This window comes from Leptidea sinapis, chromosome 18, assembly GCF_905404315.1.
Source record: "Leptidea sinapis chromosome 18, ilLepSina1.1, whole genome shotgun sequence".
Classification (NCBI taxonomy): Eukaryota; Metazoa; Arthropoda; class Insecta; order Lepidoptera; family Pieridae; genus Leptidea; species Leptidea sinapis.
The window spans coordinates 4,866,866-4,938,954 of NC_066282.1; the positions used below are offsets into that span (position 1 = coordinate 4,866,866).

General features: G+C 35.1%; 2 protein-coding genes and 1 long non-coding RNA gene across 4 annotated transcripts; 1 reads left to right on the top strand and 2 right to left on the bottom strand.

The window, feature by feature from the left end:
* Window positions 1–2,487: 2,487 nt before the first annotated feature.
* Window positions 2,488–4,993, top strand: LOC126969457 (uncharacterized). The gene is made up of 2 exons (XR_007730390.1): window positions 2,488–2,687; window positions 4,868–4,993. It is a non-coding gene; the product is annotated as an uncharacterized LOC126969457 (long non-coding RNA).
* Window positions 4,994–9,124: 4,131 nt separating this feature from the next.
* LOC126969448 (suppressor of cytokine signaling 2-like) lies at window positions 9,125–49,136 on the bottom strand. 2 transcript variants are annotated; one of them, XM_050814879.1, is made up of 4 exons: window positions 48,736–49,136; window positions 15,041–15,339; window positions 14,571–14,716; window positions 9,125–11,989 (listed from the first exon to the last, which is right to left on the bottom strand). In XM_050814879.1, exons 1-4 carry the CDS (start codon window positions 48,752–48,754, stop codon window positions 11,662–11,664), a joined length of 792 nt encoding a protein of 263 aa, XP_050670836.1. In that variant the 5' UTR covers window positions 48,755–49,136; the 3' UTR covers window positions 9,125–11,661. The 2 variants fall into 2 exon arrangements, with proteins under 2 accessions (XP_050670836.1, XP_050670835.1); XM_050814878.1 differs by lacking the exon at window positions 48,736–49,136 and adding an exon at window positions 16,387–16,921.
* Window positions 49,137–61,642: 12,506 nt separating this feature from the next.
* On the bottom strand, window positions 61,643–63,850 carry LOC126969438 (uncharacterized). Its single transcript, XM_050814863.1, has 2 exons — window positions 63,418–63,850; window positions 61,643–62,581 (listed from the first exon to the last, which is right to left on the bottom strand). Exons 1-2 carry the CDS (start codon window positions 63,717–63,719, stop codon window positions 61,702–61,704), a joined length of 1,182 nt encoding a protein of 393 aa, XP_050670820.1. The 5' UTR covers window positions 63,720–63,850; the 3' UTR covers window positions 61,643–61,701.
* Between the last annotated feature and the right edge of the window lie 8,239 nt (window positions 63,851–72,089).

Consider the following 72,089-nt stretch of genomic DNA (forward strand, 5'->3'; position numbering starts at 1 on the left):
GGGTGGTGAACCACATCGCCATTTTGGTGAATTAACCTATTTTTATTATTCTCCATTGCGTTCCCACGACTAGCAAGGGAAAGGTTTGTCCACCCCAACAGAGCCCCGCATGCCAGGGTAAGGCTGCCTGATTCTGGGTCGCCCGGTCCCAGGGCAGTGTGGCACGCTAACGACTAGGCTTGCCCCTAGCCATGCATCCATCCGCGCGGCAGACGTTGGATTGGCGAAGAGGGTAGGAATAGGGAAAGGGAAGGATAGGTGGTGTGAAAAGGAAGATTGGTAAGTTCAAGTGGGAAATAGGAAATGTAGGATATTACCGCCCAGGAGGGCAAGGATTAGGACAGTAATAGCTAGGGGAGCCGGGATCGCATACCCGTATACTATACCACAACTTCCGGACAGGTAAGTTGGGATGAGTATCCCATGACTTACAATAAATACATGTCCTTGTAAATTTATTCTACAAAGGCGCGTTTTGTAAGGAACTTGTTGCCTCGCACAGCCACTTTATGGAATCAATTACAGCATGCAATTTTCCCGAACCGATACGACCTTTAAACTCACCGGCCACCTTAAAGCAATGCACCTTTTGACCAGTTGTTTTGAGGATGTTCACGGGCCTTGCCTCACCACTACCCTTCGCGTGTCTCTTTTTTAATGGAAGAGAGGACAAACGATCGTATGGGTCACCTCGTGTAAAGTGATCACCGCCGCCCTCATTCCAGTCCTGGAAACACAGCACAAGTTTCTTGTCCCTTGTCCGTATGCCCCCTTATGTATATATATATAACACTCCATTGTAAATTTTGTAGAAAAAATTAAAACAACTATGTATATTAGAAATGTAATATTATGATTTAAAAGAGCACATAACAAAGAAACAACATAGTCAGTGACAGTTATAACATGGACCAATAGGAGAGCAGCAACATCCTTGAACACACGGCGTACAGCACCTGCTCATTGGAGGATCACAGCCGCCGGGGCAACGAGCGAACGTTCCAATGTTGAAGTCACGGTAACAACCATACTGACACGGCATTTTTAATTTTTATGTGTTTTTATTGAGCTAATAATTTTTCACAACAACTTGTAGGTTGCGGCAGATTTGCAAATGAAATTGACGTTTAGATTTAGAATTTAAAAAACGAAGCTTTCATGCTATGGATTTGGTTATAGAGCAGAACGTAGTGATTATATTCTCTTTGGTTATAGAGCCCTATGAAATCTGAATAGCAGACGTTTTTGTTATCTTCTTGTATATGAGGCACACGATACAAGCCGGGTTACACGTTCAGTTTGGCAAGAATGACGCGAAATATGAAAGATACGTTTAAACTGATGAAGTGAGTGTCCAGAATAATGGTTCAAAATTTCATAGCTATTACTTTTGTCGGCTACAGCTTAGACAGCGAAGAAGTCGTAAGCAGAAGAGAAGAAGTTTATGAAGGCTTTTCATGTTTCCATAATATAGACTGAGGTAGCTGCATGCGACATTATCACTGGATATTTAAAATCTTTGATATTTCTCATAGTATCAAGATTAGCTAAAATAAATTATAAATACAGTCTTCTTTCATTCGATAGTGGTTATCATGTAAATAAAGTAGATTTAAGTGTGTCTTTCGAGTTTTGTTTTCACTTTTATTACACCATTGCGTTATTACCAAATATCTAAAGACTGGGCGAATAATATTGCAGCATAAGCATTTGTTGTCTAAAAGCCTGAAATTTTCCGTATGCGTGGTACTTTGTAGAAATTTGGGTAAGAGAGTGACTCGTGACCACGGTCAAATGATATCACTCTCCGTAGTGTCTAGTCTTAGATAACTTATACGTCCAGATAGAGTCTCTTGCAAGACAACTGATAAAAACAGGCCAGTAATATAAGTTTAGTGTGCAAGCTACGTTTTACACTCGCGATTTGTATGACACTGTGTTAATTTGAATGAATTGCTCAAAATAGAGTTTAGTTCTAAACTCAATTTTTTTCGACGTTTTCACTATCTATTTCACTATCTAGACGTATAAATGATCTAAGTGTCAAGTGTTTTATAAGCTACTGTAATTCTGAACTCCGGATCTAAGGTGTACATTGAGCGACCACCTATCAAGCTTATTACCCACACTTCGCAGCCGGGTGTCTGAATGTCTGTCAACATATTATTTAGCATTTATGTCCATCGTCGTCATCATCATATGTTCATATCACATCACGCGATAAGCTTTTCTTCGTTGTTGAAAGCTTCTATGTCCCTACTCTTGATTACGAATCTTATTAGATTCGAGAATCAAGAGTAATTAAGAGTATTTAATAAAATTAATAATATTAATGTGATTATGTCTAGTCACTAAGTAGTGGCTAGACTTATCGTGAATGAATTAAGAATGACCGTGTGAATCTGCCTTGAATTCGACCTTATTATAGTTCTGGCTGGCTATATAAAATAAATAAATACATGTCTGAACTGAATCGAACTGTCGATCATTGCAAATCATTCTATCGGCGTAATCAATCCGGCGCACGTGGATCGTCATTGTAAAAAAAAAACAAAATTACTGTACAAAAATGCCTGTTTACTACGGTGGGTACGTTGGAGGGCCGCAGGGCGGTGGCTATTGTCTGTACTCCTACCAGCCTTGCAACCCTTGTACTGGCGGTTGTGGACCAGTATCCTGTTAATCAGGTAATTTATTTTTTAATACGGTTGCTCAAAACGTGGCTTACTGCAGGGACGTATAGCGTTCGGGATGTGGGCTATTACATACTCGATCTTTCTCTTTACCTTTTCCGAACTCGTGCGGTCTCTTTCCCAACTGTCAAAATAATGTCTATTAAAAAGAAAAAACCAATCACGAAGTTTTTAGAAAAAAAAATCTTAGAAGTTTTTATGATTCATGCAAATATTTCTAAAAAAGAAGCTGCTAATTTGTTTCAATATCAGATTTAATGATTTGATTCAATGAGTTAGGTTAGGTTTCATTTCTTATAACTTTCAACTTTCTCAAGTTACTTATAATTCACAATAATTTGTTATAAAATATATGCAATTTATCACTAAAATTATAATTTCGAAGTAGGCTGTATGGGCTGTGTAATAAATCACCTTACATTTATCACGTGCAAAAAAAACTTATAATTTTGTTTGTATCGCATTTGTTGCTGTGTGGTAAATAATTGTAAAAATGTCAAATTTTAGTACAGAAGATGAACAAATAATTTATAGATTTAACCCCACCAGAAATACTAAATGCAGCACAAAATGCAATCGAAAGGAAAATAACTGCAAAATCTAGATAAAATTAGGTACTTAGCTACTTACGATATTATAAAAATCAATGTACCAAATACGATTGTTTTTTCCTCGCAAGTGTGCTGATAAAGTGCGTATGAAACTTGTGATCAACTTACCTACTCACTGATTTACGCTCTCACCTTCGGCTCGGGCTGCAACCACCAACAGCCTCGTCTATAATAGGCAACTTAGCTCACTTATATCATAATATACTATGAGAAAAACTGACGAGACAAAGATGTGATGGTAAGTGATACGCCCTGTGCGTTACAATATAGTGCCACTTAGAATTATTGCCGTACGTAGGGCGATTTAACGCATTTAAAAAAAAATCTAGTGAATTGTATCTAGGTTTCAATCGAAGCAGAACATAGAAATTTCAAGATACATATTCAGTATAAGCCTCTAAATATCTTCTCAATTGCACAAATCATACCTGAACTTTGGCCGTTAAAAATGTATAAGTAGATTGTAAAAGTAAAGAAAACTTTGCGATAGAAACCTCGCGCATGTGCGATTTTATAATATGATAAACTCTTACACAAATGAAATTTGAAAAACAATTTTATGAACGATTCGGGATTCGAACCCACGATCTCCGGCTTTCCGTGCCGGTGCTCTAACCAACTGAGCTAACCGTTCGTGTACCGCCTCGTTATAAAATTCTCTTTGCTTTGTTCAACTCTCAGGTTGTGGCTTTATCTACAGGATCTACTTTACAGTTGATAACCTGCTCAACAATCCCAATATTTGAATATTAGGAAATTGACTTGAGATGTCGTTCTTGTAAATCTATAGTTAAAATGTTTTTTTTTTTTTTAAATCCCTCACTTCTAGGATTAATACACAAATAAAATTGGACAAACAAAATTTTATGAACGATGCGGGATTCGAACCCACAACCTCCGGCATACCGTGCCAAAATTTTACAAATTTGTAAGGACGTTTTGTGACACGTAATTCCCGGAAGAAGTTTTATGGAATATCTGCACACAACTTTTCGTACAATGTTATCCCTTTCTCAGTGGCTTTCTCTTGAATGTCATGCATGCGGTATGCGTTGGATGAATCAACGTGCTTTCGATCAAGTTCGTGTTGACGATAGGACCAGGATGGGCCCTCTTATGGCCCCATTGACAAATTTGCCTAGAAACTGACAATCATAATGTTTACACGAGGAACAAACATAAACTTCTTATGCCCACTACTCGGTTAGGTCGTAAGTTAGTCTATTACAAATATTTGATCACAATGTTATAAAACATTTTCATGTTAGGTTATGTGAGTGAAAAATTATAATCAAAATTGTTGGTTCACAAATTGTAACATATACATCATTTGTTAGTAAACATGTTGTACCCAGGCGACAGCATGGAATGCGGAGAGTGCGGGGCCCGTTGTATTAAATGTTTCCTTCAGTGTAGAAGCACTCAAATATAGCAATGTCTTACCGTTCAATAAATTTGTTAGCAAGTATTAGTGTTTGAAAATGTTTGTAAACATTTTATAACAGCATTGTGGAAGAACCATAATAGTACTAGAACATTATTAATTAACAAACTCTGTTTCAGATCATCGAAGAGGCTGCTGTTGAAAGTTGTCGATAATCTCCTCACTCATGTTCATTGTTATGTTTGGTTTTACTTACCTTGGCGTTTTTCTCAATCGTTATATGTAAATAAACACCTTTGTTTGAAGATTTTGTTGTTAATTATTATTTTATTAAATTGTGACCCCGATTATGCATCGACATTCAAATTGTAACAAAATTCTTACTTGCAAGAAATCACACACGTCATAAATAAAAGAAATTCAAAATCCCAGCTTTATTCATATGAAGACTTACGTCACATTTTACTTTCCCATGCATACTCTAGTATATTTTTATGGAATGGAAGAAACGAGTGTACGTGGTACTCTATGGTACCTTTGCCGGGCTTTGCAAGGTCTAAACCTTGTCCCACCGCAGACGATGACCGAAAAACGAATAGAGCTATGAAAAACCAAATAGACAAGCAGCAAGAAGCAAAAGTATAGTTCGGATTATTTTGTCCCTGAGCTATAGTAAATATGCATCTCTTATTCATAAGGGCTCGAAATCTTCTGTTTCTTGAGGGCGGTGGAATGAAACCCTAAAAGAGCTTTCGCACTACGTCCGATCAGAGACCGATACGTACCCGTGAAAAAACAGATCTAGAAATCTTGGACCGAATTCGGGTATTACACACTAGTCTCTGATGCAAATCCAAGCAAAGCAATTCAGGGGCCATGTTTTGGTATAAGGTATTATACGCGCAGCCACAGCAGAGCATTTACATCGTTGATCATGAATCCTTTCCATCGGCGTCAACTTCTGGCAATGCCTCTGCTCGAACGCATCTCGGAATCTCGAATTCTGTTCGGACGCAGTGCGCGAGCGTTCATACAAATAGGTATTATCACTATTACTTCGGTCCGTCAAGAATCTTGTCCGGAATGGAGAATGGAAGCCGGATCTAGTGCGTAAACTAGCTACTATAGATATACGACTACTGCGGACCCGTATTTTCACGGGTAGGATCGGACTCTTGATCGGATGTAGTGCAAAAGCGCTCTGAGAAACTAGCCCCAAAATTCATTTTACACAATTCTGCGATCTGTGCGAAAGTGATTTCGATTGTAGGTTTGTAGAGGACATTTCCTCTGACATACCTATATCACCAAATTCCAGAAACCTAAATGACATCTCCAGTAATATCATCGGCATAGGTAGATACGTATAGGTATAATATTTTTTACATAAGAAGGCAAACGGGCAAAAGAAGTGGTGAGGCAATCGCCTATGGACATCTGTAACACCTGGGGTCAAGTTAGATGCGTTGCTGACCTTTAAGTTGGGATTGTGTTCTAAGCATAAAGATTAGTCCTAAGTTCGGAATGGGAAAGCTACAACAGGTAATAAAATGAACTGCTTGTGCTTGGAAATAACATTCTCGTAAAACGTGCGTTTGTAGAATGCCAACATAATTATTGATATGCAGAATATATAATGTATTAGGTATAGCAGTCAGCTTTGGCGGTCACCCCCTTCACGACTTAGCCAATAACCGTCGACATCGGACTGCACCTTGTGGAGAAGATAACTTCGTTTTTATGAGAGCACTAATTTATACAATTTTTTCATGCAAAATCCAAATTTACTATATACTATATACGAGATACTCTAAACATTATACAAATAGTTTGTTCTCGTATAAGCTGATGGATATTTTTTTTTAGTTTACACTCAACTTTTTCCTTTGTATTTCACATGTATTATTTGTCTCTATGTTGTCGCCTCACTCTGATGTTTGGGAGCTATTTCCCATACCATTCTTTTTTCTTTCATCTTCTTCGGCAGCAATTTTACAGGGCAATTGTGAAATTTCCACTCCTTTTTAATTTTCTCTGACGAGCAGCCGATTCTTTTGATGTAGCATATTTTGGAGATAACAACAAACCAAGGACATTGTCAACGTCTACTGTTTGAGAATGTGAAGAATTTCCTATTTTTAGTATGTCATCCCCACCACCAAGGTGTCTGGAGTGTGATTTTCAAGGAACTTTCTTCCATGTAGTTACAACCAAGCTGTGGAATGAACTTCTTTGTGCGGTGTTTCCAGTTTCAAAAAAGCGCGTTCATCTTTCTAAACGCTCCTGTGATTATTTTGGTGTTGCAAGAGAATGTGGGTGGCGGTGATCACTTATTGTACGTACGTATGTCTTACTCTTCCGTAAAGAAACTTATAAGAGGTGACGGGACGAACAAGACTTTCATCAGTTAGTAAGTGATGCGTCTTTCATATTTATTCCAGTGCCACTCGGGATTTTTGAAGATCTCAAAAATTAGGAGCGGCACCGGGATTACCCTAGTCCTTTTGGGACACAAGTCTCATCAGACCAGTTATTTATTTCACTAGTTATGGCATCCTGTGCAATCTACCTAGTTACTTTATTTGATAGCTAATATTATTATTATATATACAAAATATATTAAATAGTTTTATTGACGTAAAAACTCACTATGGTTACACTTTCTCACATCTCGGCTAAATTCGATACGTACGCCACGAATTGTTAAGAATTTTTATCAATCGAGGATGCAAGGGTTAGAGTCTCGTGCACGGGCCGCAGGGGGGCAAGATACCATCGCATGGAGGACACGGAGAGCACGGGAAGCAGGTCGGAGGTGAGCACGGGGGCAACGGGCACGTAGGTGGACTAGGGCAATGGCCCCTGTATTGGCAGGGAGGACAGCAAGGCCGGCTCCAAGGAGAACAGGGCCCGCAGCAAGGGCCCCAAGTTGAACATGGTCCACAATACGCCATTATACCAATAAAATAGTTCACTAACGTGTCAATCGAAAATTTCAAATATAAACTGGGTAAAGTGGTTAGCTATTATTAAATTTAGTTGTACTTTTGTATATTATAATTATTATGTTTATACTTTATAATTTTTGTGTTATATGGTCTAATCTTGGTCTAACACTGAAATGACAGATATAATTTTTATTTTTAATACATCAATTATGTGCCATGTTTGATTAAACATACATTGTGCCAGAGAGTTAGTTATCTCTGAAACCTTCTCTGGTGTATTCTTTGAAGCGATTAAAAGCCTAATAAAAGACAAACCTTCTTAGTAAATTTATTATAATTAATAATACTGGAAGCAATGTAATAAAATAGAGATAATTTTCAAAAAAAAAAACTCCAAAAAAATGGAGCATTTCGATCTCTTTCACGAGCTCAACGTTCCTCGCATAACGGTAGATTCAGAAATTTAAAAGTACTATTAAACGCTAAATTTAATCCTATTTGAATTAAATTGAGTAGATACAAGACGGTCTTAAGATAGTCTCCCTCCCTCCTAGTGAGGTGGGATGTTTTAAATATGTAGTCACTGAAGTTAGCTACTAATTTATGTAACAATAAAATAAATTTTATGGCCTACGAATAATAAAATCAAATGGATTTTTGTAGCCTGTTTTAAAACGATCTATAACGATTAGATACTTGATGTCTTCTTTGCTGTTTATTAAAAAAATCCATTTATGGACGCAAATAATTTGTGACTAACAGACAGCAAATATAATCAGCATTAGATAACTTATATGCCTACATGAAACCTCTTGCTGCTAGATAACCGATTAAATCAGGCTAGGTTTAATACTTTAGTGTGCGTGACAATCTACGTCTAACACTCGCGATTTGAATGCCACTTTATTTTAATGTGCGTGCATTGCTCAAAGAGGATGTAAATACTACGTAATAAGAGGGACTGCCTAAGTAAAAATTGAAATTTAATTTAATATAAAACGTTCAGTCATTTTCCAGCCATAAGAAGAACCATTCTCTCATTTATATTTTCATATGTAACTTTAAGTACTCTGTGATTATTAACATCATATAAAACAATAGGTCAAACATCAAATGCAAGTAAGAATGCAGGAGTTCATCAAAGAGAATGTAAATACTACGTAAGATGAGTACGTAATGCCTGAGTTGAAACTGAAAATTTTAATTTTAGTTTAGCATGAAACGTGCAGTCTTTTGACATAAGTTTGAAATAGTAATTACAGTATCGCGGTTGGCCACGAAATATAATCCGGCTAAGTTTGAAAGCGAACAGTTGCTTATAACGTAGTGGATTTCAGCTATCTCCTTTTTTCACAAGATTATAATATATATTGACTGATGACGGCTATAGCCGTCGCGCGATCGCTTTTTTCTTAGTTTCGCTAGCCTGCTGTGACGTTTTTAGAACTGTCACACTAGTCACCGTATGTACAAGATTAAAACAACAAATAATAGGCAGATTGTATATTTTTTTATATGTATAAATAAGATTATTCCAGTTCTTTTGATACGTTACAATATAAACATATACCTAAACATACTTTGTATTATGTCACGATTATTTTGTGGTTTTAACATATTTTAGCAACCATGGATTAATTTTGAGGCTGACGATAAACACGATCTCAATTCACGCAACTTGTTACTTGTGTCAAGAACCAAGACACTCTAAATGACAGCTGTCAGAGGCTCATTTGGCGCGTAAACTGAACCACAAGATGGCCGTCAACATGTCCAATTACAAATATATAAATAATATATTATGTTTTGTATTAATTCTAACTGAGATTGTAAAGTAATATTAAAAGTCTCACTAGACCTACATAAGCTATGTATAATGATAACCATCAAATGGCCGGTACAATGCGACGTAATTCTAACTTAAACGTTAAAATAAATAGTTTAAGCGAACAATAATATATACATTCCAGCCTCAAATACATTCAACATTATTATCAGTTTCATGATTCTGATGGCACATCTTGTACAACTGATTATGAAATTATTTACTGATTTTACGAAAAATGCTCAAGTAGGTATTAAAAAAACACCAAGTAATTTACTCATCAGCTTTCTATTTTGACAATTATTAAGAAATAAACCTTTAAAAACTTAGATAATTTATACATCTAGATGGAGTCTCTTGCTGTTAGATAACTGATAGAAATAGGCCAAGAGTTTAGTGTGAGAATAAGTTTAGTGTGTGTGACAAGCTACGTCTTACACTCGCGATTTGTATGACACTTTGTGTTAGTGTGCGTGAAATGCTCAATATAGAGGGTAGTTGTAAAGTCAAGTATTTTCGACGTTTTCACAGCTGTCATAGTACATCTAGATGTAGAAATTATCTAAGTTAAGGTTAAGGTTCACATTACAGCAAATATTACCATTTGAGGTATAAATATAATTTCGAATAGATTAGCAGCAAAACATTAATTTAAATTTTGTTTACTTATAAAAAGTTGGCATGCCTTTGACGTTCCAAAGTTAGATTAACTAAATAAATAATCATTAATTCCTATCCACGCATCAATTAGTTATTTTCATTCAAATGTAGTTCTGTCCGAAATAGTTTTAATATTTAATTGGCATATTAAATATTCAGTCGGTTAAGGGAATTTATAAGGCCGGGAATGGCTTAATATCTTGCTGCCGCGGCGAAAAGTTTAAATCTGACATTTAAGGCACATCCACTTGTTTGGATTAACAAGGACATCCGCGTTGATACAAATAATTCCATTCGGGATTTTCGCAAAAAGGTCCTTAATAGTTAAAAAGAGTATTTGCCCACAAATATAGAATTTTGATTAGGAACAAATAATTATTTATAAATTGTTAGCAATTAACCTAAATATTAGACGATTAATAAATAAATAAGCTATACATAATGTGATGATTCTCTTAATTTAAATAGACAAGATTCGGCAGTAGGTAAGAAAGAGTAGTCGCTATTTATACAGAAATGTTGACATTAATGACAAAAACTACTTGAATTTTGCATTGAATTATTATGAATCTGAATCCGAAGTTCAGTCTTGCTTCACAAAACACTATATATACAGACAATTAAACTACATAATATGATAATTGAGTCCTTAATCGATACTAAAATACTAATAATACAATTCACCTAATGTTCTAGTGCGGACGCAAATCCCGAAAAAATTTCAGACCAATATAGTAGCTGTTCCTATCCCGTTACGTCACGCTTATACATGTACTGGCACATCTTGAGCGGAAATTTATTCCTTTTTTTCTGTCTGTCTCTATATCAGCGGGCATAAACAAATGAAACGACTATTGCCGACTATACTATAAAAATCCAAGATGGCCGCCATGTAAATTAAAAAAATCTATAACAAAAGTATTATAAAACCCTCTCCTGTTTGATTTGCACCTTATTGGTTAGTCACAGCATAACAAAAATATTATGTGCACCTCACATCACTGGAATGATGAGACAATCTAGTTTATTTTATATATGACAAACACTTCAGGTCATTGTTCACCGAAACCCAGTTTAAGACTATGGGGAGTTAATTACTTTACTAAACCTCACTTCCATGTTCTGTAACTATGATAGTTCACATTTTCCATTACTAAATGTTCAAGTATTACACATGAACTGATTGTATTTATATATTTAAGTGATTCTTGTTTTTTTAACGGTACCAACCGTACCAGAACAACAAGATTATTTATTACATCATTGACACCAGGTGGACAAATGTTCTATTAAGTTTTTATAATATTATTATAATATAGCTTCTTCACACCATGTGGTAACCATAGATGTACCTACATAAATGTAAGTACTTTATATATATTACATAATTCAACCGTACACTATCAATGGCCCGAATTAGGTCTTAAACTTAATCTTCTCTGCGACCGCACTTTTTAAGGAGCCCGCCCCTTATCTAGCATCCCGTACTAGACTAGTACCTTATTGATTCACTAACAGCACTTTGCTAAGCAGATCTATGTTAGATTGAGTATGGATACTCTCCGAGGTAATCAATGAGTGTTGACGGTAGTGGCAGAAGCCTGTGCTTTGGAGCGCACCAGAGCTTTGGAGTTAGAGGATTGGAGTCTAATGCTTTGTGGACAGCTAGCCGCGCAGCGTGGAGTAAACTTGGTGGTGATTGTCTCATTGGTGTCTTAAGGAGGACTGGGGAGTGAGGGCATCCCTCTCGGTCCACCCAAACGGTTCCTGCTGCTCCGCGCTCTCCAATAGTAGTATAGTGCTGGACTAACTCCACCACACACCGAAACCTTGGCATGAATCTCGCTAGTGGTCGGTCACAATCTAACCTATGAACAAATTTAAAAATTTAATCTAATGGACTAGTTATTGTATTGCATTATACTGTATCTTAGTATTAGTTCTTATGTTGCACAATTAAAACTCAAAAATTATGTATAGGTATGTTATATTGCTGTGGGTGTTGCCTGTAACAGCAATACTTAGACTTATTTAGAATAATATTTACTGTAATAGTCTAGTCAGCAAGTGCAAGTTGTTATAAACAAATAACTAAAAAAAAGGGGGTTTAGTTTTTTGCAAATATCTCATAATCCAATAAAGATTTTTCAAATTTGAAAAAAGATTCAAAAAGAGGAAGAAATTTCCTAAAAACGACTCCCGGAACTGTAGGACCAATATTTATAATTTTCTGTAAAATCTTTATTATTTTATGAGATATTTGCAAAAAACTAAAACCCCCCCTTTTTTTTAAGTTAACTGTTAATAACTTTCGAAAACCATCTAGATGCCATTGCGAATTGAATGAGTCCAGTCATAATTTTCAAAAAAGTTGAAAAAAGTTGACCAAAACGGCACTTGATGCCTAGACTATAATTAGTTAGTGATTATTGTGTTGGCGATGCTAAAAAATAAGTAAATATATTAATAAATATAATTTATTAATACATTAGTTCATACTGCCCCAGTTAAACAGAATATCCTATGATACGGTTAAAGAAAATTAACATTCCTCAACAAGTTAAAATAATAAATCTTCATTTAGCCTATCACTGTTGCCCGCACTATTCAAGTGTTTAAAAGTGACGAAATACGTAGTTCAAGTGAATTATGATATCACAGAGTCTAAGACGTAGGGATCGTAAAGGTATGTCAGAAACAGTCTTACTAAGAACAATTAACACACCCACAAATACTGCATTATGAGTCATTTGGTTTTCTTCTGAATGGAGATTGAAATTAGTTATGTAGCAGTTTAAAGTCAAACTCATTTATTTGCTAGAAACATTTACAGGTAAAGTTGTTATAAAGGAGGATGGCGAGAATTCATGTATTTTGGTACACACTGAATGAAGTTGCGTACATCATGGAAACTTATTAATAATTGTAGAACGTAACAAAAGTAGGAAAAAAGCAAATCGTAATTAAGTCTAAAAAAGTGGGAGAAAAAGGTATACCTACCTAAAAGTAAAATTTAACCTTAAATTATTAATCAATATCTATTGTTCAATCAATAATTTGTATCTTATGTCTTTGCCTAATTACGGTCTGCTAAAAGATAGTATAATATATATGTAGCAGCTAATAATTGAGGATTCACAATTCATCCTTATCGAACAATTCATTAGTGTCGAATCTTTTAAAGATACTTACCTACCTACTTCAAAAAACAATAATAATCTTATTTTGAATTACTATAGATAGGATAGAAGACTATATAATATCCATAAGAAAAACTTGTTCTATATAATATGACACAAAATAAACAACAACAAAACCAATTGTTTTTAAGTTTAAATGGACTACAACATAAATAAAAATAATAATATTGACACACTTTCTACACAAATTATCTTGCCCCAAATTAGGCATATATAGCCTGTGTTATGGGTTGCAAGAGAACGATATATTTAATACAATATACTTACTTAAACATACATAAATACTTACAAAGATACACATAAACATAAATAAATACATTATTATAAACATCCATGACTCTGAAACAAACATCCATATTCATCATATTAAAATGCTTGCACCTACTGGGATTAGAACCCGGGACCTCAAGCTTAGTAGGTAGGATTGTTAACCGCTCGGCTATACAGGTCGTCAAATTATATTATGTAGTAAGTACAGTCAAGGATACTTCAGATAAAAAAATCATGGAAAACATACTATGAGTGTTCGGAGTATTTAAATATCTCAACATGTTGGTAGAGATATGATATGTGTTGATATGTTATCATATGATTTTGAGAAAGTCAACAAGCACTAGTTATTAAAATATATGAATATTCTGTTATCAATTATCAGAAAATCTGTAGTAAGCCGTTACATGGATTTGGTTAAATAATACTAAATGTGTTGATAACAGTATTAAGTACTCTATGTATTAAGTTGATTTGTATAATATAATGTACTTAAGTTATCTAGACATTTCATATTTCCAACACTGGCCCAAACACCAAGTATCGGAATACACGGTGCTTATTTAGGTTATATAGACAGCACTCTTATAGAACTAAGCAATATTGACAAATGAACTAAGCAACATATAATAGTTTTGTGCACTTCATTGTAAAATTTCAAAAGAAAATATTCCTGATGTAGGTACAAACTTTTACCACCACTATTTTGGAAATATTTACCCAGAACGAGCATTCAAATATTATATAAATAAAGTCAACGGATCTACCAAATCTATGACATGGACACTCAAAGGTATGATCATTACATAACAAAACACTTTATATTTGATTAACAAGTCAATGCCTGACAGCTGATGACCTCTGCATAATATTGACCGAACAATTTGACGGTCCAAACGGTTGCAAACTACACAGACTTATTGTTGTGTAAATATGTAATACAATATATCTTATCTATGAACCTTATCATTTTATTTACCTAAAGAATCCCTGCTCATAGTGCAACCTTACTGACGTAGGACCTCTTTCCGTCTGCACTGACAAGGAGAATATGAAATTCCTATCTCCTGAATCCCGAATCAAAAAGGCACCAACACTGGCTTCCTTAAGGAGAGTTCTTGCACCCTGGAATTGTAATTACCCAGATTTAGAATACAATAATGATATAAGTATCTGTTAAATATGATTGAAGTAACTCAGAGGGAAAATAAAATTTAAAATGAGTGTCTAAATTGATATACAGTGACAAAAACTATCAATTTTACATCTTAAAAGGATTTTTATTATGCTCGGCTTAGTGGCAATTAAAATATAAACTGTGAAAATATGTCAGAAATTACATTTAATTGTTAAAATGAATATATTATAACTTGTCTTGGAATTTAGGCTAAAGATATTCAGTACAGAAATTATGTTTCCAACTATAATACGTATATAATATATAATTACCTGCCAGTCTAAGTTCCCATAATACCACCCAGAGAGACGCAGCGCTCTGAGTGTGTTGGCTAGTTGTTTCAGCTCATCATTGTAATGTGAGGATTTTGAAGGCACTGAAGGCACGGTACACAGAGGTGAATGTGGAAAGTATGCAGGCTGAATGTTGAATGGTGGGGTTACCGGTGTCACCGGTGTGGTCTGGCTCTTGACACAAGACAGGGAGACATGCAGCTCATGTCTGCAGTTGGGACAGCAGGCAACGCTAGATGACCAACTGCTTATCGGAAGTCCAACTTCTACACATGCATCTGGAAACAATAAAAATTATTCATTAAAACTTTGTAAAATACTCAATAACTTATGTAAAATAAAGAATAAATGTTAAATAATAATAAAAACCACAGGAGTACAGTAGATACTCTATCACACACACACTTGATAAAATTTTAGGGAAGGGAATGACCCGCCCCACATCACTATCACAAGGAATGACAAAAGCTTTTATATTACTGTTACTTTAGACTTCCCTATAATTAATTGGGCATAGTATATTTATAATAAATTAATTGTACTAATATGGTTCATTGTGTATATATCAATATTATCAACATCTCTCAATCAGCATTCTATTTTGAGCTGACCTTGTCAAAATCAGTTCACCTAAATAAACAAGTTTAAAAAATATGGCACCGACAGAAAATAAATATTATGAATAACTTATGAAATATAAATGACTTATTTCCAATATTGATCTTATAATTTACTATTAATATAACATTTTCTAGCATATTTTTAAGAGAAATATTCACCTTATACTTTAATTATGTCAGAATAAACAATAAAAAAATTTAAGGGAGTAATAATATTTTAATCATAATATGATATTTTTAATAAAAAAAAATATTGAGTACATATTTGGACTAAAATATTTGCAGAAAAATATAAAGATGTTTAATGAAATTAATTTAATCTAACTCATTAAAATTATATCAATATTATAGTGAACTAATCCTTTTTTTATGTACATAGACACATAATGGCAGTTATTAGTGAATGAAGGTTTTTCTTTGAATGATAATGGTTCACAGAAGTCCATTTCTTATCACAAGCTATGAATAAATTCCTTTATCACTTATCACTGACACTAAGCATGTTTACACAGAAACGAACACACATGTTCAGAAATCAGAACAAAAAATTCTCGGTACTTTAAGTTGTTGGTTGTATGTGCAACTTCTTTTGTAATTTTAATATCAAAAAAGATAAAGATATTAAGACGCTGGTTTATTATATAGTTATAATACTTATATTTCTAAATACTTATCAGGAGTTTTATTAACATCACACGAACTTACTTTCAGAAGGCAATCTCCTAGCTATAGTCATGTTTAGGGGACGAATTTTTGTTTCTCGCCTTTCTAATAAACACATCTGCCGCTTATTATTCGGTGGACTATTATATGATCCACCAAACTGCTTATTCGAGGCCACGATTTATTTAATTCACAACACAGTAGAAGTAAACTTTCACTTGACAACTTTTTTAAATCTTTGTAGAAAAAACTCTGTAGTATTCATACGAAATGCTCCTATATTTTGTTATTCACGACAACATAAGTTTTTAATACTTTCACTATGTAAATAGCACTATAAAATCAATTAAACTCCCAAACGTTCACTGACTCAAAACTTTCGCAAATATTACCGTGTCAAAAATATAAACGTCAAAAAAAGAAGTGTCACTTGTTACGCTTTAGTGATGGGACAACACAATAATTTCCCTAAACGAAATAAATTGAGCTGTTTTCATAAATTTTGTAAAATAAATTATTTTAATATAAAAAACCATTAAAACATATGCAGCAGCACAACAACTCGGCACGGCAGTACGACGAATACTAAAATTAAATACAGTATGTAATACAGAGTACAGACTACAGTAAATAGTTGCGCACGAAGCGGGGATCAGCGCGGGAGGACGGCGATGACGAGACTAGTCACTCGAGTGATACGAAACTTGAACGTTCATAGCTTCTGAGAATTCATTCATGAAATAATACTAATTATATAGTTATTGCCTATAGTAACAATGAGATTGCATTTGTGGGTTACTAAAGTATATACATATCATAGATATACTATAATACTATACATAATTTATCATCGTTATCATTTACTCTAAGGCGTTTAGATTGACATATTTTTCAATATAAGTATTAGTACACGTATGCTGGTACACCTATATGGAAATATTATCTTAATTGATTAACAAAAAAGGCCTTTACATAATATATGTAGCTAAACTCGAAACTTACTAAGTAGGTAAAATATAGACAAAATCTAATAATATGAGTAATAAGACAAACGCTACAATGCTTTAAAAGAGGCTTCAATCACGAATACATTTTCTGTACCAACATTGGTGTAGGTACTTGTTAACGCAAAAAAACATTTTTGTATATTTCTTATAGTACCTACCTACACGTTCAAATATTTTTTGAAATACCTAATTTATTCAGTGTTCAATAGAGAATATTTTTATTATTTAATCGCGTAGTAAAAGGGAAACGCAGGTGTTTGATTCGCATAAGAAATTCAGACACGATACACAGAACGAGTTCCACGTAGAGTGATTATATTTGGCATTCTGGGAATTCCCTACCTGCATTCAAAGCTTTCACATCCAAGAACCATCTGCCGGTCGCGGTGCCAGAGCAGCTGCTGCGTGTAATTTATTGTGATTGTGTCCCGACTCCCTTCATTCTATTGCTGTCTACTATTAAATACCGTGCATTGTATGTATACTACCGGATAGCAATCATTTTAATTTCGAGCAGCTGCAGTCAGAGACATGTTTTTATTACGATACCTAAATCATAATAGGTTCTACTGGACTGAATTATAGAGCATTTCTGGTCAGTAGGATGTCTTTGAAAATAATTTGTTGGAACTTTAATTGACCTATTAAAATATTCTTCACGAATATTAAAAATGTATTTTGTTTAGGTATATATTATTATAAAATAATAATTACAGACGCGTGAAATTCATTTAAAAATATTATATTTAATAATATAATATAAAATATTAATTGAAAAAAATATAAGGTCATGGCGACGCATCGCTACACCAACATATTTTCTAACCCCCATATGATGGTTAACATCAAAAATAAAAATGCATATTATTGACATTATATAAATATCTTCTCTTAAATTCATACATAAGTTAGCAATTTACATGGGATATGATTTTCGCGTTTTGGATTATAAAAGTATTATTATACCAAAAATGATTAAAATACTTTGGTTGTTTTTAGTAGATCCCATCACTATGATTTATTTATAAGTTAGAAACTGAGACACTCGATAATCCAGGTCATAGAGTAGGTGTAGAAATAAAATCGAAACAAAGTGAAAATAGCTTGGAAATGTTCTTGAAATTATAAAAAGCATTTGACGTTTGTTCGAATTTTCGTTAGTCTCCATAATAGAGACAAAATACACTTGATAACTGATTGCGTATTGAGATACTGGAATAAGGTCCTAAGAATCAAGTACCTAAATGAGCTGTCAAACATTGCTCGACAATGTGATTTGTCGGAAACTTAACACTTCGTTATGAACATTACAGGTTTGATAATTGCTCTGAGGCTGAGATCTTTAGAGCGTACATATACTTTACTTACGCAAAACTTAGCTGAGTGTGGTAAAACGCAAACTAGACTTTTGCATTGGGCTGTCTTAGATTAAGCTCAGCTGTCAAATGACTAAACAGAGAAATCAAAATTAAGCTAAGCTAACACTTAACTAAGTCTTACGCAAATAAATTCTTTTTTTTTTATGAAAATACGGGACGAGACGAGTAGGACGCTCAGATGATGGTAATTGATACGCCCTACCCATTACATTGCAGTGCCGCTCAGGATTCTTGGAAAGCCCAAAAATTTTGAGCGGCACTACAATTGCGCTCGTCACCTTGAGACATAAGATATTAAGACTCGTTTGCCCAGTAATTTCACTAGCTACGGCGCCCTTCAGACCGAAACACAGTAATGTTTACACATTACTGCTTCACGGCAGAAATAGGCGCCGTTGTGGTACCCATAATCTAGCCGGCATCCTGTGCAAAGGAGCCTCCCACTGGTAAAAAAGTCTGAGCAAAATCTAATAATAGATCTCAGCCTGAGATTACAATAGACTTTATTCCATCAGATGGAGTTCTTACCCAAAAATGTGAATAAAACATCGTACATTTCAGTCGTTTTAGTACCTACCTAATGTACGTATTAGCCTGAGTGTCACTGTCAAATACGACTGGTTGGGAGACCATACCTAGGTGGCGGTGATCACATATCATCAGAAATGTTTTACATAAGTAATATTATCTGTCTTTGTCCATTATAATCTAACAGCGTGTATACTTGTTTCAGGTATAATAAGAAAATAATTTTTTATTCAATCTGGGCACCTCATTATAGTAAACACTGGTAAGTAAATTTACTAACACCGATCAAATAACACACTCTAAGCTTGGAGGTCTGCTGAAAAGTGATATTGGATGAATTGTTGTACCCACAGAATCCACAGTAAGAAGAATAGAATAAAATTACTACATCATGCTTGTTGACAGTTGACACGAAATGCATTGATTGCCTGTTGTACCTAATATATTATAAATAATAATATTTCGACTTATGTGGTAATTTTTTCCCTTTATGTATCTAGTTCGTATCAGCTGTTTCAACCCGTTTTTTTTTAAATAAACTTTGTTAGGTACGCTTCCAACGCCATCATCATCCCGAAACCCGATCAACATTTCATTTTACTCGTGAGATGTACATTTTATCGCAAAATTAACAATCCTGAGGGAGCGCGATACGACTTGAACGCGAACGAAGTGACGTGTAGAAACTAGTATTTTATAGCCGAGTCTGTGTCGGGCTTAACGAATGACATCTTACGATATTTCAATACTCTTTGTTATAAATACACGAAAGCGGCTCTTTATACAAATAAGTACAATACTAATCCAGAGCGTGCAATCGTGATGTCCCCAAGTCATGGATTTATTAACTTATTCTAGGAAACAAACAATACGCCAATGGATTGTTTCAATAAAAATTGTGCGAAATAAAAGCGTAACGCGGCCGGAACCAATTATTTGTTTTAAGTCATTACTGTCTTTGTATCACGTAGGGGTGTTAAATTTCTACAGAATAGGTAGACATTCTAGGTACCTAGGTACTGTTTGAGTGTATTGTAGCTACAGCGTATTTTGCTCTTTGATATTAATTATTGTCTTGACTCTTGACAAATTGGTACCTATGTCACGGACTAGTGAAAAAAGAAGGACGCCACGCCGTGATATAAGCAAGTGAAGCACCTTTATGCTAGTGTGTGTGCGGTTACGGGGTATACCAGTTACCCAATTTTTTCTCCCTTAAATAATCATATTATATCCAGAAATATTTTTATAGTATTGTTTTTACACTTTTTCACAATGGCATTTTTAAAATATTTTATTGCGACGCAAACTGATCTGTCACAGACGATGGCAAATCTCATAATGGCGGCCGATCGGCTTGTATTAATATAAGTGTGTGCGTGGGGCTATGTATTTACGCGTTTACCGGCTTGTTTTGGTGCTTCATGGTTATATAAGGTGACACGGAGTCCTTCTTTTCTTACTCGTCCGTGACTTAAGTATATAATTTGTAAGTTTCTCCTGCCTTATGCTGTTTTTGTTTTACAGGTAAGCTACTGAATCCTTTTTTTACTATTATATTTATTATTATAAGTCCACATAGACATAATATGAATAAGGGCATAGCATGTGACCGGACGCCTGGGACTAAATTATGTTTAATTTATAACAATAACAATGACAGTAGGTAATATTTTTATATAAGAGTTTCTTGCGCCGCTTCTTCTCTCTCCGAGCGCATCTAAAAGAATTCTAAGGGAATCAACTTTGAGCAAATAAAATGAAGCTAATTGTCGCTAATGCAATAGAAATCCGCCCACAGTTAAGCCTTTAACCCACATATAAGGTATTAATACACTAGCGACTATATCTCTCGGGGTATTGTTGGTTTTACGTAAATGGAAACAAAATTTTCATAACCAAAACCATGGACCCAGTTTTGAAGTCCACGTATACATTATATGAATAAGGTCATAGCAATATAAAATGGAAGCGAATACAATAGAAGTCCGCCCACAGACAAGCCTTTAGACCACAGTTAAGCTATTTATACACCAGCGGGTATATCTCTCGGGGCATTGTTGGTTTTCTTGAAATCGTCTTGAATGACGATAATATTCTAAGAATAGTCGACGGACCATACAAAGGTGTTCACGTTACTTTCGTTACTCGGAATTATTATGAATAATTTGTGGCTATTGACTTGGTCTTCTTAAAAATGACACGCGCCTGACGATGTTTAAATTTGAATCTTGTAACTTGTAGGTTAGTTGCTTTAAGAGATTTGTAAGCCGTCACGCCCCCGAATTGTTATAATCATACAAGATATCACATTAGGTACGAGTATGTACTATTAACTATTAGGTACCTACTTTTAAATATATTTATAATTTGACTGGATTTTTTAAAACATTTAAAGTGTATTTTATTCTGTGGATATTAAATGAGACTGATCCGACACGCTCGGTTATGTAACGCGCGTTCGGGTGACAATCGGCTTGAGTTCTATTAGGGACCGCCATGCCATCAGACAGAGAAAACTCTACAGGAGTAATTTATACAATAAAAACTTAATTTGAATATCGGATTATTAACCTCAAGGTCACTTCGTTTTTATTAACAAGATTAATTTCGGAGCTCGCCATTTTGTTTTTATAGCAGCAATAATTTATTTAAATACTTTTATTCATTATAAGATTTGATCACTTATTGAGTGTTAATGTTAAAAACATTTAATTTTTTCCTCAACTTTTCCTTAATATAAAATTTGTTAATTTAATAGCGTCCTAAGGGCATTTTGTGGTATCATTATGAAAGTCATTTATTTTATAGTAACCATTACCCAAATATCAGCTATGACAATTGCGGATTATGATAAACAGCCAACTTACAGACAGATGGACAGACGGACCGAAAGAGAAATCGTTGTAATAGGGTTTGTAACTCTTTGAACAGAACCCTTACAAATAAACTTGGCATAAAGTTATACCTGAGAATAAACCAAGAATATGCAACATGTTTACAAATAGACATTTTGTTTATGATTGATTTATTCTGACGTAACGTTTCCCGCGTTTATTTGCAAGGCTGCTTGACATTCGGAAAACTTCAGAATCATCATTGTAATGACAGTGACAATCAACGTCCGACACTTGCCAAATGTTTGGCTACATAACACAATAATCTCAACTATATACCGCTTACGTTTAAACCACGCCTGAACTCCAGTTTTAATAGCTAAACTTAGAATTAGGGATTATTCTCTATGTGATTGTGGCCTTGATGAGGGAAACATGGATCATTTATTCTTCAGTTGTCCCTTAATGTAATCTTCGCTGTACAATTATATACCCGCTGAAGTCCCCCGTCCAACCTCCGTTAAATGTCTCCTCTCCCTAGTTTACACTCCTTTTGTAAATATTTTGTGTAAATATATTAAAATAAATAAGATTAAGTTGTAAATATTATTAAGTAATTATATTAATTAGTCTTACAAGCATGTATATTATTTGTTTCAGATATTTAATAAGAAAATTATGTATTCTTAACACCGATTAATACCGTTAAACTTAGAACACACATACTCAAAGCTTGGTAGTCTACCTTAGCGTGATTCTGGCAAATCTTTGGAGTCTTCCACAGAAGCCACAGTAGGAAGAATAGAATAGACATTCGGAAAACTTCAGAATCATCATTGTAATGACAGTGACACTTGCCAAATATTTGGCTACAATTAATTGCGACAATCTTTACGGGCCACAGTCGTATAAAAGGGAAGTTACGGCCTGACCAGATATAGCAGCATTTTTATCACAAGGCCATGATAAAAGAACAAAGGAATGATGACTCAAACATTCTGCCGTTGGCGTTATAAGTATTCCTGGTATACATTGCTTTTAAAACGACACGCTCGATACGATTCCGGCAAGCGACGAGTGAAATATGTTGATAGTAATCATTGTTGTTCAATTTTTTTAAGGACTTTTTCATTTTAGCCACCTTAGTATCTAAGCAAATTATACACGAAAAAAAAATATTTAAACTTTTTTTAGATATTAGCTGGCCCGGCAAACGTTGTTTTGTCTTATATACATTCCCGCACCCGCTGATCTCAGTTGCTTGAGTAATTATTTGTATTGCGAATATATAGGTATTGCTAATTAAAAATATAGGTTCGGGATAAGTAATCACCTGCATATCAAATACTAAATTTTTATTAGCATAGACTTATGTAATAATAATAAAATAAATAAAAGTTTGCACCATTGACTTACGGCCTTTCCCAATATTCAGTCTATATCCAGGTTTGGCCTACTTGAGATAAAGTCGTAACTATCGTTGACTTAAGGCCGTTTTCAATAACCTATCTATCCTTAGTTTAACTTTCTAGAGGTAGACAAATCTATCCTTTTACGCTTACTCACATTTCAATAACCTATCGACATAAAGCATTGGACTGTAACTATATTGGATATAACGATAGATAGATAAGAACTTGTCATTAAACGGTGATAGCACGTATCCGTAACTGGAGATACGTTATTGTAAATGGCCGTTAGCTGTCACAATAAACTTATCGACGGTAACCTACCTTAACCGTACACGCTGTCTGTCAATTGGAGGACGTATAGCTTACCAGCTTAGTTTGTATGGGAATTGTAATTCACGCGTCCCAATATAAAGCGATAAGAATGTAATTACTGACAGTAGAAGGTTGTAATTTATCTCTAGGTATCTGTAAATATTATATTTGTAACGGCCGTTAAAATATTATACTAATGAAGATACAGCAAGATAGAAAAGATAAGCGAATCTATTGTGACGGTACTTTTTTTAAATGAAAATAAGGAACGAGACGAGCAGGACTTCAGAGGTAATTGATACGCCCTATCCATTAGGATTATTGTAAAACCCAAAAATTCTGAGCGACACTACAATTGCGCTTGTTACCTTGGCACATAAGATGTTAAGTCTTATTTGCCCAGTAATTTCACTAGCTACGGGGTAATGTTTACACATTACTGCTTCGCGGCAGAAATAGGCGCCGATGTAGTAGCCATAATCTAGCCGGCTTCCTGTCCACTGGAGCCTCCCACTGGCCTAAAAAATTAAAACTATTATCAACCCGTCCTATCCGTGCCCCTACAAGAAATCAACACACGAGTATCGAATACAAAAAACGTGTTGCATAAAAAAAAACACACAAATGTCGACATATCAAGAACAGGACATTGTGAAATTAATTTATAAAGAACACAACAGTTTCGTCCAGCGAACACGATTCTGCGAAGGCTATTTCGATATTCCGCGAATTATCGTACGGCCGATATTAAAACACAATTTGTAATAATAACACTTATTCTTGGGTATAGTGTTCTCAGAAGGATATCTAATAAAGACGCTTGTGTTGATATGATTATTAGTGTAGGTACGAGTTAACTTGTTTTGAGGAAACTCACAGGAAATTGTAATGGAAAAGGGTTCTATTGTATTCTATTATTTTTAGTGGCTTCTGTGGTAAGGGCACCACAACTCGCCAATGTCACGTTTCAGTAGACCACCAGGGTCAGAGTGTGTCATTTGATCGCTGTTAACGAATTTACAATTGATTATGGTAATGATCGGTGCACAGATTCAAAATAATTTTATTTTCTTATTATACCTGAAACAAATATATATTTTTATTTTATTTTATGGAATAGGAGGACAGACGAGCGTACGGGTCATCTGGTGTTAAGTGATCACCGCCGCCCACATTTTCTTGTAACGCCAGATGAATCACGGGAGCGTTGCCGGCCTTGAAGGAAGGTGTACACGCTTTTTTTGTTTACGCATTACGCCAATATTTGTCATGTGTCAAAGTCATGTCACATAAAATAGATTAAGGATTGGTGTCCGCTGCGCTCCAACTAGATACCACAGGCGTAGTCACAAAGTGCGGCAACTATTACTACGCCCAAGTGGGCGTACTGTCTCGAACAATGTGTGACGTTAACGTGCCACATGTTTTGTTAAACTTTGCTATTAATAATTGAAACTAAAATGCCGGGTTTCGTTGTAAAACTTTGTAAATATAATATTACAAGAAAGATACCGGGATCACATATCATCAGTAAGTATTTTGTATTTTATTAATTTCAATGTAAAATAACACGAAGCGTATGTTACAAAATTTAAAAGATGTCACGCACACAGACATCTAATAGTTGCCGTATAAAAAAGCTATTGTTCTTAGGTAGTGCGGTAACTAGTTGGAGCGCAGCGGAGACCAATCCTTAATCTAAGTTGATAGCATAGAAAGTAGAAACTTCCATGATACCTACATCACTTGATTAAGCAAAATTTCATCAAGTATAAATTAAGGAAAACCACACTTAGCATGAATAAAACGTTAATTATAACAGAATCTATAAACCGCCGTCCATTTCGCAGAAATATTAAATTTAGCAAATGGATACGTTTAATATTATGGTTTATAAACCGTTTTCCATAAATTATCTCGCTATCGTTTGTCCAATATTTTGCTTTCGAGACAACAAATATCAAATAACGCAAATATTATCATAGAATTCATACTAGCGTATAGACGACATGACAACCCGATAATACGGGACCAATTTTGGTTTATCAATGTTTGAGCTAATGTCAAGCGTGGCTGACCGTTTACGACTTGCCTATCAAAATCGGTTACAGTTACAATAGATTCGCTAGCCTTTTCTATCTTGTTGTATCTCCGTTAGAGATGTTATTCTTTCTTGCACACTTTGTTTGTCTTAGCGCTAGTATATTGTAAGTTTTTAAAAAGGCATAAGAAGGCATAAAAGGCATTTATTTTCTCAAAATTGATTCCTTTAGAAATTCTTTTTGATGTAATTTCTAATAACTACTAGATACTACTACCGCTTCGGAAACAAATGGCGCTCTGAGAGAAGAAACGGCGCAAGAAACTCTCCCATCATTCTTTTTTTTGCGCTCTTTTCAATAAAAATATACAATATTGTACAGTCATTTCTATCGCTATAAAATAATCACAATCTAGTCCCAGGCTGTCCGATCATTTTAATCTAAGTAGGTAAGTCTGTTTGTAATATGAAAAATAACACCCCTGAAAAAATTAATTTTTTGACATTCTCTTTCATTTTTATTTTATTATGATTCAGCATTAAAATTCAAATTTTCACCTGTCTACGATCAACAACTATTTTTGTATCGCGATTTTAATGTTATTCCATTCCATCCACAGATACGCAATAGAGTTTGCAAGAAGTCAATCTAATACAAAAATTATTGTAGGTTATATCTGGTAGGTCTGATAATCGGTTGCATCTATTTTTTATACCCCAAAAATTTTAACTAATGATTTTTTTTTAATTACTTTTGCGATACAACGTTTGCTGGGTCAGCCAGTTCCTATATATAAAACTCTATAGAAGAATAGGTGTGGGTAGGTGTGAATGGCCTACCATTCTCTTTGGCCTTTGACATCAAGGCGCGGTAACGCGATTTCATCAGGCTTGCAAGTTGCGATACTGCACGTTTCCCTTGGAATTCCTTAACGATCTTGTACTTAGGCACGGCTCCCTAAATGATCTGATGTTTTTTTAAGATTCGTTTTATTGTTTATAATGATTTCACTCAAAAACTATTAGACTCAATGTAAATACTTCACCAGTAGAATGTCTAGATGGACTATGACAGCTTTGAAAACGTCGATAAAATTTGGGTTTACAACTACCCTCTATTTAAGCAATTCATGCACACTAACACAAAGTGTCATACAAATCGCGAGTGTGAGTCGTGCCTTGTCACGCACACTAATATTCCTGGCATGATTTATCGGTTGTCTAATAGCAAGAGACTATCTAGACGTATAAATTGTTTAAGGTGGAATGGTTTGCAATTAGTAACATGGGCTGGTATTCAATTAAAAAAAATTAAATATGCGTATGTAAATGGAAATAATTATACAAATGATTTAAGTTTTCTTTAGTGTTAATTCCGCCAATATTTGTTTTTAAACAATTCGACACGTGTTTCGCCTCTACACGAGGCATCCTCAGGACGTGTTGTCTCGCCAAAATCTGGCACAAGAGTCTCGTGCCAAACATTGGCGGAATTAACACTAAAGAAACCTTAAATCATTTGTATAATAATGGATATCCGCAAAGTAACGCCTACTTCAATAAAAAAAAAATAGAACTAATGTTAAACTAGGTATAAATCGGAGCCAATGTTGGTTTGAAACACATTGCTGTTAAAAAGAAAAACAATAACGAATTGTATGAAATGTACAATACTCTCCGTATTTTGGGGGCGAAAAACGTTATTTTCGAGTGTTCAGATCCAGCTGAATTTTTCTACATAATAAAATGAATAAAAACAATAGTTTAACATTATCGAAATAAACTTTCTCAGCAAATAATTTTCGCACACTTTCACAAAACAATTCCGTGAATAAGTGAAATTAAATTAAAACGGGGACGATGATAGCAGTAATGCTCGTGATGGCCTCAATTCAAATAAACCGGAGTACGAAAGCTCATAAAGACTTGGCAATAAATAATCGTGAGTTAGCTGAGCATTGCGCAGCCTTCGTACGTTCCGAGAAAAGAGGACCGTTCGCGATTCCACGAACATTACTGGCTTTCAATATTTCCAAACGAGTTCCGTTATTGATTATAGTTGTCGCCAAATTTGGAATTCTTCAGATTGGCCCGAGAAGCCGGAAGCACCTGAATGCAATGATTCATAAAAAACTATCTTAAAGTTCTGCAAGTAAAAACTAAGATGGTTAAGCCAAATGGAAGCTAATGACACTAGCACTAACTGAACTATTTCCATGTAGATCTCGCAACCTAAAAGAAAAAACAGGGTGCAGTGAAAAAAAATTGCCGGGAGCACCTGAAAAGTCTAGAAGAGGCATATAAGTTATAGATCAATCGTTCAGCAAAAGAGCACATTGAAATTAGAATTAAGATATTCATTAGTTCACAAACCACTTGCAGATCACTTGAGAATAATCCTTATTTATGTCACGATGGCTAGTTAAAGATTCTTATCGCGTGCGTGTAGCTAAAAATATGTTGGTTGAGATTCATAGACAACAAGCCTGAAGAGCGGAGGAGATGTTGAGTAATCCATGAAAGAGACTATTTTGGTCTCGAGGCAGTCACGTTTACGAGTGAAAGGCCCTTCCGCGCTGAACTCGTTATACGGGTTATGTTGTGTTCCATTCACTAGTTGAACGTTTCAATAAAGAATGGACCTATGTTGGTACCTATCTAATCCCTTTATTTTATTACTCCTTAACATGGACGCATTTACGGAAACTATCAATAAAATTGATGTTTATTCTGTATTAGATATCTTTATATTAACTTTTAGGTTTATCTATATGGAACTCAAGTGGATAGAGCTCTTCTTGGAAAACGCGTTTTCCCAGACATTAGATAAACTAATCTGAAAAACCCATGTTGTAAATTACATCCAAATCTTTAGATCCGATAAGGATATGTACGCAAAATAAAGATAATCACTTATGTACCTACGAGAATTCCCCTATCAGAACAATTTAATGAAATAGGTACGCTATTTTATGACTTAATAACACTAACATAGATCAAAATGATATTTATTTTATTTTCATAAGGGACGAGACGAGCAGGAAGTTGATGGTAATATTGATACGTCAAGGATTCCTCAGGATTCTTGATAAACCCAAAAGATTCGGCACTACAATTGCGCTCGTAAGAAGTAAGACGTAAAATATTAAGTCTCATTTTCCCAGTAATTTCACTAGCTACGGCGCCCTTCAGACCGAAACACAGTAATGTTTACACATAACTGCTTCACGGTAAAAATAGACGCCGTTGCGCCTGTGTATCACAACTGTGTTACCCATAATCTAGCCGTCATTTGTGCAAAGGAGCCTCCCTCTAGCGGGGACAAAGTGCTTTGTGAACGGCTACATGGACTTGGCGTTGCCTAGAGACGTCGCGTCGCTTCATTGTGTGTCTTCTACCGCATATATCACGGGGAGTATTAGGACGATACGACATGGGAACTTTAAAAAAAAACGCGTACACCTTCCTTAAAGGCCGGCAACGCTCCTGTGATTCCTCTGGTGTTGCAAGAGAGTGTGGACGGCGGTGATCACTTAACACCAGGTGACCTGTACGTTCATTTGTCCTCCTTTTCCTAAAAAGAAAAAGACAGAAGGCAATATTTGATGAAATTGTCAGGAATATTCTTGTATTATTTTCAATTTATTTCAAGTAAAACTTTACTTAGAATAAGAGTGAAATAGAGTTGTTATATAAAACATTTTTATTTGTAAGACCGCAAGAGTTGCGAAAAAGCTTATAAAGTAACATAAATTTCGTAAACAAAGTTTTGCAAAACAAACGACAGCCGACAAAGTTAATTTCGAAAGCGATTATTTCTCTAAGAATTCGTTAAGAAGAGAACTGAAACAGTTACGTAAAGAATATGTAAAGCATTTCGTAGTAACCAACGGAGCTGTATTTAAGCGTATTTTAAGCGGAAAACAAAAATTGACACTCAAAAAATATATAACCCTTAGTTCCTCGAAGCTGGTTGAGTAAACAAAAGAATGCTTTTTCTTCGTTATGAGATTTCTCAGATCTTGCAATTCGAACAGCGCTGCGGTCGAGTTTATACATAAAAAAAGACAATCGTTGGAGATTAAAAGCAGTGTTATTTGAAAACGAACCGTATCACAATTGAGTAGAAGCTATTCCAAACGGTTCAGAGATCAAAGGAGCTTTTCAATCAGTTTGCCAGGCGAAACGAGCCGGCTTCGGAGTACTCCGCTATTGAAATTTAAACTAGGTTATGTTCCGAGAAGATTTTTATTTTCGTGGCCCGTCCTAGGACAACGTTTGGAGAGATATCCAATGCGGAACGAATTCAAGAAATGGACCTGTTATCGGAAACGAGGCTTAGGTAAGCGTTTATAACCGATTTATTCAGTGAATTAAATCTTTTATCGAATCGAGATGCGCCTATTAGGTTGATGGATTGGTGCTTTGATGTGAAATTTAATTTAATAATTATCTACGGTTTTGGGTTACTTTTTATTTTATTTTACATTGTTATAAATTATTGTAGGTACGTATGCTATTCTAAATACTTAAACTGATTATTTTGACAATTGACAGGTGGTTGACGCTTCATTTCTGACACCTGAGTTGTAGGTACCACAGAGGGAGCAACTCTCTAGATGCGACGTTGCTCCGAGAAAGTCCAAAATCAAAGTATTTAATAAAAATCGTACTCTAACGAATAAGTCTTGGGAAGGCAGTGAGCTCATGACATAGCACAAGCAGAAGATCTGCGCTGAACATATATACCTCAAAATAGGTATGTGTGCCAGCATTATGCCGAAGGTTCAGCCGATTTGCGGCTACTATGCAGTTTTTTTTTATTTGTACAAACTCAACGAAACGTCAATTAACTAATAATCGGCGTAATCACTCACCGCTCAAGGTCTATGCTTATACGGTGTTTCTCTTTTGTGTATGTATATATATATATATATAAACATAAGTTGAATCATACATAATTTATAGTCCAGACTGTTCAGACTTCACTGTATCTGTTCTTTATAACATAATATCATTAAAGGCCAAAATATAAATTAACGATTTTTAATATTTTTTTTTGAAATAAGGGACGAGATGCGCAGGACGTTCAGCTAATGGCAATTGATACGCCTTGCCCATTACAATGCAATGTCTTTCAGGATTCTTGAGAAACCCAAAAATTCTGAGCGGCACTACAATTGCGCTTGACATTTTGAGACATAAGATGTCAAGTCTCGTTTTCCCAGTAATTTCACAAGCTACGGCGCGGCGCTCTTCAGACAGAAACACAGTACTGTTTACACATAAATACATCACGGCAGAAATAGGCGCCGTTGTGGTACCCATAATCTAACCGGCATCCTGCGCAAAGGAGCTCCCACTAGCAAAATACTCTAAAAAGTATGTCTTACTTTCAAATTATTGGTGAAATATATCCTTACCACTAATTTTTTAGCATATATGACAACATAACAGCATATTATATTTAAAAAATCTATAAGTTTGTTTATGCCTGCAAAACATCTACAACCAACAATTATAAACGGTTCATTGATAATTGATAAATATTATGTCGATATCCATTCAACACTTCCTCTTAATAGAAAAACGTTTACTCCGTTTTAAAAAAATATGTTATAAATTAATCCACCTAGTATTTAGTACAAACGTTCATTAAAGTCGTGACAAAGCCACTGAAACGTAGATAATAAACCGTATTCGAGCACAAAGGCTTTGTATCCGAGCTACAATGGATAAAAAAGTAAATACTCTACGGGATTAATAACGCGCTCTTTGTAGTCTGTACTCTATTATCTCGGGACGTTGACATTGAGTAGGGAATAGAAGGAAATATAGTTCACTTTATGACCTATAAATTATTAAATTGATTACAACTTACTTATTTTTTTAATCTAGAACGTTATTGAGTTTTATTACTTCTTTATATTTCACTAGCTGACCCAGCAAACGTCGTATTGCCATATAACATATTAAAAAAATCAATTATTAAAATTTTGATGCAACGGATTCTCAGATCTACCAAATATATCGTACTACAATTATTGTATTCGATTGCCATCTTGCAACCCTATATCGGTTTGGTGGATGCAACAGAGTAATATAAAAATCGTGATACAAAAATAGTTGTAGATCGTAGAAGTGCGAAAATTTAAATTTTTATGTATTTTTCAATGCTGAATCATAATAAAATAAACTTGTCAAAAAATAAAAAAATAAAATTTGGGGTGGACTACCCTTAAAATTTTGGGGGATGAAAAATAGATAGTAGCTGATTCTCAGACCTACTGCATATGCATATAAAATTTGGTAAAAATCAGTAAATCCGTTTCGGGGGAGTAAGGTAACTAACATTGTGACACGAGAATTTTAGATATAAGATTAACAGACTAAAAAAAGGAGGAAGATACCTATATATATGATAGCTAATATTTCCGTTATTTTTCCTTTATTTATAACAGAAGCCAAGACTGTTGACTTTCACCATGGTACACCAACTCAACCCACGCCCACAACGTACTCGAATCTGTTTAGATTTTCGAATTTATTATGTTTGTTTATTTGAGTTTGAATGTTACAGGGACTTAGCTTTAATATTTTACACAAATAAAATTTGAAAAACACTATTTTATGAACGATGCGGCATTCGAACCCACGACCTCAGGCGTTCCGTGCCGGTGCTCTAACCAACTGAGCTAGCCGTTCGAGTAACGCCTCGCTATAAAATCTTGTTTGCATTGTTCAACTCTCAGGTTGTGGCTTCATCTACAGGATCTACTTTACAGTTGATAACCTGCTCAACCCCAATATTTGCATATTAGGAAATTGACTTGAGATGTCACTCTTGTAAATCTAAACAATATGTTATGTTTTTAAAGTGATAACCCTCACAAATTTTATTTTTTTTCCCTTTATACCGCATCGTTCATAAAATTTTGTTCTTCAAATTTAATTATGTATTAATCCTAGAAGTGAGGGTTATCACTTTAAAAACATAACATATTGTTCAAATTAAGGTTCAAATCAGGTTGAAATTTCAAATTAAGATGAATTACTACCTTATCGACGATAGATGAAAATTATACAAATTAACAAAAATCTTATTTTGCAAATTGAATAATGGAATAATTTATCAAATTAAGTATTGTCATCGGTCCTCGATAAATCTACGTAGTTTGAACGAAATCTGGCCAAAAGTTAAAGTGGGTCAAAATCGCGCCCAAATAAGTCGGTTACAAACAAACATTCACACAAGTGAAGCTAATAAAAAGCGTATAAAAAAGAAATAAACAAAACCTGTTTTTTAAACTGTCACAGCAAATATTTTTCCGATGCAAAGTTGGCGTATTTCATGGAAATGATGAGTATTTAAGTAAATACTGGAAATGACATTAAATTATAATTTAAAGACCGTTTTTCTTTGAAATTGCACAGCAGATCGTAAACAGAACTGTTAAGAACTTTCGTAAATAATGGTACCTACGCCAATTATATTGTAGACTAGCTGAACCAGCAAACGTCGTATTGCCATATAAAGTAAAAAGAAAAAATCAAGAATTAAAAATTTTGGGGTATAAAAAATAGGTGACGACCGGTCTGAGAGATCTACCAGATATTAAATCGTACATAAAATCTACCAAATATAGGTAGCTAAAATTATGTTTGTTATACCTCCTGAGAAAGACAGAAAGATATAAAGATTCTAATTAGTTATTCATTTTAAATTATTCTTTCAATTTGATTTCTGAACGACGAACATGAAAGGGAAAAACAATATTGTTGTTTTATGTAATTCCGAGCATATTCATATATATTCACCTTTTAAACCTTCTCTGGACTTCCACGAATAATTCAAGACCAAAATTTGCCAAATCGCTCCAGCCGTTCTCGAGTTTTAGCGAGACTAACGAACAGCAATTTATTTTTATATATATAGGTAGTTAGTTGTGGGTATTAAGTTAGTAAAAACATTGGTTATTTTAAACTTTTAGCATCGCGTATAATATATATAGATTTTGTATGTCGGCCCTGTTACATGGATCATGGTCACGGCAGAACTGGGTCTAAAAGTAGGTAATGATATTGACACACTTTATACACAAATTATTGCCCTTGCCCCAAATTAGGCATATATAGCCTGTGTTATAGGTTGCAAGACAACGATATATTTAATACAATATACTTACTTAAACATACATAAATTCATATAAACATACATAAATACATTTAAACATCCATGACTCGCAAACAAACATCCATATTCATCATATAAATGCTTGCACCTACCGGGATTCGAACCCGGGACCTCTAGCTTAGTAGGTAGGATCGCTAACCACTCGGCTATACAGGTCGTCAAACACAGTCAAAAATTATATTTTTATTTCTGAAAGCGCTACTGAATACATAGCCTCTTTATATTTTCCATATATATGAGAATAATCCAAGAATATGCAAAATGTTGACTATATCGCTGACAGCACTGTCAATACAATGATAATTCTTAAGTTTTCCGAATGTCAAGCAATCTTGCAAATAAACACGGGGAACGTTATACGTCCGAATAAATCAATTAAAAGCTGTTGCTTTTAAATTATTTATTTATTTTTGGTTTATTCTCAGGTATAACTTTAACAAAGTTTATTGGTAAGGCTGTTAAGTGTGCGTTCCGTTCCGGTTACAAACGAGTTAAATTATCGCGGACAATGTCGCGGGCGGCCACCAGCCAAGTCAACATTTTTATGCTTTTCGTCTTATATTTTGTACCGAGCTTGGCGAGTCTTCACAAGGCATGCTATTAACTTATTTAAAACTTATTAAGACCAAAAGATATCAGTTTATGTATATTTGTTCCTAATAGATGTTAAGTACTTAAAAATACTTTAGAGATTTTAATAAATCTCTCACCCGTATAAAGCTACATAAGAAAATTAGAGGCCTTTACACAAATTATAATATTGTTAGCCAAGGCATCAAAATTCAGCCTAATGGTTTTGACATTAGTGACAGCTGTCAAAATGTCATTAGGATTCCCACAGCATTTAACTATTTACCACCCTTGAGCTTGTCTACTCTTTGTAAGTTTTGTTTTGTATTGATTGAAATAAATAATTTAATGGTGTAGAAAAAAGCTATATAAATTTATTATGATGTTGACCGGGGCGAGTTATTGCTATATTCATATTCTCAGTAATAGTTATGATCAGCGATGCAAATACCGCTTTGATTACTAATGGCATAGCTGTACCGCCAGTACGTAGTACGACTTCCTGGCGACTGCGGAAGTTATCGCACTCCTGCGTTATTGATTCTCGGAACAGTCTCGAATGAATCTCGCAGCTCAATAAAGTGAAATTTAACGGCACAACGACTTGCGGTTACCATTCTTTCCGCGAACAATAACATCGGCGAAAAAAGCATTATACTGACTGTTTCTCATAACAACCCTTGGTTCGGAGGCTTCCGAGGATTAATTACGCGTTCCGAGTAGGGCCGTAGTCTGCTAGCGGCCCATTCGATTCTCGGTAAACTCGAATCGAAAAAGGAGCAAAAACGGACGCGGCTCGTTCCGAGAACTCGCATACCTGCGTCGGCGCACACAACACACCTTCCGACGACGTCTCGAACCGACGCACATTTTCCTAGTAGTTCGTCTTCGACAGAATCTCTTTTTCATATTCCTGTTTTGTTACAAATTTCTCATAAATCTTGCTTGATTGATCGTTGTTATTCTGTACGATTCGTGAAGCTGTCAGCCGTTTTTTGGATTCGTCAACTCAATTAAAACCAATAAAATTTATTATATGACAAACACAGGTTAACCCAACACAGAGCAAGGCAATATACTACTGCATACTATTTATGTGTAGTAAAAACGTGATACTTTTAAATGGAAGTATTTCAAGAGTACTGGCAGAATTTCCGCGTTGGATAGTAAGGCCGTTGACCGAAATAAATGGCAGCGCTTGGATTACCAGAGCTTTATTGAGACTCAGGGATATGATGAGCCTTACGGGTCGTGTCTTGACTGCAAATAATATAGTAAACTAGCTGACCCATCAAACGTTGTATTGCCGATATTAAAATCGCGATACAAAAGTAACTGTTGATCGTAGATGGGTGAAAATTTGAAGTTGTATGTATTTTTTAATGCTGACTCATAATCAAACAAATTAAAAAAAAATGTCAAAAAAATTAAAAAAAAAATCGTGTGGACCACCCTTAACATTTAGGGGGATGAAAAATAGATGTTGTCCGATTCACAGACTTACCAAATATGCACTAAAAATTTCATGAGAATCGGTCAAGCCGTTTCGAAGGAGTTTAACTACAAACACCGCGACATGAGAATTTTATATATTAGATGTATAACTTTTATATAAGTATTCATATAAAATTATTCTTTACTGGAGAGGACGTTCAGTGAAAGTAAAGTAATACGCCCTGCCTATTACTTTGCAGTGCCGCGTGATTCGTGATAGTCCCAAAATTCTGAGCGTAATCGCAGTTGCGCTCCTCACATTGAAACACAAATTCAAATTCAAAAACACTTTATTCATGTAGGTCACAGAAATGACACTTATAAATGTCAAAAAAAAATATAAAAATATTGTTTCTTATTGAATTTACCGCTACTTCGTAAAGGGTTGAGCTAATGAGAAGAAGTAGCAAGAAACTCATTGCCACTCTTTTAAGTCAAGATTTCCATTTTTGGTTGTTTTAAAATGATCACAGGTTGTTAGAGATTAGTAATTTGAATAGCTGTGGTGCCCTTCAGCTGGAAGACGTCCACTGCTGGACAAAAGCCTCCCCCACAGATCTCAACGATGATTAGTCATGCGCTGCTCTAATCCAACGTATTCCGGCCAGCCTATCTTGACCAGATCATCGGTCCATCTTGTCTACCAACACTACCGTCTTTCGGTACGAGGTCGCCACTCGAGGACTTTACTACCCCAACGGCCATCTGTCCGTCGAACTATGTGCCCTGCTCACTGCCACTTTAGTTTCGCAATCATTTGGGCTACGTCGGTGACAAATATATTTAAAAATACGAGATGTAGGACAGATATATCTCTTTCTAAACGAATGTGCGGCCATTCATCTCTTTCTAGAATTCATAATATAAGAATACGTCATAACAGGGGCGGATCTATAAGAGGGCTTATTGAGCAGTACTCAAAAGCCCGGAGCCCATGAATATATGGGCCCCCAGCCCCATTGAAGTGTGACAAAACGGCAATCATTGATAAGACAGGCCCAATAGTCAGCCTAGGGCCCAACACAATAGGGTTGAATTGCAAAAAAACAAATTGTGATTTCACCCTAAAACATTTTTGAAAAGTTATGGACACTACACTATGGAAATTTCTTGAAGGAATTCTTTTTTTATGAAAATAAGGGACATGTCGAGCAGGACGTTAAGCTGATGATAATTGATACGACCTGCCCATTACAATGCAGTGCCGCTCAGGATTCTTGAAAAACCCCAAAAATTCTGAACGGCACTACAACTACGCTTGTCACCTTGAGATATAAGATGTTAAGTCTCATTTGCCCACTAATTTCACTAGCTACGGCGCCCTTCAGCAATTTGCTTACACATTACTGCTTCAAGGCAGAAATAGGCGCCGTTGTGGTACCCATAATCTAGCCGGCATCCTGTGCAAAGGATCCACTGGTCAAGGATCTCTTCCGTCTAATTTACTGACATAAAATAAATCTATAGTATAAATCCTAGAGCTGGCGTTTGAAGAAGTGAGAAGCGCGGGGTGAGAAACGAGGCAGGGTTTGACTATCGATTTATTAGTAAAATTGTGAATTGAATGAACGCACTCGAAAAGAGCCATTGAAATTATTCAATGATTCGATTTTCGACATTGTTTTCTCATCAAAAGTTATGTAAGTTTTTTTAGTAATTATTAAATATCGGTGTATAGCCAGTGTTCGAATTTAAAATAAAAACTATTAAATAAAAAGTATATTGTAGTGTTGTATTTAGGAGAATGGTACGGTATCCTTCGTTAGCAAGGCGACTCGCACTTTTCCGGATTTTAAGCGTTGGCGATAAGCATGATTGTTACTGCGAATACAAATCGTATTTATAGTAACTTAGATAAGTGGAATCTAACAGATATGATAAAGTCAAGAAATAAAACAGTGAGTTTCCTGGATTTCCCCCACAATAAAGTATCACCCAACATATATTTATAGTATACTGGCTGACCCGGCAGACGTTGTTCTGTACATAATAAATAAAATACTGTTTTTTTATGAATCCGCCAATAATATTTCAAAACATCAAGAATCATTTCGTAAAAAATGCTCCCTGTTGTTATAATGAAATTGTTTCACAGCGGAAGTGTCAAACCGTGCGTCACTAAATCCTCTCATAGAAAATATGTCCATACAAAACAAATATTGAAAATAAAAATAACTATGGGTCCCAAATCGAAATAAAAACTATCCTATCTTTCAAGTTGGACTAAACTGCACTCCATGAAGTAATCCTCATTTAAATCCGTTCATTAGTTTAGGAGTCCATCGCGGACAAACAACGTGTCACGTAATTTATATATAGTAAGATGTATTAAATGTTTTGTTAATGATTCTTTAGGACCAAGACCCTCTTCTGTCCATTACAAAATTAAATCCTAACACTGAAATCGACCTTAATTTAACAAATCCAGTTATTAATTAAACTTGTTTAATTAGTATCCGATATCCAGTTATTAATTGAACTTGTTCAAGTATAATTAATTTATCCAATCAATTCAGAGCGCAACGGTGGACAGAGCTAATTGAAAATGGAAACATGTTTACAGTTCTGTGAATTTATTCCAAACCGCATTTCAAAATAGCTTTGCATAGTGTGACTACGTAGCCTGTGGGTAGATTGAAATTTGTATTTGGGAAATATTGGCGGTAAACGGACTGAATATATTGACAGATATTGGATTCAATACGGGCGGTAATTGTCGATTTGATAAAGCATTAAATTTAGCTTAACATAGCTTTGTGTGTATGTATGTAACAGAGTTTAATCGTGATTTTCGACCCCTTCATAAAGTTAATCAGACATAAGATTTGAAAATGCACACCAGCCTAGCGAAACTCTTAAGAAAAAAGCGACTGTATAAAACGTGCAGTCATTGCTAGATTGACAGATGACGGCTATAATCTTGTGAAAAAACGGAGATACTACTACTACGTTTTGACTGTTCGCTTTCAAACTTAGCCGGATTATACTTTTGTGTCATAATATTATTGTCATTACTAATATTTCAAACTTATGTCAAATCACTGCACGTTTCATACTAATCTAAATTTAAACTTTTACTTAGGCAGTCCCATCTCTGAATACACTTATCAAGGCCCGATGAAAGTCCAATAATGTATATAGTCTCTCATTTTTCTTAGCAGGGTCTTGAGGATTAGTGGTTTTTTTTATGTCTGACACCCGGTGGCCGGTAGTGTATGTGCCAAAGACCACGCGCTGTTAATACAAACGCACACTATTATAAGTCAATTATTCGTAACTTCGAAATTAACATCGTTTAAAGAGAAATAGTTTCAATAAACAGTCAAATTAACTTAATATCACTCTTTAACAGAAAACTATCATAAAAGTAGAAAATAATTTTCAATATTACGTCAAAATTAATTATATTGTGATTATCAACTAAAAAATGTATTTTACTGTAAAAACACAAGTTAATTTTTTTTTATACTTATTGTGTACAACAACTCAATAAAATTTATGGTCCTAAATACTGTAGGTACTCCTTAGTACACCTAGCCGTGAAATTTGGCGATCGCTAAGCAATGTCTGATCCATATTCGTAATAATCATTCTAAAATTCTTAATTCGAATTCATTTTTTAAATGGATCAATGTAATCGCTTTGAATTGTCAGGCTTAGAATTACCATGGCTTCGCTGCCGCGAATCAGCGGAGAAGAAGCCACAAGAAACTTAGTGAGCAATTTTTTTTTGTGATCACATATAACATAGAGACTCAAAACGATTTACAATCTGTGTGTATTTAGCCTGGACGGCTAAACGCAATGATTACCAAACAGATTTAATTAAAATTTTGCAGGAATGAATAGATCGGGACTAAAGGCTACATATTATCATGCTAGACGCAGGCACAGTATTTTTGCTGCTTTAAGCATCCTAACAAAAACCTTAAAAAATATTCTATGTACAGCTTTTACTTAGATATGTATTTTTTTATAAAAATAAGGGACGAGACGAGCAGGACGTTCAGCTGCTGGTAATTGATACGCCTTGCCCATTACAATGCAGTGCTCAGGATTCTTGAAAAACCCAAGAATCCTGAGCGGCACTACAACTGCGCTCGTCTCCTTGTACATAAGATCTCAATCTAAGTCTCATTTGCCCAGTAATTTCACTAGCTACGGCGCCTATCAGACCGAAACACGATAATGTTTACACATCACTGCTTCACGGTAGAAATAGGCGCCGTTGTGGTACCCATAATCTAGCCGGCATCCTGTGCAAAGGAGCCTCCCACTGGTGTTACGATGTATGCTGTGCTGTATGATATGCATAGATAATTTATTTAATTATATGTGCTGATAAATAAGTAGCTTCCTAAACAATTTGTTATGTCTTTAAAGTGATAACCCTCACTTCTAGGATTAATACACAAATAAAATTTGAAAAACAAAATTTTATGAACGAAGAAGAAAATCTTATGAAGCCACAACCCGGAGAGTTGAACAAAGCAAACAGAATTTTATAACCAGGCGGTACTCGAACGGTTGGCTCAGTTGGTTAGAGCACCGGCACGGAACGCCGGAGGTCGTGGGTTCGAATCCCGCATCGTTCATAAAATTTGGTTTTTCAAATTTTAAGTAGCTTCCTGTTCGTACAGATAAGGCGATGAGAAAAGATTCATTATATCGCCGCGGTTAGAAATACTTCAATACAAACCTTAGAACAATCATGCATACAACCACGATAATACAGGTTTCTACGAAGGACCATTGTTTGTTATGCGGTACATTACGGCAACTTAAAAGCATACATTACTTGAAAGTACGTTTGTAATACATGCCCCTGCGATTATCGTTTACGATCATGTTCTAGGAAGGATCGCAGATGTATGAATAGCACGATACGAATAACAATAATATTAACATATTGACTGTTGCTTCTCAATATATTCTTGATAATGTAATGTATGTTCATAGGCACATAAGTGAATTTGCCAGAAACTGTCATAACCATAATGTTAACACCAGTTACAGACATAAGCTTATAATGCCTACTACTCGACTTAGTCGAGTTAGCAAGTCTTTTGTGGGGCGATGTATATGCTTTTACAACAGGATCCCAGAAAATGTTCAAAGCAAAAGTATTACGTTATTCATAAGAATTGTTAAAAAACGTTTGTGTGGTAAAGGTTACTATAACATAAATGACTTTCTTAATGATACCACAGATTGGGAATGGAGCGACCGCCCTCAGGCTATTAAATAATAAGTTTAATTGTACAATGTTACTTTGTTACTTTGTAAATGTTACTTTGTTACTTTGTTAATGTTACTTTAATTGTAAAACATATTTTTGATGAAAAACAAAAGCCCGCTGAGTTTGTTGCACCCATTCTTCTCAGGCCTGAGGCATTCATTTTGGAATGGATGGTAGTTTTTTGACTTTCAATAAGTGATTTCACATCCTATTTTGAATAAAAATATTTGAATTATACCTATAATGGCAGGGCACCATTGTTTAGAGATGTATCTTTGGCGGTGTCATTTAATGATGATGCTAAGATCCCGGGCCCTGTTTTACAGCAGGACCTCTTTCATCCGAACTCCGAAAATTAACCCCTCGTTCGGAGTACTGGAACGTTCGGATTAAAGTACAGATTATGTAAAGGGTATAATGTATTTACGAAATAAATAGTGTTGTGACATTTTATATTATAATATTCATCTATAAACGTAATATTTATGACACTTTTTAAGGTAGTGTAGTTCTTTGTGATATTTAAAGATAAATAGAAAGCTCGCAATTAACGTAAAAGCTTTTTTTTCTGGCACAGGATTTTTTTTACGGAAATAAGGGATGAGACGAGCATGACGTTCAATCAATGATCACACATTACTGTTTTAGGGCAGAAACAGGCGCCGTTGTGGTACACATAATCTAGCCGGCATCAAAGGAGCCTCCCTCTGGTGCAGAAATAGGCGCTGTCGAAATATGTCTACTTGTTCAGTTCATTCATTTAGTGATTTAGGCGTTTGGATTACAGACGTGTTCGGATTATGTCTGTTTTAACTTTTAAATATAGATACTTATGACAATTCATATCCAATGAAATATACTAATCAATCCAGCAAATAATAAAAGAAAAATAAGTTTATTTAAGATAAATATCATCCATATCTTAATACTATGTTAGTAAATCCCAATATTTCTAGACAAGTTCGTTGCCAGCAATATAAATGAAATGAAATGAAATATATCTTTATTGCACACCACAAAATAATGAAACATAACAAAAATCGAGACGAGCGATTTCTACCAGGCAACCTGTAATGAATCAGTTATAGTTGAAAAGATAACAGAAGGTGGTAAGAAATTGAATGATATAATTCATAATCAAAGGATAGTATCTCTAACTTCAGAGCAGCGATGTAGATTTATGTCGGATAATGGCATGGAGACCATCAACTTGCCGAAAAGGATCACCAGCCGAGCGACCTTGACTGAAACCGGAACCGGTTGTTAATTATTGACCCCACAAATTTGGAGAAAATTGAGGTGATGGCGATTAGGCGTTAGTTGGACGGCACTCATAGCTAATATAATTCGACTATATTTCATATATATATATATATATTAATTCAAATTTATAATATTATATTAAATGCGTTCCTTTTTATTCGCTTTATATTAGCTTCACCTGTATGTTTGTATGTATGTTTGTAACCGACTTCTTTGGGCGCGATTTTGACCCACTTTAAACGGCTAGATTTCGTTCAAACTTTGTAGATTTATCAAGGACCGATGACATTACACTAATTTGACTAAAAAATGAAAAATAAATAATAGTTAAAAAAAACTAAAAAGCACGCTTTACATAAAATTCAACTAAAAATAGATTTCTACACCCTTTTTTTATTTTTTTTTAACTATTATTTATTTAAAGTGAATTTTTTTAGTCCATCTAACTCATGTCGTATTACAGCCGTCCGTGGAGTAGTGAAATCATTAATTTCAACTACTGCTTTCAAGACAGCTTGGCCGAGGAGTCTGAGGAGCCAGATTTAAGCTCTGGTTCCCCGGAGGAGCGGGTGTTCGAACCCAAAATCTGGCAATGGTTTTTTTTTACATTTCATCTTTATTTTACGAATAAGTAAATAAAGAATAAGAATTATAAATATTAATTTATATTTTTTTTCCGATTATTATGCTGATATAAATATTTTTCTTTGTCAATAATGATTCCACAGATTGAGAATGGAGCGACCGCCTTTAGGCTATTAAATAATAAGTTTAATTGTTTATTACTTTGTAAACATATTTTTTTATAAAAAAAAGCCCGCTTTGTTTGCGTTTGCGCCCATTTCAATAAGTAATGTCACATCCTATCTATACATCTATTAACATACATATAAATAAAATTGGACTGTCTGTTTGTATATTGAAATAATGTTTATGAATATATATACGGTACGATACATACACCAAAATAACATCTTTTACAATTTTTGTCTGTCTGTCTATCTGTTTGTTCCGGCTAATCTCTGAAATGGCTGGACCGATTTTGACGGGTCTTTTATTGGCAGGTAGCTAATGTAGCACGAGTAACTAGCCTACGTATATATTAGAAAAATTCTTTTATTTTAGAAAAATAAAGTAATGTTGCAATGTCCAAGAAACGATCTAACTCTAAAAATAATTTATATGGCAAAACAACGTTTGCCGGGCCAGCTAGTTTTAAATAACACTATTTGAATTTGAAGTTTCACTTACATCATGGTTTCATAAATCCACACATTTTTTTTTCTTTTGTGCCTAAATAAACGCTAGAGTACCAGGAAGATCACAAAAGAACCAATTTCCTGAACTATTAAATAGCCTCGTGTTGATCCGTGGAAGGAGACAATAGTTTTTTGCAGGTTATCGTCCAAAGCCGATGTCACTGAGGCTATTGTTCTCCGATGATTATATTCGAGGAACTATCTATTATCTAAACAGTAATTGTTGCGATACTTGGAATTGGGAAGGAAAAGTATTTTAGGTATCGCGGTCATTTAATTAGTAAGGTCAAAGTGTCAGACAGGCAAATTATGTATGAAAATAGATTACCTGGAAATGATAGTTACATAGATGTAAAAGTACTAGATGTGCACTTAGTAAATATTATCTTAATATATATAAATTACGTGACACGTTGTTTGTCCGCGATGGACTCCTAAACTAAAGAACAGATTTTAATGGGGATTACTTCATGGAGTGCAGTTTGATCCAACTTGAGAGATAGTATAGTTTTTATTTAGATTTGGGACCCATAATTATTTTTGTTTTTAATATTTATTTTGTATGACAAATTTTCTATGAGAGAATTTTGTTTTTAGTTTTTTAATTATCTACAGAACAACGTCTGTCAGGTCAGCTAGTAGAATACTAAGAAATGATAGTTACATAGATGTAAAAGTACTACATGTGCACTTAGTAAATATTATATGTTGGCGGTAGATAAAACTTTATTTAAAAACTTAATTGTAAAACTTTAAAACAATTTTATATAGTTAGAAATAGCGTTTGTTTCTTCCATATATGGTAGCTTTTAATTGGCCTTATGTTATTCAGATGTTAAAACTGTATTATGTTTGCGGCTGTAAGCTTCCCTAATAAATTAAATTGTTATTTTTGGCGCGTCAGGGAAAAATTATTAGATTAAACTCATACGATGCGCGATAGCTTTTAAATTATAGCTCTACATATTTAGAATAACTTTACAAATAGTCTATAATATATCATATTCTATGTTTTTTATATAAATAAAATGACAAGGTATGTATGTTTGTGTTCCGGTACCATAGATCAGATTGAGATGAAACTTTAAATTTATAATAATAATAATAAATACCTAAAATCTCTATAACTGCATTAGTTACTTATTCTTTCAATTAGGGATTCTTTCACATTGATTGGTCAATGTGTGTTCGTTTGTTGGCTATTTAATATTCAAAACACTAAGGAGCTATTTCCAAGCGTGGCTGACTGTTTACGACTTCTCAATCAAAATCGGTTACAGTAACAGTAGGTTCAAAGTCAAAGTCAAATAAACTTAATTCTTCTAAGCGCCTTTGAATCGTCATAAAAAAATATTTAAGTAATTTGAATTACTAATCTACTACTTATATCGTTTCGGAAAAAGTAGAGTTATCAATTGTAGCAACTAGATTTTTTTTTAAAACCTGAATACATAGTTTTATATTATAAACATTAAGAAACAGTAACCCCCTTATTCATAATGGTCCGCTAAATTAAAACAGCTGCTAAAGAGTGTTTTTTCTCATTCTGACTCAGGTCAATAAAAGAAGACAGAGTGAGAATTGGCAATGCTTTAAGTTAGCAGACTTATGAATAAGGGGGTAAGCCTTTAGTCTATCGTTAACAATAAGCTCTATCCACACGTCTTGGTAAGTTTAATGATAATAATTACAGTTTATTTTTTATATTAATTTTTTCCTCCCACTTTTTTAAACATAAATACCCAAATCAAATCAAATCAAAATCAATTTATTCACGTAGGTCACGGAAATGACACTTATGAATGTCAAAAAAATATTTTTCTTATTGAATCTACCGCTACTTCGTAGAGGGTTGAGCTAATGATAAGAAGTAGCAAGAAACTCATTGCCACTCTTTTATATCAAGATTTACATTTACATCGATTTACAAATCATTTCAATTATAATATAATATGTAAAATAATGCAACAGACACACTCAAAGGTCAAATTGTCAATTTCTTACACGAGTAAGTCAAAAAAGTAAATGTAAATTAATACAAAAGTTATTTAGTACAGTAGCTGCATCATCCACATACACCGTAAATAAATACATAAATACTTACCTACCATTTGCTTTTTTGTTACTTCTATTCCGTTCTAAAACTACTTAGTTTCCAATGATATGAACGCTTTCTCTCTGTGGGTCCCAAAATACATACAAGCTCGCCATTCTCCATAACTTAAGATTAATTCAGCAGTTTTGGAGTGATTGAGTAACAAAGAAACAAACAAACGTTAATATTTTAATATATAACTTATAGGCTTTAAAAGTTTATTGCTAATTGAAATGAAGCCTATTAAAAATAGAAAATTATTAAGTACCTAACTTAAATTTGACAAGAAAATTTATGAACGATGTGGGATTCGAACCCGCAACGAAAGAGCGACATCTCAAGTCATTTCCTAATATGCAAATATTGGAGTTGAGCAGGTTATCAACTGTAAAGTAGATCCTGTAGATGAAGCCACAACCTGAGAGTTGAACAAGACATCTCAAGATTTATGATCCTTACGTCACTCAAACGGTTGGCTCAGTTGCAAGAGCGCTCGCACGGAACGCGAGAGGTAGCGGGTTCGAATCCCGCATCGTTCATAAATTTTGTTTTCAAATTTTATTTGTGTATTCATACCAGAAGTTAGGGTTATCATTTTACAAAAAAAATAACAAATCGTTAAGTATCTATCGATATTTTTAACTACAGAAAGACAATTCCAATTCGTTTAATGGTGTCTTGATATTCGACATTCTACATAATATATTTTTCTTCATTTACATTATGTTAATACAGTCGTTTGAAATGCATTACGAGAACCATTACACAATTGTAACGAGTTATGATGTTGCAACAACGTAGTTTTTGTGTGAAACTTATGAGCAACCATATATTACAACATTATTAACTATACTTGAACAGAAAACATCGGATAGGGTTACTATTTCATTTCAGTTTTCTTGACGACCCGTAGAGCCGAGTGGTTAGCGATCCTACCTACTAAGCTAGAGGTCCCGGGTTCGAATCCCGGTAGGTGCAAGCATTTATATGATGAATATGGATGTTTGTTTCAGAGTCACGGATTTTTATATGTTTATATCTATTTATGTATGTTTAAGTAAGTATATTGTATTAAATATACCGTTGTCTTGCAACCCATAACACAGGCTATATGCCTAATTTGGGGCAAGATAATTTGTGTAAGAGTGTGTCAATATTATTATTTCGTAATTTGAAAAGTCCTGACAAAAAACCATGTCATTTCGATAAAACTCCGGACTTTTTAAGTTGACCTCGTTTAGATTTCGTTTCTCTTAAACACTTATTTCATATTACTTTATTACTTATGCAGTTTTATTACTATTATTATTAATTACTCCATCCCCATACAAACTTTCAAACCCTTTTTCACCCCTTTAAGGGTGGAATATTCAAAAATCCCTTCTAAGTGGATACTTGCGTTATGTAAACTACCTGTTGTGAAAAAATCAGCTTTCTAGGTTCAACGGTTTGGGCTGGGCGTTGATTTAAGTGAGTGAATCAGTCAGTCAGGACTTTTACGTTTATATATATAGATTTGGGCAATTTTTATTTATATCTTTTAGGATACTTTTCAAATAATACACATACAAAGTACAAACTGCTCTTTCCTGCTCGCTCTTCTATGATACAGCGCTTATCCCTTGTTATTGTAGACAGTCTTTTTAATAGTATTTCCCTGTGAACTTTAATCTCCTGTTTGATCCCCATGTAGGTCAAAATTTCAAAAATGCTCGAATAAATGTCTATAAATTATTTCTTATCAAGTGCCTTAATACAATGGTTTTATCTTCGATAATGACGAATTTCCATACAAACTGCCATTCCCTATTTCAACCCCTCCATATATTTTTTTTTGCAAGAAAAGCTAGCGTATGTCCTTTTTAGCGTATGCTCTAGTCAAATTTTTCCTCTTTATAATCTATACTAATATTATAAAGCTGCAGTGTTTGTTTGTTTGTTTGAACGCGCTAATCTCTGGTACTACTGGTCCGATTTGAATGATTCTTTCTTTTTTTTTCAAAATTAGGGATCCGTAATAAAATTGCTATTTTGTAACACAAGGTGTAAAAACGAAAACCTATTTAGCGTGCGCTACAAAAACTATTGACAATAGAACAAAATGATGTACAGGCTATATTTTATTACTTATAAAACTATCGCGTGAATTATACTTTATATGGCTAAACAACGTTTGCCGGGTCAGCTAGTATTAGTATAGAAGTATAGATTATTTTGGCGTATTCTATGAGTTTTATAGATGATAATATACATGAAAATAATTACCGGTGGCAATGGCAAATACGAATAACCTATTATTATACAAATTATTATTGTTAATATAAGTTTTATAAACACCGTTGCTAAGATAGATCATATTATAAGTTAGTTAAATACGGATATATTTATTATTAATGATTAATTATTTAACTGAGGACGTGCAAAATAACAAATTATTATTTCAATCTGTTATTAAAGCAATCATATACTAAATAATATCAAATTATTGATTCATTAAGTACCTACCTATAATTGATATCGCGAAATAGAACCTTAAAAACAAATAAATACCTATGCAAATAAACTAAACACGTGTTCCAAATATGGACGAATGAACGATTAAAATTCTATTGTGTTATGTAGAGCAGATGAGACAAAATGATAACAGTTGGCGCCATCTATTTACGTCAGGATGGTTTATTTTTGACGTAAAAATCAACATAAGTGGCAGGATGCGGTGTATCTATTTATAAAATGAATAATATTATATTAGAAATCTCACCTGGTAGTTTAACCACCATTTGAGGTGTGAAAGGTTGGTTGGGATCCAATGTAAACGCCTTAATTAACAACCAAACACTAAAACACGTCCACTAATTCTTCAAATCCACTTTACGACTTGTTTTGCTTCCTCGTAAACCGTTTATACAGTTTCGTGGAACACTGGAGAAATTAATTTGCAGAAATCAATCGTCGCTGGCGGTTCGGTCGCATGCCGCTACAGAAAGGTATTCTAAGAAGCCGTAAATTCAATTTCACTTGTATTTATGGTCTCGAAACGAAAGGTGAAAGGTTGGGAATGTTAACCGCGACAACGTAAGCTCTCTCTCGAGTACGAAAGTGAACTGAACTCGCCGACTCAGAGTCGGAACTGACTGAGACAACTTAGTAAACGTTGTAGGCGATACAAATACGAATAAGCGCGGGAAACATCGCCAACGTAGAGCCGAACGCAGGGTCGCCCTCGCTGCTCGTGTGTGAGGCGAATGCCGACTCGACCACTGTTCCGAGAACTGCCAACCTTGGTCTGCCGTTTCCAAGAAATTATAACAACATTATCTATATATTAAATAATTCTTGAATACAAAGTACCGTTGATAATGCTGGCTATACATCTATAATTGTGATCTTTGAAAGCTATTGTTGGTTATTTTTGTGTGTTTTCAATTAATCATGTATGTTATCATAGCGTAGCCTTTAGCCTTATTTGTAGTAGAAAGTAGAGCGTGGTAAAGGTCGTTCACATTTGGATTTATTAGAAGGAAGGGCTGAAAGCGCCACTTTTAGGATGTTTTGATATTATTATGTCGAATGAAATAGCCCTTTAATTACGCCATCAGGAGACGGCCAGGTGAAAGATAATTTTATTTAATTAGGCGTTACTTTGCGGAAATCCATAATTATACAAATGATTTAAGTTTTCTTTAGTGTTAATTCCGCCAATATTTGCTTTTAAAACAATTCGACACGTGTTTCGCCTCTACACGAGGCATCCTCAGGACGTGTTGTCTCGCCAAAATGTGGCACGAGACTGAGTCAGTCATTTTGAAGATGTTTGATCAACGGTAATAATTTATCCTCGCACAAAATTTGAAAAGTGTAGAATTTACAAAGCCAAAACCTTAACAATAATAATCGTTAATGGTTAATTATTCACATTTTGGAAGTCCAGACGAGATGGCATTGAGAACGAGCAGATGGCCCATCTATTGTTAAACGGATCTGCCCATAGCAGTGACATTAAATACACAGTCGTTATTTATCATAGAAATTATAAAGAATGAAGGCGTTGCCTTCTATGATATGACCTCGATCACATCTAGGGTTGTCAATATTTTCGGGAAGAAATAGAGTACGTAGGTCACACTAAAAGTTTTGCGTAACTTAAAAAAAACATGTTATAACCAAAATATTATGTTTATTACTTTTCAAAATACTCTCCTTTACATTTTAAACATTTTTTCATGCGATCAAACCATTTTTTAAAAAGGCATGTTTTCTACGTGCTGATTGAACGCTATCACTGCCTCTTCGGAATTGGTAAAAGTGAAACCTCTCATAAAATCTTTGATTTTGGAGAAAATACAGATATCACAGGGTGCTAGGTCGGGGCTATCTGCAGGATGGGTGACGAGTTGTACTTTTTCAGAAGCTAAAAATGACTTAGTTTTGTTGGCAGTGTGTGAAGAAGCGTTGTCATGATGTTAACACCCTGGGAAACCAAACGGTAGAATACCATTCGGCATTAACACTCTTTTGACTTCAAGTGGAATTGTACATATGGAACCCGCTGAGAAAAAAATGCGATCATTGTTTTACCAACGTTTCTCGCTTGCCTCACTTTTGTAGAGGCCTGTTTTCATTTTCTAACACCCATTAACAAGATTGTTGTTATTTTTCGGGTTCAAAATAATAAATCTACTTTTTGTCTCCTGTAACAATGTCATAAACAGCATTAGAATGTCCGTGGTCGTACTTCCTTAGCATCTGTGAGCACGCGTGCCCGCTTCTGCTCCGCTGTCAGTTCGTGAGGGATCCAACGACAACAAAATTTCCGAACTTTCAATTCTACGTGTAAAATTTTCTGAATTTGGCTCATAGCAATCACCAATAGTCCTCGAATTGTCTTATAGGTAATCCGTGGGTTTTCTTCAATTAGCCGCTTAACAGTAGCCACATTATTTTCGTTGACGGCAGTTGAAGGCCGCCCTTCACGAAATTCGTCATGTAAAGAAACCCGACTTCTCTCAAATTCAGCAAACCATCGGCATCACGGTGCTCAAGCAAGATGCTTCTCTCCCAGAAGCATTTTGACTACCAGCGGCATAGTCTTTCGGAGAGAGAGAACTTTTAAAACCATAAAAAATCATCGCTCTAAAATCTTATCGACTTAATTCCATTTTCGTTGCGTACGTAAAACTTTGATGTGTGATAAAAACAATTGACAAATGATTTCCCGCCAATTGTTTTTTTTTTATTACTAAGAAGGTTGCAACGTCTCAAAAAATATAACGAAATTCAAATAGTTCCGATTAGGTAGAAGTGCAAAACTTTTAGTGTGCCCCCAATACATGTATTAGGATAATAACTCTACCATCTGGATGCGTGGTGTTCCTCCACTGTGCGGTTTTCAAAGAGCTATCTTCCACGTAAAACCAAGCTGTGGAATGAGCTTCTTTGTGTGGTGTTTCCGAGACGTTACGACATACGTTCCTTCAAAAAAAGCAAATTACGAAACACCTTTCTGTAAAGCCGGCGACAGTCCTATGATTATTCTGGTGTTGCAAGAGAATGTGGGCGGCGGTGATCACTTAACACCAGGTGACCAGACGAATCACAGGCGCGTTGCCAGCCACTAAGTAAGTTATATGCGCTTTTTTTGTACCAATTACAAAAGCATCTGCACTATCTGGTCTGGCCCACTCCAGTATCAGCTCGATCCATTTGACCGCGTGCAATGCAGAACAGCTCGAACTGTCGGGGACCCAGTGCTCTGTGAACGGCTGGATCACTTGGCGTTGTGTAGAGACGTCGTTTCATTGTGTGTCTTTTTATCCGCATTTTTCACGGGGAGTGTTCCGAAGAGGTGTTTCACCTGATTTCTGCCGCCGAATTCCACCTTCTTCCACGACACGCCACGCCACGAGTTAGGATATCATCCCCACCATCTGGATGTGTGGCGGTGCTCCACAGTGCGGTTTTCAAGGAGCTTTCTTTCACGTACTATAAAGCTGTGGAATGAACTTGCTTGTGCGGTGTTTTTGGGACGATACAACATGGATACCTTCAAAAAAAGCGCGTACACCTTCCTTAAAGGTCGGCAACGCTCCTGTGTTTCCTCTGGTGTTGCAAGAGGATATGGGCGGCGGTGATCACTTAATACCAGGTGACCCGTACGCTCGTTTGTACTTCTTTTCCATAAAAAAGCATCTCTTTGTAGTAAAAATGAATATAAAATCAGGAACTACTTCAACTCATTTCCACAAAGGTTATAAACTTTCACAAAACAGAAGAGGACCAATATATTTTATCAACAGTGTCGTGAAACTAGTTATCGTGGAAACAATATTACATAGAACCGCCAACAATACGAAATTTCTCTACAAGTTCAATCAATAAGGGATAATGAACGTTCCGCGAACGAAACTCGTGACACGTGCTGCTTCCAAGAACTTCTCTATACTCTATGTACACTTGACGACAAAAGTTGTTTATTTTACACCTATTTATTCTAAACCTTCTCCGAAAGAGCCGTGGTATTGTTGTGACAAGTGAGCCGAACTGCGTCAATAATTTCGTACCAATTTGCAAATTATTACAAATAATAACTCACACTCGCAATATCTAGTATCTTTGCCATCTCAATTCAATGTTCATCGAGTTCATTTCAAATATTTTTGTTGAGCAATAGTCAAGAATAGTTATTTAAAAAAGTACTTTAAAAAGGATTAAATCGCTTGTAATTGTAGCTGTACGGGAATATTCTAGCTACGTTATAATTACATAGTTGTAATTTTAATTGTAGTCAATTACATGTATTTAATTCCATTAAAAAGGATAGTATTTCAATAAATGTGTAGTACTCGCGTTAATCAAAAAAAAATACAAGCAACAATAGTTGCCTCAACTAAAATTGATGCACATGAGCCTGCTATTACCTATTATTAATAGATGACGAACTACTTATACTGTTGTTGTAAAAAAAAAAAAGTGTGTTATCAATCAGATTTTATATAGATGTATTACCAGCGGGACTGAATGGCACTACCCCAGATATTAATCGATATGGAATTGCTAAGTAGGTAGGACGTTTGGCAAAACTCTGTCATATACCGCATTCTTTTATAGGCACACACTCTTTATGTAACAAATTACTCATAACAATATGTTATGTTTTTAAAGTGATAACCCTCACTTCTAGGATTAATACACAAATAAAATTTGAAAATCAAAATTTTATGAACGATGCGGGACACGAATCCGCGATCTCCGGCGTTCCGTGCAGGTGCTCTAACCAACTGAGCCAACCGTTCGAGTAACGCTTAAAAAATACGCAATAAACGCAATAAAATCTTGTATGCTTTGTTCAGCTCTCAGTTTGTTGCTTCACCTACAGGATTTATTTTACAGTTGATAACCTGCTCAACCCCAATATTTGCATATTAGGAAATTGACTTGAGATGTCGTTCTTGTAAATCTATAGTTAAAATGTTTTTTTTTAAATCCCTCACTTCTAGGATTAATACACAAATAAAATTTGACAAACAAAATTTTGCGAACGATGCGGGATTCGAACGAGCATCCAATGAATATTAAAATAAAGCGAAATGCAAAAAATTATAAATTTAATAGCTAAAGCATAACTGTTCTATCTCAATATTATTGTGTTGTCTGTGTACCCATTAAACAACATTCTTGTTAAAGCTGTTCCCTGAAAAAGAGAAAGTTTCACTTTCAAAATAATTAAAATGTTATGTCGTCGACTGTACAACATACAGATGGTATCCATATGCTTAAGTTTCTTAACAACTGTTCCACATTTTGACGTAAAATAAATCACGCATAATTATTTTAACGTCACAACATTGGCATCATCGAGTCCGTTGGTCTTGTCATTAGTTTATCTTGTAAACAATGGGTAGCGGGTTCGATGGCCAGAATATTAAATAATACCTTTACCATAAGCACAGTTTGGGTAAACCAACGCAATGAGTAGATTTCGTTGTAGGTAGGACACTCGAATTTAAAGTACTAACGTAGAGCTAGCTGTGAGCGTTCATTTCATTATCCGATCGAGGCCATTTTGAAAGTAGGTCATTCCAAGAGTATGTACCAAGGGTTGGGTTTCTTGTGGTACCTGGTTTGTCTTTGGAGATTTATATATTAAGCATAGCGGCACGTCGACTCAAACGAATAAGGCGGTTCTTTATAATAGAAAACTTTCGTTTTTGTCGCCTCCTGCATAGTTCTTCGCATAATACTTTTACGTATTTATAGTTTGTATGAATCGCTACAATGTGCCATGAACATGCACACATTACTCTTTTGAGTTTTTTTAAAGATTAAATTATTTTTCTTTTTTTTAACTTACACAAGTAAGTCAAACTGTTTAAGTAATTTTGGTGCATCATTTTACATGCATTGTATAAAATAAAATGTTAAAACTGTTAAAAGAGATTCAAAAGAGTAGCTTTGAGTTTCTTGCCCTTTTCTCATTAAAGCTCAACAATTCCCAAGTGTCACTTTGACCTAAGTGAACTAATTTTTTTTTCAGAGGGCTAATTTCGAGAAACATCCCGGTATCTGAAGCTCGGCATAAGTATTCTATCAAACATATCTATAGAATCTGTCGTCAATACAATCACCCATGAAAATCTTAGAGTACCTGACATCCAGAGTTCATCTTTGTTATATTAAATCAATCATTCATCATCACCATCAAGCGGAAGACGTCCACTGCTGGACAAAGGCCTCCCCTAAAGATCTCCACGAAAATCGGTCCAGCGCTGCCCTCATCCAACATATTCCGGTGATCTTGACCAGATCGTCGGTCCATCTTGTGTGGATCCTACCAACATTACGTCTTCCGGTACGTGGTCGCCACTCGAGGACTTTACTGCCCCAACGGCCATCTGTCCGTCGAGCTATGTGCCCTGCCCACTGCCAGTTCGGAATCATTTAATTAATCCTTAATAAGTTTATTATTCATGTTTATATATATAAATATATTTTACTCTTTATTTTGCTTATTTATATTATATCTTTTCCAATCTGTTACATTATCTAAAGCTTGTTTTAAAATCGTTTTTAAGTACAATGTAGAGCTATCAGGCTATCTTGTATTTAGCTGATAGTTTATTGTATGACATAATGTTGTTATTCTGTTATATTAAAAAAATATATCGAGTTTTTAAGATTCGGCTCCGCATGACAACAATTCCTAAAAATTGTTCTTATCAAAAAGTTAGTTTTTCAACAATGGTGTGATTTAGTACCACCGACTATAGACAATAGTACAATACTAGTAATTTAAACTTATTTATCTTAACATTAACAACAGTATGTTAACACATTATGTTAATGGAAAATTATAGGATTCTGCGTATTATAATTACACGAACACATTAGATATCGGAGTGTTCCATGAATTTTTTTTATTTGATTCATTTTTAATTACAGCAGCGCATCACAGCAAAGATACAGAGAAACTAAGGTGATTAAGATTTACTCGGAAACTGGAAATTTATTGACAGTACTTTTCATACTATTTATGAATTCTTTGTGGTTATTTATTTTTTAAAAGCATATTATCTGCGGCCGGATAAATTGTGGGAGAATCCATTAGAAAGTAATGTAGGGACCATCAAGAAAAGAGCATGGGTGTATGAGCTGTAAGGGCGGCAACGCCTCTCTTGACACCTGTTGTTGCGGATGTTTTATGAAAATAAGGGACGAGACGAGCAGGACGTTTAGTTGATGGTAATTGATACGCCTTACATATTACAGACCGTGCCATTCTTGAAAACCCAAAAATTCTGAGCGGCACTACAATTGCGCTCGTCACCTTGAGACATAAGATGTTAAGTCACTTTTCCCAGTAATTTCACTAGCTACGGTGCCTTTCAGACCGAAACACAGTAATGTTTATGCATTACTGCTTCATGGCAGAAATAAGCGCCGTCTTGGTACCCATAATCTAGCCGGCTTCCTGCGAAGTCGGTGCGATTCCTTAATTCGGGTGCATCGAAGTACTCGGAATCGCTAAAATTCTCGAAATCGTATCCTTACCTTAGTTGCCTGAGATTCGGTCGCGCTTTACTTGTTCATATCTTATGTTAATCATAGTATAATTACACTGAGTACATTTAATAAAATTGTAACAAAGTAGAGACACTAATTCTAAATTTAATACTGCGTGTTTAGCAAACAATTCCAAATTCAAAAAGTACTGTTTCGGATTTTTGTCTGTTTGTCCGTTTATCTGTTTGTATATCTGTAAATAATGTACCGCGAAAACTACTGAAGCGGTCAGGCCTATAGCGTCCAATAGTTTCATAAAACACGTACACAATTCTTTTTAGCGAAGCATTTACAAATAGTTAATCGCTTACTCGACTCTTTTACGTAATACTTATTACGTAATCTAAAATAATCAATATTACACACTACAATCAGATCATTATGTCATTTAAACTGGATTATCAACGCAAACCACATTGCGAATAAAGTGCGACGACGGATAACAGTAATAAAATTACAACGCATTCAATTATCAACTTACTAAAACACGTCACAGACACAGATACAATAACAAAACATATAGTGCTACATTTATAGCATAGCTAGCCACAGATATATCTGTGATTTGTGACGTCACTGGGCTGTGTTCTGTTATATGCATAGGGTATGTTCCGATATGCACTGCGACCACTGTACAGTGTGACGTCAATTTAGTATATTGTGAAGCCGTTCCTTTATAGCCAGTTATACTGGTAAAACGGAAGGCAATCCCGTATACTGTCAGCCGAATTTTTTGACGCAGGATTCAAATGAGTGTATTAAAGATTTCTAATTTATTAAAAAACTGTTGTTGGAGTACTGTCAAATTAAAAATATGTGGGATTAAACTGTAGGTTTTGTTTATAAAACGTTACGCACTCGAGTGGTTTTGACTGATCACGTGATCAAAGTACTGCGAGTACCTTACCTCGAAAACGCCAGTGCTCACAGTAGAATGTAGTAGATGAGAAAATTAGCAACATTTTAGCAAACAAAAATCACCATATTTTCATCTTTTAATGGCGCTTTTATCATCATCAATCAGGCATCAATTTTTATGGCAGTTGAGCACGACGACATTGAAAGAAGTATCCCGCTGAGTTTCTTGCGCCTGTTCTGCGTTTTAAAAAGGAAGCCTTACCTTTTTGTTAATAACTGTTTCAAGCTGCACCTGTAATAATTTGCGAAGTGAAAACTCCTTTCGAAAGCAATGGAAGCCTTATCAATTCAGTTGAGGACGTATCTACCCTACCATCATCATATATAAAAAGGGGTGTACTTACTATCTCTCTAATAATCTACTTTTAAAACTAAAATATACTCATTGTAACTAATCACTGATTTATTATTTAAATTAAATTATATTAATATACAATATTTTATTTATTATTACAGAAATAGACGTTAATCTCAAAATTTACACGTCAAAAACCATTCCTTAATCATTTAAGTATAGGTCCGACGATGCTTAATGTTAAGTATTCCTTAGGCCTATTATGGAATCCTTAGGTGACTATAGGAGTGAATATTTTTAATACTATACTTATTAGCTATTTAAGTATTCCTTAAACGATTATCTATAGAGCTTACTTAGACTTTGCTAAGACTTTACTTACGTAAAATTTAGCTCAGTGTGATAAAACGCGAACTTGACTTTTGCATTGGGCTGTCCTAGATTAAGCTCAGCATTATTTCATCTGCCAATGAGTATAAAAAAGTGTGTGTCTACTTATGTACGCACGCAAGAAGTTATACTTCATTGGCTTAACGAAGTAAAAATCATTGAAATGATTTATTCCTCGTGCTATTCTATGTTTTTAGAAAGAACCATTTTGTAAAAATCTTGCAAAGATGGCTTTAACATATTATTATTAAATAATGAGTACGGCTGTATGGGCTTGAACCCTTTGCCTGTCCTAATAATGGACGAAGAAACCAAAAAAAAACAAATGTCGCAAACGTCAGAAAATTTTAGGAACCAATTTCATCCTGTTACAGTGATGCACGCGCATCTTAAAATTTCACTCTCATAATTTTTTCATAACGCGCCTAAAGAAGTATAACTTCAAAAATGAAATCAAAGATTATAATAAGCTAACACTCAGAAATTTTTTACGTAAGTAAAGTTTGAGCAAAGCCTAAGTATAAATCTCAACCTGATAGCCATGGTAAGACCTAACTTGGCTACAATCAAGATTCATTTTACCAGTGGGAGGTTCCTTTGCACAGGAAGCCGCCTAGATTATGGGTACGGCACCTATTTCTGCCGTGAAGCAGTAATGCTTAAACATTACTGTGTTTCGATCTGAAGGGCGCCGTAGCTAGTGAAATTACTGGGCAAATGAGACTTAACATCTGCAATGCAGTGCCACTCAGAATTTTTGGGTTTTTCAAGAATCCTGAGCGGCACTGCATTGTTATGGGTAGGGCATATCAATAACCATCAGCTTAACGTCCTGCTCGTCTCGTCCCTTTTTTTTTATAAAAAAAAAGATGTCATTATCATTCATTAGCTACATGAAGATATCATCTCATCAAGATAACTAGATTACAACTGTCTATAAAAAGCTGGCTCAAAATAATATTGACTAACGTGGCCACAAACAGAATTCTTCTCAGAAAAATTTCACTCGGTTTATATTTAAATGTTACTTTTAGAACTAACAAATTTTTATTTGTAAGTAACGCGTGGTAGGCTTATCGTAAATTATATCGAGTATAATACAAATAACAATGTGTTTTGTTGATGATAGTATAAATACCGACATATAGACAGTAAAATAGGTTTTAGGCAAAATACATTCTTAAAAATTACTTAAAATATTGAGATTAAAAAGATATTTAATAACATAAAGGTAAATAAAGAAAGAAGAATGTTCCGGAAGACGCAGTGTTGGTCCCCCACAAGATGGACCGACGATCTGGTCAAGATCGCCGGACTACGTTGAACGAGGGCAGCAACCTTTGTCCAGCAGTCCTGGATGTCTTCCTACTGATGATGGGGGCTGGATGATCTTGTCACCGGGAGGTCTGCTTGATGTGTTTTTTATTATTATTATTTCCTTTAAAGTTAAAGTTATTATATATTTTATTTTATGAAATGCTCACATAATGCCTCTATTTATTTACGGTATGTGTGGATTGATGCATCTACTAATAACTCAATAACTCTTGTGTTTATAAGTATTAATTTACTTTTTTTTTCTTTTTTTGACTTACTCATGTAAGCCTTTAAGTTTTTGACATTTGAGTATTTTTGTTGCGTCACTTTGCATATATTGTAATTGAAACGATTTGTAAAACAACTAAAATGTAAATCTTGACTTAAAAGAGTGGCAATGAGTTTCTTGCTACTTCTTCTCATTAGCTCTGCCCTTTACGAAGTAGCGGTAAATTCAATAAGATAAGAGAGAGAGAGAGATAAGAGAACAATATTTTTATATTTTTTTTTGACATTCATAAGTGTCATTTCTGTGACCTACATGAATAAAGTGTTTTTGAATTTGAATTTGAATTTGATGATAAAATAAAGAAATCGGCCATAATAACTGAAACATGCATGACGTCACACACTTGAAAATTTGGTTGTTATATTTCGAGTTTTTTTATGTCTGAGGCGTTTTCAATAACGTATCTCTAGTTGCGGATATATTGCTGTCACCGTTTAATGACAAGATCTTATTTATCCATAGTTATGTCCAATCAGGGGCGTGCATTGGTTTTCTAGCAAAGTAGGCACTCTAGGTACATTTAAGGCGACACTAAATGCAAACGACCTTGAGCGATATGCGTTCACGGCTGCCGACCCGCCATTTATGTAATATTTTTAAAATTCTTGCGTGGAAAACAGTTTATATGCTTACAATCCTCGTTATTCACTACTAATCTGAATAAATGAACCTACACAAAAAAGTACAAGCTATATAAATACCTTTTCTGAGAATAGTACTAAACAAATGCGTCATGCCGAGAAAAAACTTGTTTAACTGCAATGAAAAGTGGTAGTTCAAAAAGGCTCGGCAGTGTTAACTATAACCAACAGCAAGCATTAGCAACCTACAAATAAGACTTAAGGATATGTGTAACAGGATTAAGTAGTGTTCATAGCCGAAATGCTATACTTTCACCACAAAACTTGTCTAAAAACATCATGTTTGAGTGTTTTCTGCTTACTCTTCGCCTTAACTAGTCGTAGTTGCGCTTTAGTCCGACAGTACTTGGTTTTGAGGTGTAAATATTGAAGTTGTATATCGAATATGCTATCTGGAGACTGCCTACGTAGGTATTTAGGACCTAGCGTAACGAAAACTTTTATAAGTGGGTGTTCAATAGTTTTGGTAATAAATGACGGAACCAAATTAAACTAAATCAACTTTAACACTAGTGCTATATTTATCGTGGTTCTTAAAGAGGTAGGCACTGCCCAATTGCCTATATGGAATGCACGGCCCTGTGTCCAATATATGTAGTTATAGTGCTATAGGTACTATCCGTCATTCGGTTATTGAAATGTAAGTAAGCGTAAAAGGATAGATTTGACTACCTCTAGAAAGTTAAAATAAGGATAGATAGGTTTTTGAAAACGGCCGTAAAACGTTAGTTCTAAAGTCTAATTTTTTCACAGCTGTCATAGTCTATCTAGACGTGTAAATGATCTATCTATCTATATAAAAATGAATTGCTGTTCGTAAGTCTCGCTAAAACTCGAGAACGGCTGGACCGATTTGGCAAATTTAGGTCTTGAATTATTTGTGGAAGTCCAGAGAAGGTTTAAAAGGTGAATAAGTAGGAAAATGTTGCTAAATTAAATAAAAAATAAAAACAATTTTTTTTTCCTTTGATGTGTCCATACATAATTTCTATGAGAGAATTTATTGACGCACGGTTTGACAGTTCTGCTGTGAAACAATTTCATTACAGACAGCAGGGTGCATATTTTACGAAGTTATTTTTGATGTTATGATATATTATTGACAAATTCATAAAAAACATTATTTTATTTATTATATACAGAACAACGTCTGTCGGGTCAGCTAGTATGTCATAAAAATAAATGATATATTTACACTTCAATTTGCGATGTGTATTTAAAAGCAAATGTTGGCAAGAGGTAACAGCAGCAAACAATCTTTAGCAATACCTGATGAATCACTTTCTGCCGGTGCCGGCCCTATTGGCCAGGTTTTTTAACAGCCTGTCCAGATGAAGCGTTTTACGCGCGAGTTCACTCGCGCGTTGACACTCGCGCGTAACCGAGGTACTAGAGCTACGTACATCCCGTCCAGATGCCTACGCGCGTTTCCTCACTCGCGCGTAAAACGCGTGCAATGAGCGGGACTCTCGACTCGCGCGTCCCATGCGCGAGCGCCGCGCGAGTCGAGGTACTCGGGGGCCTGTGCTGCGTCCAGTACTACGCGCGTGTCCGTGGCGAGTGGACGTATTTGGTTCAAAATGGAGCGTGATAACTTTGACACGGAACTTTTTATCGACGAAATTGAGAAAAGGGTAGCTCTATGGGACATGGAATCATCAGATTATTCTAATAGAACCATTAAACGTAGGAACTGGGAAGAAATAGTGGAAATTTTTTGTGAAGTTGGTGATTCCGAAGAGAAAAAAAAAACTTTAGGTAAGTAAATAATACTTTATTAAATAATATTATTATTTGCATAGATTTTACATTGTTAAACTATATCATTTTATCTTGCCAAGGGAGTTTGTCTTCGTTTACAAAATAATCAGCAAATCTATCTCTTATATTCAATGATCTCGCATTAGGCCTCACTGCCTCATTGTTCAAATTATTCAGAGATGTTTCGTAGAGAGTGTGATCATACCTATAGCCATCCCTTAACCTTACGTAGTTATGGAGAACACAACAAGCCTTAATTATGTTTATTGCAAATTCTATATCCACATTCAACGGTCTATGAAATATTCTCCATTTATTTACCAAGATGCCAAAGCAACATTCAATGTAACGCCGGGCCCTGGATAAGCGATAGTTGAAAATTTTTTTTTTGGTTGTTAGAGATCTACCGCAGTAAGGGCGCATTATATTTTCAGACAGACTAAACGCCTCATCTCCTACTATGACATGAGGTAAGGGGGTTGCATCTGTTTGCGATATTGGCTTTGGATCTGGAATATCTAAAGTTTTCTCGACAAGTTTTTTATATAAAATAGAGTCTTTAAAAATTGTGGAGTCATTACTTTTTCCATATGCGCCTATGTCCACTGCAATAAAACAATAATTTGCATCACATACGGCCAACAAAACAGTTGAAAAATAACTCTTATAGTTATAGTAAAGAGACCCAGAATCGTTAGGTTTTATAATACGGATATGCTTGCCGTCAATGGCACCGATGCAGTTTGGAAAATTTGTGTATTTTTGAAATTGTTTCGAAATTTCTTTCCATTTAGCTTTCGTTGGTTGTCTCATTACTATGTTTAGCAGTTTGTTCCACATGATGTAACAGGTTTTCTGTACTATTTCGATAACTGTAGACTTTCCTAATCTGTAGGCATAATGCAGATCCGCAAAATAACATCCTGTGGCCAAATATCTGAAAAGAAAGTAAAATAATTATTATTATTTTATTTCGATCTTTTTATTATTTACAGGTACTTTATTGCAGAAGAAGTGGAAAGGGTTGCGTGATGGCTTTGTGAGAGAAATGAAGAAGAAGAAAACCACACCGTCTGGATCAGGAGCCTCCGGCAAAGCCAAATATATTTATTTTGAACGTTTGATGTTTCTCGAAAGATCGACACGGAATAAAATAACTGAGAGCAACATCAACACCGCGTGTGTTGCAACTGAAGAACAGGAGTTTTCTGGCGATGGGGAAGATGTGATGAGACCTCCACGTAGTCAGGCAAAAAAGAAGAAAAAACTAAATGCGGCTGACGAAGAATTCCTCTCAATCATAAAAACAAATTTAGCATCTGGGAATCAGCCACAGGCAACAAACCAAATAGAGTCAGATGATGACAAACTATTTTGTTTGTCCTTACACAAAGAGCTTCTTAAAGTACCAGAGGAAAACAGACTTCAAACAAAAATTGAATTAATGAAAGTACTTCAAGCTCAACAAGCTCTGTGTCTTAGACCTGCAGCAGCTCGTTCCGACTACCAACCTTCGACACAATATCATTACCAAACAGGAATGACACAACGTGGACAGAGAGATTATTTTGGAGAAACAGGATATACCACAACAGACCCTTCAACATCTTCGTTTCCACCTGAAACCTTTTCGACTTACAATCGAGGTTATTGCACTGCGTCACGACCACCAACGACGTCTAGCTACAAACACCCTTCACCGGCATCTACACAAGATTCCAATGAATCTGAATTAATTACTTAAGGTATTACTAAAGCAATAAAAAATATTACCTCAAAGTAATCACGAGTTTTTCTTCTGCAGAAACAGTATCCCGTACCATATAATTTTGACATGGAGACAAATCTTCTTTGATAATTTCTAGTAAATTATCAAACGATGCTATTGACATCCGAAAGTAGTTGAAAAACTTTTCACTATGTTCTCTGAGTTTTGGGTATAAAGTTATAAACATACTATGCGTCATTCTATCACGTAGAATGGGATGTACGTTAAATCGTCGACTTTCTCTTTGTTTACGACGTCTCCATCGACGGTATGCAAGCCACAACACAACCGCTGTATCCGAGTCCATGTTTATAACTGCTCAAATCCGTCTCCAACACATGCGCGCGAGAACGCGCGTGATACGCCGCATCTGGACGCAATACAAATCAAAACGCGCGAGTGAACTCGCGCGTAAAACGCTTCATCTGGACAGGCTCTAAGGGTACCCGTACTGTCGTACTGTCAAATTTTCAATAAATATTAGCTGAAATCTTTCAGCTAGACGAGTCAACATGTTCCAAAGCTATACTTATTTACTTCAGCATTCAAAAACAAAATAGTTCTTGGAAAAATTTCGGTCGGTTTATATTTAAAAAGTACTTGTTAAAACTAATAAATGTTTCTGTGAAGACAACGTGCTGTACGCTCAACGTAAATTATAAGCATTCCTTAAATCTGAGTGGGACGCTTAAAACATTCATTTTGTTTGTGCGTCTACTGTCCGTCTAAATATATAACGAATGTTTAGTGTTTTAATTTATGTTTAGTGTAAAAAGGTTTTATAGCTAAGAGTGATGAAGCTATGTTGCTGCTAATGAAAATGTAGTGACATTGAAAGCTATAATTCGTTCTTTTAAACGTCATTATATTCACCAATACCATGTCTTCTTTATATAATAATAATATCTTTGATGTAAGCTTCTGCTTATCTATATATATAAAATCGAATTGCTGTTCGTTAGTCTCGCTAAAAGGAGGTTTAAAAGTTGAATAAATAGGAATATGCTGCTTAATTAAATAAAAACAACAAATTTGTTTTTCCTTTGATGTGTCCATACATACATTCTACGAGAGAATTTATTGACGCACGGTTTGACAGTTCTGCTGTGAAACAATTTCATTACGACAGCAGGGTGCATATTTTACGAAATAATTTTTGATGTTATGATATATTATTGACAATATGATATAAAAACATTCTTTTATTTATTATATACAGAACAACGTCTGTCGGGTCAACTAGTATATTATATTATTATATAAGGTCATTAGCAACATTTTCATGCAATAATTTTGGTCTCAAGCGACAACGGCGCTACCGAAATAGGCGGCGTTTAATAAGTTAGCTAGAGTTAAGGGCTTCTTCATAGGTCTTGGTATTCAATTTGACAATAAAATAAAGGACAGTATAATAGGACTTACTGAGCACAGATTCAAGAAATATATTAAAGCTTTCTTGCCAAAGAAGGCTTATTACAGCATAATGGATTTATTATCATCATCTTTTCTGCCGGAAGAAGTCCACTGCTGGACAAAGGCCTCCCCCAAAGATCTCCACGACGACCGGCCCTGCGCTGCCCTCGCCCAACGTATTCCGGCGATCTTCACCAGATCGTCGGTCCATTTTATGAGGGGCCTACATACACGGAGTCTTCCGTGGTCGCCATTCGAGGACTTTTCTGCCCCACCGGTCCTGCCCACTGCCACTTCAGTTTTGCAACCATTTGGGCTATGCGGTGACTTTGGTTCTCCTACGGATCTCCTTATTTCTGATTCGATCTCGCAGGGAATCTCTGGGCAACCATGAGCTTTCTCATCAGGCCCATTATTACCGACCACGTCTGCGTACCGTAAGTCATCACTTGTAACACACACTGGTTGAAAACCTTTGTCTTCAGACACTGAGGTATTTGGGACGAGAAGATTTTACGAAGCTTTCCGAATGCTGCCCATCCAAGTTGGATTCGACGAGTGAACTCTTTCGAAAAATTGAACCTGCCTAACTGGATTGTTTGTCCGAGGTAGACGTACTCGTCAACAATTTCCAGAGTAGGTACAGTTGCCAGTTGTTACGGGACTAGGTGTGAAATGGACATTTGACATGATCTTCGTCTTGTCCATATCCATTTTGAGACCTTGGGAAGCTTTAATAAGGCCTTCGAACATATGGCTTAAGTCTTCCATGGCTTCTGCCAGGATTATGGTATCGTCTGCGAATCGAAGGTGAGTGATGTATCCGCCGTTGATATTGATGCCCAGTCCGTTCCAGTTCAGAAGCTTAAAGACATCTTCCAAGCCATGCCATTCTATCCTTCAAGCTTGAGCGATATGACATCACCGTGTCTGACTGCAGACTGAACTGCTGCAGTGGGATAGCTTAATATATTAATTATAATTTATTCAAACAAAATAAATCTTACAACTATATTTACAATACTATAATTACGTACAATTAAAACTATCATTACGGAATTACGGAATCTTATTAAGAATAAAGTCTAAGTCAAAAAAAAAAATTCACTGTAAAACTTTATAAGTTAGTTAGTGCAAGTCAGGATGAAGTACAAAAGTTACAATAGCATTCAAATGAGTATAACAATATTCATTAACAAAATTTAGAACATTAATTCCAACTATCTTTATCATTCAAATAATATTTCACATTATAATAGGCCTTAGATGTTAGCCATAGAATTTATTTTTACGATACATTTAAATTTTTTAATAGGTTATATTTTAATATCATTTGGGAGTTTATTATAAAATATAACACAATCCACTTTAAAAGATTTAGCAATTTTACGGAGCCTAGTAGATGGAATTGGGAGTTTATGTTTGTTTCAAGTATTGATACTATGTACATCAATATTCTTTTTAAATTGGCTAATATGTTTATGAGCGTATAGGACGTTCTCGTATATGTACTGGCAGTCTACTGTCATAATATTAATTTCACTAAACTTTTCTCTCAATGATACTGACAGCATCTCCTCGTTGGATAGCTAGGCTGATCCGTTGACCGAAATAGCTGCTAGCGCTTGGGTTTCCAGTAGCCTTATTGAGGCTCGAAGAGTACTTCGTGCATCAGGGCCCCACGGCCAACTGTCTCGACACCAAACCGCAAATGTATGACTCACTGATACTGATATATTTGCGAAGCTTGCTGTATTCGGCAGTCGAAGCAGCAACCCCACAACAACTGACGTAACTTGGACATGAAAAGGAGTCAGAGTGTCTATGCAAGTCCCACACTAGCGCCTTTCCCCGTACCCAAGCCACCAGAGCATTCCATCAGGGCGTTTGCCATTGCGGTGGGTATTTTCCATTTCATCATCCATTTTAATATATTATATTTTCAACTTGATAATTCATGCATAAAAATTGAAATAAAAAATATTATTTCACATCATACGTTTAACAAAATAATATAAAAATGTTATACTATTATTGCATAAAAAAACCAAATGGTTCTTAGGTAGGTACTTCAAATAAATAATAGATAAAATACTTAAAACCACGCCTTTATAGAAAACCAAACCAAAAAGTAGAAAGTATAGCATATACTTTGAATAATGTGAATGAAACTGTAAATGTTGATTTTAAAGAGTAGTTTATTATGCTTTCTTCTCAATAAAGGTCAACCTTTTCCAAGTGGTGGTTTTTAATTAATTTTAAGTGTCAAGCTTATACTGTAAATAATAGTTCAAAAAGCTTCCACAGTGGCGCTAGTGTAGGCACAGGGTATGGTATGAAGTATGGTGAATGTAGCAATTGTAAACGAATTGAAGTATGCCGAGTTAAAAAAAATTATATTATTGTCGACTAATGTAGTTAATTATTGAAAATTTCTACAACTTACGTTGTACAAAATAATTATGTAAATATAAGTATTATTTTATATTTTGCATTTCTTTTAAGATTTACCCTGATGCTACTTTTGCCCATTTTTTGACGGACTCTTTTTTATATACACAGATGATTCTTCTTGCCTCTACTCTCCATAGATTTGATATTTCATCATCAAATAGTTTCTTACTCCATGTCCGTAGCTAAGTATAACATCTTCTTTTAGTTAAGTGCTCTGAGACACATAAACACGTGGTCTTTCATTCCGCGAACTGCAGGTGACCACAGACAGGTGACTAACCTTTCCTTGTATGTTATCACATTGATATTAATTTATGACGTGATTTCAGACTTGGAGATAATATATTCCTATCTACAATGTACTTCAATTCAATTCTTACATTAGCGTAGTCAACAACTTTAAAATCGTGTTACTTGTTGATAAACCTCCTAAAAATCGTATAAGTAGTCTCATTCAACTTAGAATGGCGTCTAGATAAGTCTAAATATGGAACATGCCAGAAATTACACTATAATTAATCATTCAAATTCAAATATTTTTGTGTGTGACGTCATTATTATTATTGAAAGTCAAAAAAACTACCACCCATTCCAAAATTCTCAGGCCTGAGAAGAATGGGCGCGACAAACTCAGCGGGAATTTTTTTTTTCATTAAAAATATGTTTTACAATTAAAGAAACATTTACAAAGTAACATTGTACAATTAAACTTATTATTTAATAGCCTGAGGGCGGTCGCTCCATTCCCAATCTGTGATATCATTAAAAAAGTCATTTATGTTATAGTAACCTTTACCACACAAATGTTTTTTAACAATTCTTTTGAATAACGTTATACTTTTGTTTTGAACATTTTCTGGGATCCTGTTGTAAAAGCATATACATCGCTCCACAAAAGACTTGCTAACTCGACTTAGCCGAGTAGTAGGCATTATAAGCTTATGTCTGTTCCTGGTGTTAACATTATGGTTATGACAGTTTCTCGCAAATTCACTTATGTGACAATGAACATCATTATCAAGAATATATTGAGAAGCAACAGTCAAGATGTTAATTTCATTGAATTTTGCTCTCAATAAATCCTTAGGGCTTAGGTTGTAAATAGCGCGAATAGCCCTCTTCTGCAGCACAAATATTGTATTAATATCGGCAGCGCTGCCCCACAGCAATATACCATACGACATAATACTATGGAAGTAACTAAAGTATACAAGTCGCAAGTATTAAATATTGAACGGTGAAAGATTTATCTATATGTCTATACGATTTGTCTTTATGTATGAACGTCATTACGTTCTGACAAATCACGTGGTATAAAAACAAAGCTGAATATGAAGGAACATGCCACAAATAACACAAAATAAGCTTTGACTGCTGTACCTATACATTGCCGCATTTACTCAAGTTGTTTAAAGTAATCCATGTGAATGAGCAGCAATGTAAGGCATTCAGTTCAGGTTTGATTCGGACAGTGACAGTTGGCACACTACGAACGAGAACAATGTGCTCTCACATTGTTTTAAAGCACACTTTTACCATTCCGCTATCAGATTGCGAATGAAATCTCCTTTTATGTGTATAGAACGTCATTGTTTCCAAAACTAGGCATAGCCTGTGGGTGTCAGACACTGTCTCAGTCTAACTTACTTAAACGTAAATAAATACAAAGGAACATCCCTGACTCAGAAACAAACTTCATATTCATCGTATAAATATTTGCACCCACCGGATTTCGAGTCCAGAAACTCAAGCACAGTGGGCAAAGTCTCCAACCACTGGTCGTCGGCATATTATGAAAAAATTACTGTTAGTGGTATCCTCTCAAGTTCCCATAGTCGACTGAATAATATCAAAAACCTTTGAAAATTAGTTGTGGCCAACGATAACAGATATTTTGTAATTAATTCGTGTGGTTTTCCTCATAGCAACAGGTGCATTTGCCAACTTGTTTCTCACAACTTCCGCGACGCGACTGATAATTATTATTAATGAATTCTGTCAAACTTGTGAACTTTTGCTGGTTCTTTTTGCACGTTATAACTTTTCAAAAAAGTGATTAGACGAGCAAGATCCTCACCAAATGTCAAGTGATAGCTTACTACAAAGTAGTGCCGCTCAGGATTCTTGAAACAATTCTAAATTCTGACGGGATCGCAATTTGCGTCGCTTTGAGACATGAGCTCTGATTAGCTCAGTAAATTCAATAGTTAAGGCACCCTTCAAATCAAAACACGCAAACAATCATTACTGTTTTACGGAAGAAGAACGCCGTTGTGTTACCACTTAGCTGGGACTGTAAAACTCTTACAAGATACCGGTTACCACCAGAAAAAGTTGAGGTTTAATAAGATGTGGCGAGAAACTCGTTGCCACCCTTTGTTTTTGTTTTCAAACATGATCAAATGTTTTACAGCATTTTACAAATAAAATTCTACAATCATTCAAGGTAACAGGAAGAAACTTACAGATATGTGCTCTACCTCTTTTCCGTTTATCTTCTCTGGGGTATTATCTCAATAATTATTAGTTTTTTTCTCATACCTACATATTTATTTTTGTATTATTTTTGATTATTATTATTATTTTGGAAATGAAAAAAGGATAATCAAGCACATTTTAAATATTGATGACTCAGAAATTTTGAACCGATTTATCTTATGGCTAGTATTCGGTTAAGTCGAGGTAGTAAGTCTTTTATTGGGCGCTGTATATGCTTTTACAACATGATCCCAGAAAATTTACAAAACAAATGTGATACCAAATTTATAAGTATGATTAAAAAACGTTTGTGTGGAAAAGTTTACTATGACATAAGTGAATTTCTCATTGATATACTACAGACTGTGTTCTGTTTTAGTTCGGCTGACTTTTAGTCTTGTTTCTTCTAGCGCAAGTCGCATTCTCATGTTAAGTTGTCTGTTACTGATATCAGATTTATTTGTAATGTCGATAATGTCATCTGCATACAGAAAATTCCAAGGAAGTGCCTTCTGTACATTTTTGTGATGAGCTCTATCACTAAGTTAAATAGAAGCGGACTGAGTGATGACCCTTGGTAGACTCCAACGTTGACACTGAAAGCTTCGCTCAGATCTGCTGGACTTTTAACTTTGGTGGTGACATTGTGACATACATATCCTGCCTCAGCGTACATAGATTTAGAGCAGCTGTGCTCTCAGTGCTTGCTATACTAGCTTTCATGGTTTCCATTAAAATGCTTTCTCAGGTCTGTAAATATAAAGTGTGCATCCTCTTTATTCAGGTGATGTTTATCGGTGAGTACACGGTTTGCTTGTATTGCCTCTATTGTTGACTTTAATTTTAATGCGGTTATTCAGTATGCGTTTCCATATCTTAAGTATATACGACGTTAACTTAATACCTCTATCATTTCTATAATCTGTACAGTCGCCCTTTTTCTTGAAGAATAGGATTAAGTGACTAAGACCCTAAGATAATATTATGACGAGATGGAAATTTTCCTATAGAACACCAGTACATAAAACTAAGTGAATTTCAAAGAAATACTAGGCATAAAGACTGTGTCGTTATAAAAACATGTCACCGTATCAGTTATTTAAATTGCAGGGTAATTACTTTTTAAAGTAGTTCCGAGAAACAGACAATTGTCTTTCCGCCGAGCGACTACTGTTACGTCGGCTTCCTGATTACGGTAATTATGGGACGATTAAAACGATATTAACGAAATTATAAATTTCTCATGAATGTAGGTACCGACCTACATTATACAGTTTGCTTTTAAAGACGTCATTTACTTTTTTGGCGTATGTATTAAACCGGAAATTTTAACTCATTTTATTTTATTCACTTACTGAGACTGAGAGCTATAGGTAGAGCGTACATAGACTTTGCTCAGTATTTACTTACGTAAAAATTAGCTTAGTTTTAGCTTAGCATAGTCTTTGATTGCGTTTTTATAGTCATTTACCAGCTGAAATTATGCTTCTTTTTTATGGAATAGGAGGACAAACGAGCGTACGGGTCACCTGGCGTTAAGTGATCACCGCCGCCCACATTCTCTTGCAACTCCAGAGGAATCACAAGAGCGTTGCCGGCCTTCAAGGAAGATGTACGAGCTTTTTTTGAAGGTACCCATGTCGTATCGTAAACACCGCACAAGGAAGCTCATTCCATAGCTTCGTTGTACGAGGAAGAAAGCTCCTTGAAAACCGCACTGTGGAGGACCGCCACACATCCAGATGGTGGGGATGATGTCCTAACTTGTGGCGTGTCGAAGGTGGAATTCGGCGGCAGGAATCAGGTTAAAGCTAAAGCTAAGACAGCCCAATGCAAAAGTCAAGTTTTCGTTTTATCACACTCAGCTAAGTTTTACATAAGTAAAGTGTGAGTCTAAATACGCTTTATACATAGATCTCAGCCTCAAGTCCAAATATTCTGGACTAAATGAGTTGAAATTTTGTATAACTACATAGTATAAAGGCGGTGGTTGTTTCTTTTTTTGCCAGTTTCGTCTTGATGACATAACAATAACAAAGGTATTAAATAAAACAGAACAAAGCTAAATAATTCAACTATATTTTATAATACTCAATCAATACTTTGCCGCCACGATGGTAAGCGTCCTGATGAAAAAACACCCTAGTAGCTTGAGTACGAGAAAGGGCGCTTGTGTGGGATGCGCCGTGCGTGGACACTCTGGTTACTTCTCATATCCAAATCACATGGTGTTGGGGCTGTTACGTCGAATGGTGTTGGGGCTGTTGCTCCGACAGCCGAAGACAGCAAACGTCGCAAATATGTCGGTCTTACATCGTCGTTTACGCGCCTC

Excerpts from the sequence above, each read along its gene's own strand:
- LOC126969448 (XM_050814878.1), bottom strand. The coding sequence starts at position 16,462 with ATGTGTTTATTAGAAAGGCGAGAAACAAAAATTCGTCCCCTAAACATG. Across the intron at positions 15,340-16,386 it reads TAGGAGATTGCCTTCTGAAA|ATGCATGTGTAGAAGTTGGA; the intron begins GTAAGTTCGTGT and ends TATTGTTTCCAG. Across the intron at positions 14,717-15,040 it reads ATGGGAACTTAGACTGGCAG|GGTGCAAGAACTCTCCTTAA; the intron begins GTAATTATATAT and ends TTACAATTCCAG.
- LOC126969438 (XM_050814863.1), bottom strand. The coding sequence starts at position 63,719 with ATGGACTCGGATACAGCGGTTGTGTTGTGGCTTGCATACCGTCGATGG. Across the intron at positions 62,582-63,417 it reads AAACTCGTGATTACTTTGAG|ATATTTGGCCACAGGATGTT; the intron begins GTAATATTTTTT and ends CTTTCTTTTCAG.